We start from the raw sequence: 72,089 nt of genomic DNA on the forward strand, positions 1-72,089 counted from the left end.
TCTAAAGAAGGTCGAATAACGTCACAACCACGTCGAATGATTTGACGATTATTTTTTTTTTCAAACGTTTTGACCTGTACGAAAGGTATAAAAAAAATATGCACACAATCAGAGGAAAGAAGTACATCTGACCAATAAAAAAAGATTTCCCGTCAGTGCATTAAAAAAATAAAAAGTAAACAATTTTTAGAGCGTATGCTTTGTTTATAATTTTCTATAGATCACATTACATATACAATGTAGTTCAAAGACAGGTTTGCGGTCGTTGACTTTGTCAAATGTTTTGATCACCGAATCTGCATACAAGATAATTGTCTGCATTTTTAAAAAATATTATCTTCCAATCTTGATGGAAGTTAGCAGTCTTCAAAAGATAATAATTTTGGTAAATAAGAAGTAAATAGATGTGTTCTGAAGTACAACTGCATTAATGCGACTTTGCAAGTAACATGTATTTGAAAATTCTGTTTTGAAATTAAGTTCGATGTTGTTTGCAGATAGCCAAAAGACAAATGTTGATATGCAAACAGTTATTGGTTTATCTGGTCGACACTTCCGACTTAAAACATCTAAATGATATTTTTATATACATGAAAATCTAACAACCGGACCTGCACGGGGCTCTAGAGGTTTAGTAAGAGTTGTGTAGTTTTTGCAGTTCTACCCAAGATTTTTATAATATTAAGACATTATCATTTGTTCTAGACAAACTTCATATGGACATGTGCAAATGAAATAATTTGTGTCGTATTTTTCTGATATACCTCTTATTTCAATCTCATATCCAACATATATATTCCCGTGCAGGTCCGGTTGACAAAAGAATAGACCTGCAGAAGCGCTAAGCTTGTCGTTAAAGGCGACTAAATAGTGCTCAGAACCCTAGCCGGGGGCTAGGGCGCTCTGCCCACAGAGCAACTAGGTTGTGTGCCCCAGGTGGTGGAATGGGGTACCCCTGGTGTGTTACATGGGGTTGTCAGGCTATAATACGGAAAACCAGATCGCCAGCCATAGTGGTGCACCGTGTTGGGAAAGATATCACGTTCCTCGCACGTTAAAAACCCCTACAGTGGTATTCTCCCGGAGTAGGAACCCGACCCTACCCACCTCCCCCTATTTCTGGTGGCAATCAAAATTTGTCGACTCCATTATCCTTGTGTCCCATCCCATATTTCATTTCATCATCATTTCATGTTCATTTTATCATCACTTCATGTTCATCGCCTGAATATAGCTGAAATATTGCTGCTCGGGCATTAAACCCCAACAAACAAACAAACAAAACCAATACAGATAATACGAAAGATTTAATGATGAGTACTTTGCCAGAAAAAGTTAAATCTTGATTTTCAAACCATAAACCGCTCTTTATATTATTTATTTTCTCTAGCCAAACTCTGGCTAAATGTACACCATACCAATGATGAAATCCGAGTGCTTTTATTGGTTGTTTAGTCCATTTTATCTTTGTATATGTTGCTTTTTATTCCTCCATGTGCGTAAGTACATACTGTTTTTTTTTTTCAAATTCATGCACTGGCTTTTTCATAAATTCCCAAAACTTTGAAAGTCTTGCTTATTGATTTTTTTCCGTTTTATTAGATAAAGGTATTTGTCTAAATTTGATCACTTCTATACACCCAAAAACAATATCTTACCTTTCCGCAGCTTTGAACATAAGTGTAATTACTCCTTTGTATTGGGAGTCACACAATGCATTTTTATCTAGTATCTCGTTAACCACACTATAAAAATAATCTCTTATAAAGTACCAATAAAATTGATAAAACTCGCTTACTATCCCATCCTCTTCTGGGAATTTCTCTGGTTTAAGTTAATTAAGCGCTTTTAGGATTTCATCCGAGGTTATTTCTTGTTCGCAAAAATATTTGTCTTCCTCTCCTAGATTCTTATCTACGTTTTGCAACAATGTGTCTGCTGCATCATTATCCCATTACTCTGATGAAAAGAGATTATTACAAAAAGCTAATAGTGCTTCTTAAGTGGCGTCTACACCCTTTCCGTAATCCCGATTACCTGTTCTTCCCTTTGTCCAAAGTGTTCACTTCCCCTTCTTTTTTCTAGTGGATTTCTCCCCCTTTCCATACCAATTTACTTTGTATCTTCTCCTAGCTGCATCATATTTGTTACTATAATATTCTTTTATTTTATTTTTGTAAGTAACTATCTTATCATTTTTGTCAGGTTCATTTTTGTCAATATTTTCTACTTCTCATTTACATTGTTTAACTACCTTTTCAGAAATATTCAATCTTTTGGAGACTTTAATAGAAAGACTCTTGATTTTAACTTTGGTGGCTTCCCATCATTCGAAAAAAGTTTTTAAATCACCCTTTTTGAGCATCCATGAACTCTAAAACGTTTCAAATGCGCTTTTGAATTCACTTGAATGTACCACAGAGTAGTTCATTTTCAAAATACCCGGTCCGCGCTGCGGTTCCGTAATTTACATTTTGACAAGGATCCCGTCGGTGTTTAGCACATATTTTCGATCTAGTTATTTTTTAAACATACAGTTGAAATCGTCGAGTAAATTACACCTCCCCCCGCATTTACAAATATAAAAAAAACGTCTGCGGTCTCCAGGTATGTTAGGAGCTTATTTGTAAAAAATATTTAAAAATATAGTTCATTAGCAGTTTTAACTCAACATGAAATAGCCCTTCCATGACAACAAGTTTGTTCCATGCTATGGTTAAATTTATCATAAAATAAAATAACCTCCCCTCTTGATTTACTGTTTTCTGTGACACCATAAACCCTTGCCAACCCATTCGTGGGCGCATTTACTTTCTACCGCATTTGAACTATGCGTTTCTTGAAGGCATTATATCGGTTTTGTTTTATTTACACCAATTGAAAATTGCAGTTTGCTTTTTATCATCTACCACACAATTAACATTTTAAGTTATTAGGGAGATCATAATATAAGTACAACCAATAAAACCAATACAATCAATAAGCACGTGTTAACCATATTCACCTTGACATTTGAACCAAAACAAAATATGTAAACAATTTTGACCTTTAAAGACCTGTACATGTATGACATAGCTGTAGGGGAACATTTTATCTTGATTTTTTAGCTTGTTTACTGACAGAACCTGGTGTAGATGGTTCAGAGCTAGGAATCCTTTTTTACTTGGAGTGTTTTTATATTCACATTCAGCACTTGCATGCATCAAATCACAGAAAATATCTATGATGACCTCAGCACCAGTAATGTGGATCCCTGTGGGATGATTTCATCATATAATACCTTGTTTGGTACAATGTTTGGTGTAAACTCTGACTACAAAACGATGAATTGTAACATTTGACTATTTTACATAGTTTTCTAGTAAAATTTTTAACAAACTGGGCATTCTGATTTAGGTATTGGATGTAAGCACTCTTGCTTCTTCTAGGCATCTACTACAAATACCTATTGTGGCCGACTGATATTTTCCTTTACCTTATCTGCACAATTAGTGAGATTTACAATGACTTGTTCTCACTCATTTTTGACGGTGTTAATGTCATTTGTACCCAAGTTCGCTATATCATTTTTCACTGATTCTGGTTCCACATTTGAATCTGACTTGTCCAATAACATTTAAATGTTTTCTAATGTAGTTCATGAAACTGCCAAGTTTCATCATCACCCTCTTGTTCAAAGTCAATTCTTTTGCACTCTGCACCAAGAATGACAGACTGTTCGGGAATTGGGATTGACTCATTTTTAATTTTTCTGCACTGATGTAGTAGTTTTATTGTGTACTTATTTGTTGTGCTCTGTATGTACGTCCGCTGAAGTTTTATCATCTATACGACTAGCGTTCCGTCCTACCCCAATATCATGTATATAATCGCCGTATATATTTCGATCTTCCAACTCGCATTGACTCCCCGTGGCCCTCCACGCCGCACCAGTAACATACAATGTCAGTATAAGGATAGCCCTTAATAGTATGCGTCAAACAGTTCCATCTATAGCATTTACGTTCCGTTGGAGTTCTACACGCGGGCTTTTGGACGGATTTGTAGGAAGCTTTGTCGGTTTTTTGAGCAATAAAGGCATTATTGTCAGCGAATAGTCAAACGTCGAACCTTTCAAATTTAGTAGTGTTTGGAATAACAGGAACACAATTTATCAGTTGGACATCAGAATGCCGGTTTCAATGTTTGTTACTTTAACTGTACCCCTTTTCATGGATCCTTGGACTACTTTTCCATACTTCGATATGTAACCATATATTGTCATATCGTTCATTTCACAAGGAGCGTCTTTTGTTGTCATGTTTGTAACTTGCTTTTGCATATCGATCATGTTTATGGATCTGTTTTTTAAGTTAATTCCTCTCGTAAGAAGGATGTGTTTTCTTTCAGGGGCATTAACTGTGACTATACATTCTCTCTTAGTGATTTGTATCGATTTGATATCGAAGTTTTTAGTTTATACAGAATGAGTTGTAACTTTGATGAAGAATGAAATTTGCTGACAGGTGTCTCTGATTTTGGTCGTGTTCTCATTTTAGATCGCCAATGTGAATGTTAATAATACTCAACGACTCATTCACAGGGTCACAAATTCTTAGTTTAAGGTACAATTTTGCCCAAAACGTAACGATTACAGTAAGGAGACAGCAAGAAACATTTTATATTGCTAATCGAGCCACAATTACCTTTTATGGGACGAGTAAAACAAAAAAAAACCATACATTTTTACTTGGATCCTCACAAATCTGACTTGACTAAAAAATTTACAGGATACATTTACTTTGAATTCACTTCCCGGGCCAATATAAGCGGATCTGTCTGACACCTATTCCGGTTTGACTGAAGGTATACCGTTACATGTAGCTTTGCATGCGACGATAGTTATAAAATCTTTTATCATTAGAAACAATTCAAGACAATATGATTTCCCCTTAAAAAGTAAGTATTCGGACATTTAGACACAAGGTCTCCAATCTCACTGCTGAATCAGATTTCTAAACACGTCTGTTGCAAGTTGTTAACCACTGAAATTCGTCTTTCAAAAAGCTTTTGTTAATCTGATTTTATTTCTTTAACCTTATAGTAAAAACAATAAATAAATAACATGCCTTGACGAGAAATTCCTTCCTTCAACTCCCAAGGTACATCTTGGTACTCACTAAGATCAGCACTTAAACATAAGCACGGAGCACAATAATAAAGTATCTTCTATATAATAAATTACAACTACTTTTTAGTCTGTCGTTTTTTACTTATATATATATCTATATATATATATATTTCAATGTTAATAAAAGAACAATAATAAGTTTCAACAGTTATTTTAATCAATGGTGACAACTATATTTCTTTTTTTCTGCAACCGAATCATTGTTGGAATTACTAGATAATGTGGACGCAATTCACATTGTTTTACCAAAGTACACATCCTTATTGCACTTGCCTTAGAACCTAATGTTAGAGCGAACGGCTAATAAAAGCCACCACCTTACCACATTGTACCCACTTAGGTATAAGTAAGTTTAAGAATCAGGTTTAGTTTGATATTTTTTTTGTAGTTTTGATAGTCTGATTATTATTTTTTTTGTAGTTTTGTTTGATATTGTGTTTTGATTGGCTGATCCAAAGTGAACAATAATGCAATGCATTGAATTTCAACATTGTTTTTAATATTTTGAGTGTCAAAAAGGCCATAGGATTCAAACAAAAAGCTTGCGCTGTGTTTAACAACACAAACTATTTTAACTTTCACCTAACATAACCTTCTTTAGACGACCGAATATAAACATTCCCATCTATCAATTGAAAAAGGTAAAATAACTCCACACTTTACCGTTTTTGATTTTGAATTAAATTAAGTAGCTGTCTTTGTAAGAATCATACAATATCTGAAAAATGGGATACACCCCAAAAAAGGCTACATATTTTTTATTTTTGTAATTAAGTTGTTTTATGGGTCTATATTATGAAATGTGTAATTATCCCCTGTCATTACTTAGGAGATAATCAACATTGAAAATCCAATAGATTCTATTGTATTTCAGCGTCATTTACAGAGTTATCTCCCTTACTTTTGAATTCTACAGAGCATTCTATACATTTTTTTTTATCTCCTATGAGCACGGGGTTATATGAGAAACCAAATGTTAATTTCTGTTTACTGAAGCATTTTAAACAAGATATCAAAAATAAAAATATGTAGGCTTTCCAACAATGTATCACATTTTACATGATTCTTAGCTGGAGTGCTACTTAAATACCAAACTTGCATTGTTTTAAGAAGACGAATACTTAAACCATATAAATGTAAACAACGTTTTAGTATTTCTTTTTGAAAAACATCTGTCTTTTTCTAAGCAAGACAAAAACAAATTATTTCATGCTGTGGGAGTTCGATATATACATATGTCTACAATTGCGCTTGTGTAAGAACAATTAGTGAAACCAAATGGCAAGCTTAAGTTTCCGTTTATACTCTTTATACGATTTGTTTAAGTTTATAGTCAGATCGACTGAATCTTACCGATGACTATTGATAGCAAATGCTATAGACAAAAAAACAAATCTTGTTTCAGATTAATGTTGGGCGTTTTTAATTTTATTCCTTATTTAAAGGCTATAAACAATTAAGTTAAGAAACTTTGCCAGTAAAGCAAACATCACATGTTCAAGGTAAATATTTTATTAAATATTCTTTTCAGATGTTTTCATTTGATGATTAATCTGGTTGCTTGAATATAGATTCATGTAGGCTCGTGAGAATTCCATAGCTTTACTGGAAATCAAATAGATATGTATTAGACAAAATCAAGAACCTTAAAAAATGCTAAATGCTTATTGACCACTTATACGTGGCATAATATTGACTTGACTGCGCTAAATTATTCATATATATTAGTTGATAATCAATCGCTTCGTTGAATATATTTTACACTTTCAATGCGTTGAAAATGTGTTTCTCTAGCTCTGGACTTCAGTGCACTGAAACATATATTATTGCGTTTCCTTATTTCCTTTCATATATTTTAAATTATTCAATTTTAGATTCTATACTCTTCGATTTGCAAATAAATCCATTTTCTTCCATTCATAGGCTTCATTCACACCGCACGAGCGAGTAATTCAACATTTGTAATTCCCGCCACATGCCGGGAAATTAAAATGTCGCATGAAGACTCCCACGGTTACCACGCTTACCACTCTGGAGGGGAGTTCCTTGATGACGTAGTTGATGTTGGGAGAATTTAGGGTGTTGTTTAATTTATTTTTTATGGTTTTATTCATGGGAGAAACAGATTCTTCCACATTTCTCTCGGGGTATAATGAATTTGTCCCCTCAAAAGCTCATAGATTAAAATTTAAAATTTAACTATCTCGAGTAGAGAAATCCTCTAATCCCCAAGAGAATGAAGGAGAATCTATATGTAACGTTTTCCAAGTTGTTAAACAATAAAAAGGATGTTAATTTTTTAATTAAAGTTACATAGAATTGATTCTACTGGCAACACATTCCCATCAGAAACATATACTATAAATGACTTCCCGAGGATCATGTGAATGCCGCGGAACAACACGTTATTTATGTCTTCTCTTCAGAGACGTATGTTCTCACGATTTGAGTTCATGTAAAAACGTGATAAGATGTTCTGTTAGGTCATTACTTTTAACAAAACGTACGCTATTACAATTATAATTATAATTAAAAACGAAACATAATAGTCACGCATTGATGATGCGAAATATAATTGCATAATAACAAGTAATTATTAGTACAAATAAGCTAGACTTTTTGGGTAATTGAAAACAAGATGTGGCACACGCAAAACATCAACGTATCCTGAGCCAAATTACCGGAAGGTCAAAGAATCATTATCTTTAAACATTTATTTTGTTCTATGAACCATTTTATCAAAAAATAAAATAAAATAAATAAATAAATAAATAAATAAATAGAAAAATTAATAAATATAAAAAATAAGTCTCTAAGAATAAAATATTTAATTTAGGATTTAATAACATTTTTCAAATAACGTTATTTTCTATGAACCTTTAGGTGAAGTATAGACTATATGGGCAGACTGATTAATTAATCACGGTTATTTAATGCATTTAAAGAAGATAACGAATGACCCATTGAACATTCGATGCTTCTTATTGATCCAACACACTAAGCTCACAGATGTTACAGCCTGCATGCATGCATGAACCTAATTCGGACACATCATTCTGATTCAGGGCATACCAGCCGCCAATCCATCCCCATAACACAGCATGCATAGTAAAAACAAAATAATAAAATAACAAAGTCGGCTTTGCAGTATACCAATCGTCGATCAATATATAACGGGGTATTCCCATTTAAACTCAAATAGGAGAAAGTTCATTGCAAAAACATTATAAACGGAAATTTTATTAAATACAAGAAAAACTAATATTTCAACAGAAGCTATTTAAACTTTAAAATGGATGAATTTAATACAAAAAAATAATGTCAAGTTGGATTCTCTGTTATATGTTTAATACTCCAAAAAATATAGCTTATAATCTGTCGATGAAACAACAATTCTACAATTCATAATGTTTATATTTATTGTATTTTTTATACCGTTAAGGCAGGAGACCTGGGGTACCCACAACATTTTCTTTTTACATGATATTACACTAACTGGGGCACATCATTTGTCATTTATTGAGAAAATTCACCGTGCAGATTTTGAACAATGAAGACAGAAATATTGCTATTTTTTTTAAATCTGAATCATTGGCCAAACTGTACCATATCTGGTATTTTAATGGCATTGTGACAATATCTAAATAAGTAACTGAATATCAAGTCAAATACACAAAAAAAGGAATAATACATCAGATTTTAAATCGAATTTTATTCTTTCCATTTTGTAGAAGAGATACTAGGCTTTCAATTTACCAATATAACTAAAAAGAGGGGGATGAATTTTCACCCATTGGCTTATACAAAAACCTCCATTTTGCAAAAAAATCATAATTACATTTTCGTACAAAACTGATATTGTATGAACTATTTATATAATATCAGTTTTGTACGAAAATTATGATGACTTATATGGACGAAAGAGCATTTATATGTATACTTCTGCACAAAGGGACAAACTTATATGCTAAACTTAGTTCAATGCTGGATAGAGTCATATGCTGAACAAAGCAAATAAAAAGAAAATAGAAAGCTTAAAGTCTTATAACGAATTATAGAAAATGTATATGTTTAAACTCTAAAAGGTAAATGAGTTATAAAACTGGGAATGTTATTGGTTAGCAGTACTCTCTCTTGACAGAGATCATTTCATATTTAAATTCTAATATTATATGTTAAGGAATCTTGGTTTGCGTAAAAAGGTATCATTTCAAACGTTTTCCCATCTTATAAATATATTCCTCAATGCACTCATTTGGAACATTTAATCAATACTTCAAAAGAGCAGATTCATTGAGGCTGGCATCTTTGTTCTAGAAGTTGAACCCTTTCTTGGAGTTATTTCCCTCTAACATCAGTATTACTGTGAAGCCTGCATATTAGGAGTCATTCAAACCCTCTAGTGACTAAAATCCTTTCAATTTGGATAAACTCCTTTACCCCAGGTCTACTACCTTAAATCAACATTGGTAAAATATAAATGATAGGATCAATATCTGTTAAAGGTTTTATTTTTTTTATTTTTTTTTGTTATAAACTAGGTCCAAAAGCCTGCATCTCTGGTAATGGCAATGCATGAAAAGTCAGAATAGTCGCATCTGGCTCTGAAGTTACATAAATCCTGAGACAAATAAAACAATGTAGGGGAAGCTAGAGTATAGCTGCACAAGAAAAAAAACTTCAAAATTTTAAAGTCAAAATCGTGCTGTTTGTCAAAAATATTTTGTTACTAAAATGATACTTTTTATCGTATTTGGGGCAAAATAACGCAGAGAAAGATGTGTCAGTAATCTCTTAAATATCTAGTTCCGGTGGACAAATAAACAAATTCCATTTCCAAGTGTAGTATAATATATTGAAAAAAAAACATCGCCAATGTTTCGATATGTGAAATTAAGGGATCAAGCTTTTTCACCAACTCATCTTTCACAAAATCAATAGGAACTCCACCGACTCAAATGAATGGAGCAATATATCGACTAGGACCAGAAGGGGCACAATAAGTGTCCATTGGGAGACCGATAATTTGTGTTTAAGTGACCTCCAAAAGTGACAAGTATGTCGTCAAGGAGAAATTATAGAATATTGTCACCTGTCGCTCGATGTAGGAACTTTTTTTTCCTTTTTGTTTTTAATGGTAAACTATGTCAATGAGGAATATTGGCCTGAAACATCAAGTTTGAAGATTTGCATTATTGGAGTAAAATGCTTTGTGATTGATTAATTTCAGACGGGGTTTCAATTTATTATGGGTTAAGGTAGTATATCATGTTGAAAAAGTCAAAAGGTTTTATAGAGTTGACTTCAGCAAAAGAGACAAATTAGACTAGTTAGTAGTAGACAAAGGTCTAGAATAACCTAGGGGCGTGTTTTTTTTTTTTGTGGTAGGGGGGGGGGGGGTTTAACCTTAATGTGTATATACATATTTCTTATCAATGGAGAATACATTATGTACTAACTGAACATTTTGTTTATCTGGAAAGAAATATGGTTGGCTTGTTTAACTTTACAAGTACAAATACTCTTTTTAAACTATGTAATTCAATAACATGTATAATTATTATTCTACTATTGTACTATAAGGCAGCAGTCACATTCTGAATATTAAAACACGTTTCACTTTATACGTGAAAATTACACACTTTAACAGAATATAATAAAGTGATTACATATACAAAAATTAGAAAACACTTTCAATATTAATTTAATCAATACAAGTGTTCCACCGATAGTTCGCAAATCTTGTTTTGTCAGGAGCACACGTTTCATTAAGTATGCTTAAATCTGCTGATTCCAGAGTATATAGAAAAAGACAGACGGATGGACGGTTTCATAATACTTTTGCTTTAACATCCCAGTAAATTCAGATCTATTACTTTGTTTGTTCTTTTTCTCATTTCATATTTGTACAAATACTATTTGAAAGCGCTAAATGGCACATTCGTTTTATATCTCCTTTACATAACTACAATGTATTAACCTCAAATTGCACTTTTTAAAATCCTTATATTATTTTTAAGGAAATGGAAGTATACAAATTTAGGAGGGAATTGGAAAAACACGACATGGAAATTGATGAGGCTGTTTAACCACGGTATTTCCTCATTTACGCTAACTGTGAGATCAGTGACATTCTTTAAAGAGAATATTTATCAATATTATGTGTGAGTCAGTGACATCAATAAACGTTCAAAAGTTCATTTGTTATGCAGTAAATTCAGATTCAAATTTCATTCTGGTGTCTTGAACAATATGTTTTGGAACCGAAAAAATGTGATGTTTTTTAAATTTATATTGTGCATTGAAAATACGTGTAAAAATAGATTTTAGGAAAGGGTCGTTTTTCATAATCATTTGGAATTCGAAAACATAGAAATAAACAAATATTTAAAAACAAAAATATATTAGTTTCTGGAAAATATGACATTTGTTATACGAGCAGTAATAAGTGTGAACACTAAGCCATGAATATCTAAGCGTTGTCAGTCAGGTTACATTATCAGAATGTGCCATTAAAATGATAAAATTGCGTAGGGTAATTACATATCATACTGACAGTGCTGGTACGGTGGTAAGTTTTGTGAACCTTGAGAAAATTTATCAAAATAAAAAAGTTTCGGTTCTGTACTTAAACTAATTCTCCATAGCTATTGATGGTTTGGCGCAGGACGAAGCCGGGATAATTATCTCTTTAGTATTCGTTTACTTCTGAATGGCTCATGAATGGTAGCAATGACCTAATTTTACCACTTATGTCGCATAACAATTACATGTTTTAATTACATGTTTTCTTAAATTGTTTGATTTTAATCGTTCTTAATGATCATATTTATATAAAAGAAATGTTTTCTTGAGCTTTTTAATGACAATAAAGACAATATCAGCAGTTTAAGGGGAAAATAACCTGCAATGCATACTAGTTATCGGGGTAAACAATAAAGCGAGTTTAATGAAAGTTCAAGTAATTTAACGCTGAATCCGGAATCGAGTACCGTTCTTTCCAAGCAAGAATAAGAGAATGTGCGGACATTGTTCGGGAATTAACACCACCATATTCCCGACAGTTTATCAACACTTTAATCAACAGGATTATTCAGTCCCGTTCTAAGTAAAAAGTATCTTAGGGAAAGAGAGGTTACGCAGACTAGGTACTGCAATACCTTACGGATACAATGACAACATCAAAAGTATAGGAAACCTTTCAAGCCAATATAACAATAGCATAAATGGGATGAATTTATTTGACAAAAATCCAAGACGGGACAGGAGTCTGGGTCATCGTCACTATATGTCACCTAAGTTGCATGATGTCTCCATAGATGATCTCCTTCCTTTCATACAAAAACCTCTTGGACTTCATCACATTAGAACCAAACTTTATTCTATACCTCTCACTCTACTACACTCCCTTTACAAAACAAGTCTTGACACTCCTGTTTCTGACCCTACCTCATCAGTATACAGACTTGCTGCCATCATTTTGGATATTGGTTTCCACAGACTCTTTTAACCAGTTTGTGTGAAAAGTCAAGATGAAGAAAAACGATCATTTCTTCCACTACCGTTTGTCAACAAAGGTATAGATGCAATTAATTTGGTTAACATCCTCCATCACAAAAACGTTACCAACAAAATTCCCCCATATTTTAAAGATAAATCCTTACCAATTATTTCATATTCCTATACTTCACCCATTGCATCCAAAATTTTCAATTATAAAAGGCTATTGCAGAACCTCACGGACTTCAAGGCTAAACCACCTGACTGTTCTTGCAAAACCTCTCCATTCAAATATGGTCCTTCTGGTCAGGTCGTTACGGGAGATTTAACCGTTATCGAAAACGAATCGCTGCGTAATATCCTTTCTAAATGTCCCAAGTACCGTGAACTACGCTCCATAAATTGGAATTATAACTTTAAAGTTCCTATGGATGTCATCGAGGACTGCAAGAAAATGGATAAAACGAGAACAAGAAGACATTGATTCTCTGTCAGAGTGGTTAAAGGCCGTGAGGAATTAATGTTGAAACGAATGAAAGTTTTAAGTAGGTCAATGAGTGCCAAGGCTACTTCATTTTTCAAAAACCCCGATGTAGCAAAAACATTGTCTATTATACATGACATATATTTTGTCGTACCAGCAGACAAAGCCCAAAACAACATTGTTTTGTCTGCAAAACGTTCTACATCAAATGTTTATCATCAGAGGTAGACGTAGAACATAATAGCAGTGATCAGACCTATACTGGTACCACTCTCTTCAAAGAAGAGATTGTGGAAAACCATAAATCTGTGCTATCCTCTTTTGGTCTCTCTACCAAGGACGATGATTGTGATTTACCGTCTATATACTGGATTCCTATACTCCACAAGAATCCATACAAACAACGTTTTATAGCTGGATCTGCAAAATGTACCACCAAACTTCTTTCAAAACCTTTAACTTCTAAACTCACAACTGTCAAAGAGGGTCTGCAGTCTTACCACAACACTTGTTACTCCCGTAATGGTATTAATTCAATGTGGATCCTGAAAAAATTCGAAAGATCTTTTGGAGACAATCAGTTCAAGACTATGATCTCAAAACAACAGATTTTTTAACACTGTATACTTCTATTCCCCATACTCAGTTAAAATCCCAACTTAAAAACATTATACATCGTTGTTTTTAAAAAAAAAGAAGATGGTACACCTAGATACAAATATATAGTTCTTGGTAGAGATTCCTCATACTTTGTAAGAAATAATTCCAAATCATCTTCCAAAAATACAGAGGAAGATGTTTACAAAATGCTGGAATTTTTAATTGGCAACATATTTGTCCAGTGTGGTGGACGTATTTTTCAACAAACGGTCGGCATTCCAATGGAAACAAAATGTGCTCCTTTACTTGCTGCCCTATTCCTTCACTCTTATGAGGCTGACTATATAGCTGATCTGATCAGAAAGAAAGAATATCGTTTGGCTAGATCCTTCAATCTCAGTTTCCGCTATATAGATGACGTATTATCTTTAAACAATCCTAATTGCGGGAATTTGATACATCGCATCTACCCTAAAGAACTTGAGATAAAGGATACTACAGACGCTATGAAGTCAGCATCATATCTTGACCTATACTTAGAAATCGATTGACGTCATAACTACAGAAGTTTGACTTGACTTTTTTATGAGCAACTTGGCGGGTGTTTCTAGAAAAGCAGAGGACGCTTACCCTACCGGTGCACTTGGCCAATACTCCCAGTTTTTAGTGGAGTCCGAGTTGCTCATTTGCTTTTGTTACTTTGTATGTATGATTTTAGTTACTTTATGTTCTTTGTTGTGTATGTCTGTTTTCCTTGTCAGGTCTTTGTTCCTGGATAACATTCTTTTGATTACCGCTATAACCTTGGTTCCCTTGATTACTCGTTTTAATATTTACGTCATTCACTTGTTACGTCATTGTCAGCATTTATGAATGGCGAATTGTTCTTAAAACTGAAATGCATGCACTTCAACAGTTTCAACCTTAATAACACGAAATGCCCAAAAAGTGAGAAGTGAGAAAAATTAAGGTGCAAGATCGATTGATCCCTCAAACTGAACCAGTCTATCTCGTTTCAAGCTCGAGCTGGAAAAAAAGGGCCATTTGGTGTTTGTGAAGTTTGCTGCTTTACTCGTTATATTGTCATATTGAGAGTTTTATAGTGTTTTGTTTTCTTCTTTGTAGGTTGTACTTTTTTGAAATTTAGGAAAAAAAATCATTTTGACATGTAGCGGCTTTGTATGAAATTATATTTACATTACCTTTAAGATTTGCAATAATACTATTGCGTATGTAAACAAAAAAACGCAAGTTAAGTCTCCGTCAAGGGGAGTCCACAGGTTTTTTTTCTATAATAAATTGATAAGTACAATACGCAAACGAATTATCTACATACATGACAAGGTAACGTTGCTCTTAAAAGCAAAGATTGGGATTTCTATGTACTATCGTACATACATGTGGCATTTACGGCTATATTGCACTGCTAAAATGTGACTTATGGACTCGCATCAGTCTCCCAGGTGGCACTATGTAATAGGTCACTTTTTGTCGAAATAAAGCTGTCAAGTAATAAATTAGGTTTTTTCTCTAGAGGCTTAATGAAGAAATATCAAAATGTATATATCGCAAATCCGTGGAAGTACACATATGTTTTTTTTAAATGTCGGGTACTTGAGAGGCGGGAGTATAAAGTGAAACAAGAAAACATTGTTTAGATCAATGAGCTAGGTATTGACAGACCAAGATATAGGAACGTTGTGACTGCAAAATAAGAAATTGAACTAATCCTGAAACATAAGGGAAATACCCGATTCCCCATTACGAGGGTTTCCAATGCATTATTTCGGAGAGAGAACATTACGGAAAAGGACAGAAATATTCCGAATACCTTGAATTACAGTTATTTACAATTAGATGCATCAAATCAGCCTAAGTATTAAACCAACTATTTGAAGCGTTACGCCAACAAATGTAGAGAGGGGTAAGTTGTGCGTACGGAACAGTAAAAGCCACGCTGACTTAGGCTAGGAATTAAGGTCATAAGCGTGAGTATGTATAACAAAATTATCACTTGAAACCTGAATTTATGTGGTATTTCATTTGCATGTGTTTAGAGTTACTGAGTTACTCCATTTATCCCGTCGTTCTTCGCTCTCTTTCTCCGCTCTTTTGGGGTTTTAAAAAGGCTTTATCTGTTACCAGAGCGGCCGTTTCACGACTGGTACCTATCGGAATTTCTCTCCCTCTGTTACCAAGGTGATTTACTTACATGTGGCCTAAAGTATTTGAGAATCAGGCTTCCAATTCATTCAGTAATGCACGGAGGAACTTCCGTTATTCCTGTTAAATTCGATTAGCCTACCATAGCCAATTTACTTCTCGGCGGTTTGTACCGTCTTGCCAAATTCCGTCTTTCGGCTCTCTGCAGACCTTTAGCTTACAGAACATTTCACATTTTATTGATTCTTTTCTTTATATATTGTTTATGCAAATTTTAGCTTTATTTTCCGATCAATGTTTAAATTTGTACAGAAAGATGATCTATCTTAAATTGTCCTGTCAAGGCTCTGTCGTACCAAACAGTGGTAGAACAAATATGCATATGGATAACATCAGGTACTCCATATGTGTAAGCATGACCTGTTCTGCTACTCTGTCAGAGACAGAGGAAGCACCAGATATAATATAACAACTCAACGTGCGATTCACACTTGGGTGATAACATTTACTTAAATGTTGTATGATAAAATATAATTTGTAAAAATAGTAAATACTAATCGAGAATATACAAATACGATGTAAAACGCACCTTACCTCGATAAAACGCTGAAAAATTCACCCTCTACTGCTATTTTGTTTTTCTTGGAATTGAAAATCATATTTTAGTAATTCATACAATAATAAACTTAGACAATATTTTTAGATTACACAATCAGTCGTTCCTCAAATCAGTCGTACCTCAATAACAATTCAATTCCAATTTAATGCAGGTAACTTTTATGTTTGAAATCAGAAAATGACGTTACGCCATTTCTGATTTTTGTTTCTAAAGAGTTTATTTGTTCGATACATCATTCAGGATACTGGCTTTAATTTTGAAAACATATGATATCAAAAGGTGTGTGATTGTTTATATCAAAAACAATGTGGCTTTTTCCATTTTTGCATAGTATAGTGCGGACGATATATTGATGACATGGAACGACATCAAAGGGTAATCAAATTTAAGAATATTTTATTTTCCATGTATTTGAATTCCAGTTTTCTATGTCGGTCAATCCAAATATAAGTTTGCTTTTTATTAAATACTATTCAATATATGCAAGAAAGCTGTTCCAAGATATCCCCATTTAAACATTGCATTGTGTTTGCTACAAAGCCGAAGAACCATGTATCATTTAGTCACACATTCATTGATTTTAATTAACGCAATGGAGCTTTAGAAACAGTGTAATTTTTATAGACCTCAAATTTAGTTTTGATTAATTCGACTTGTGTTACTCATATTCAATGTTCTTTGATTGAACAATAAAATATTTTTGTTGCATCGTCTTTCCTTAAAACCCCGAAACCCAATAATTATTGATTAGTCTTACAGACATAATGGATACATTTGCAGATCATTTATGTAGAAATTGTGTTGTCGTTTTTGTATTATATACTTAAAATTCAAATAACACCTTTAGCAGTGGAGAAAATAATAGCAAATGTTTGTTTGTTTGTTTTTTTGTTTTTGTTTTTTTTTTTTTCATTGAAAACAACGAAGACCGGTCACATTTCTAACTGATTATATCCACATACGTCTTATGGTACATCGTCATTTTATCAACATAAAATGAAATATTGATATCAAACCAATGCAAATAAATCATTAGCTACAGTTTTACCACGGTAAGCTAATTTCTAACTGGAGCTTGAACCAACGTAGTTTTTTTTAATTTAATACTGAATGCCAATACATGCAAATCTGAAAATATTCACGGAAGCTAAATAGTGTTGCGGTTTCTGACGCACTAAATAGATACAAATAAATGCCGTTTGTATTTTATTGCATGGAGTGTATCTGCATTACAAAATTACTATTCGACGAAATCATTCTTAACCTATATAAATATGGTAATAGTATATCCTAGAATTGAATTACAGACCACAATATTTGTCTTGTTTCCAATTTGTTCAGTTTTTATATGTAATGTTTTTTAGCAAATCAGCGGGTGTTTCTAGAAAGCAGTGGGCGCTAAACCTACCAGTGCACCTGGGCCATGCTCCCAATATGTCTTTGTCCCTGAATTACATTCTTTTGGTTACCGCTATAACCTTGGTTCCCTTGGTTGCTCTTTTATTATGCACGCCATATTGTGAATTTGGATTGACATTTCAGCCAGATGATTGTACTTGTAATTTGTATGTACCTGAGTTGTCATATCATTAACGTTTCGAATTTAGTTTGCCGGTAAATAAAGTAAAATTTTTCAGTAGTAATATGTGATTACTACGGATACAAATTTTCTTTTCCCATGTCCCATACTTCCCCACCATTTTATATCGTTGTTCACTGTTCTAAGCCATATCCTTTGCCCAATTTTTTGATTCAAGTACTCTCTAAATATATTACATGTAACTATAATTGAAATATATATATATGGAATCACAAATTTGTATACATTGAAAATGCATAACAGAATGTGGTAGTTTTTATACACATGTTGCTCTTTAAATTGGCAAGTTTTCTTCCTTATTAGTTAGTGAAAACGTTTCATGAAGAATATAATTGAGTATGTATTTCATATTTTGAAACCAACAAACCAGTATTTTAGATATATCTTGTTTTTATAATAAAAAAAAACCATATACGTTCCTGTATCTGTTACAAAAACCATTAAAATCATATAATAATGCATTACTATGAGTCTATTATGTGCAGTGTTAGCCAAAATAATTAATTATTCTTTCCTCGTCATTTGACAGATAAATCTTTATACTTAATAAATGAACGGTCAAGCTAATGTCCCATAGTGTTCCAACATGTAGCTAATCTCGTCTGGCCTTGCAGTAATACTTCCATCGTATATAATTCAATTCATTATTGATAAAGAGTACAATAAAACAAAAGTGACATCCATATACCGACCACATGGTGTTTATATGTCAATTGTGGCAATGTGATCTTTGTTTATTGCTATTAATCTATCAGTGCTTACTCATGTAATATAGCATCAGTTTATATAAGGCAGCTTTAGCGTATGAGAGGTTGATGTCTAATTTAAATAAACAACCTACTAGATTTGTTTTTCATCATAACTGTAAAACCACAATTTAAGGATGTAGGCTAGACGCAAATAAATATTTTGTTTTTGTTAAAAATTCGAAAAATACGTGCATTAAAGGTCCTCAGTATTACGGGTTAACGTACTATCAGACTAAAAAAATATTTTAGGTAACATGTTAAATGTAAACCAATCGTCGTTATAAAGACTTCGTCCTCGTTTATTGGTGTTTTTTCATGTTTTCGCTAGCAACTCATCTTACTAATTGTCAGTTTCATATAATTTATCTGTAAATAAAAGGATTTATTTTTGTGTTTTAATAAATAAATAAACTTTACAATGTATAACAATTTTGGTGGCACCGGTAGATATTAGTTTACAATTTATCTATGCCTATTGTGTGTGGAAAACATTAATCTACACAAATGTACACGTCACATTGTTGACAAAACTGTCGGACACAACAGTGCACGAACCTTGTCATGAGGGCTTGAAATTGAAATAGTTTCTCTTTAATTTTTTATATTTTTTAAGAAAAGCATATTTTCTCATGTAAGTCTTCGTGAAATGATTACATTAATAAAAACTAGCATAACATATCCATTTTTTTATTTCGAACCTGTACTAATACTGATGATTATCCTTTTGTGAAAACCATGACCAACACATGTATATAGACGTTTCCTGCTATTGTCTTTTAATTTTTAGTAACATAAATGTTTCTCTTTTTGTCATGCGTAATTAAGTCTTATCAAACATCAGTTTGTCCTTTTGTGCAAAGTCGATGGCAAAGGTACCTAAGTTTTGATCTGATGTAGTTACAAGTAGATTTTCGGAAGCTTGGGAAAAGCAGCAAACACATAAGTCCTTTAATACTAAAATTCAAGCTGTAAATTTCGTCTAAGTATAGTAGCACAATGCGATCGATTTCTGTAGCGTTTACATCATTGAAAAGCGTTAATTTCGCCTTCAAGAAGTCGTGTGGAATACATAAAACAACTTTCAATACGACAATCAGTAAAAGTTTCATAGTTATCCGGCGCTTTGATATCAATATTCGCAATGAAAGTCCGTCTGGTATACGTCTTGGTCTTTCTTTATATTCGACGCAAAGAGATACTGGTCTTTTTGCAACTGTAGTCGACGTTGACACAAATTGTCTGATATCATTCTTACATCGTCGCGTCCGTTTAGAAAGTTGTACAAATATAATAGTCAACATCATAGAAATTAAGGAAAAAGGAACTATAAAAGCAAAAACAACGTCAAGTTTACGTAAGATAGATAGATATTGATAAAATTCTGGAACGATAATACATTTTTCCACCACACCATCATCATGCACAATACTAGTCCATGTATGGTACAAATGAGCAACTATGGCACATAACGACACAATAATAAGTGCACATTTTATACGAAATGCACTGAAATACTTGCAGGCGATTCTTGAACTGTATAATGCTATACAGCGTTCTAGTAACAGCATGGCAACAATCCACCATTCTAGGAAAATGCTGAGAAATGAGAGGTAATATACTATTTGACACACTCCGGGAATAACGTAAATACTATAAAACTTGTCAGGAATAACTTTGGCAATAAGGTATACCGTATCGATAATGCATAAGGCAAGTAAATAAACGAATGGAGCAGCCTTCTTGAAATCTGTTTTTCGGAGGATAATAGCGGCAAATACGTTGAAAAATATTCCAATAGAGAAAATACAAGGTGTGACATATTCACCAATGTATACAAGGGGCTTCAGGGCAGGAGGGAGATTAGGATACCATGTGTAGTTTGCTTCTCCGCTTTCATTTCCAACATTGATATTGATACCGTATGGAACATTGGAAGAAGACATTCGTTCTGTGCTGTTGCTATGTATAAAAAGTCTCCTAAAATATTGTAATTGTTATTATGTTTCTATGTGTACGAACTGAATAATTGAAATAATGCCAAATGCAAGTTTGGTGCTAAACCTTAATACTTTGAAACATGTAACCATTTATACGAGAGTATATGTGGTGTCAGTTTACCTTGGTTTATGCTTGTTGCTTGATTGTTTTAGTTTTTGAAATCTATTTTTTTTTTATCATTTCCGTTCTTTAATGCATGTGAAAAGAAAAATATTCTAATATGTTAACACTGCAAATGTGGATTTTACCGAGTGATAATATATAATTTTTCCCAACATGTATGTGTAACAAATCCTGAAAATATTTCATGTTAAAAAATTAAATATGCTTAATCCTGAAAAATTGAATAAATTCTTAACGACATTTCTTAATGATCTTAATAAAGGAACAGTTTAGGTGTTTCATGTGGAACAGATCTTGTTTCACATTTTTTTAAGATATCTGTTAAGTTTTAGCAGCAAAATTAACGTGAACGTTGTATTGCAATATTACTGGTAGTTTGTAGAATATCAAATTAATTGTTTCGTCGAATTCTTATAGTCTCAGACGTAAAACAAATTTGGAATGTGTACGCATTACTTAAAGATGTGTCATTTGCAAAGTTACCAATAACAAATATGCACATTAATATCAATAAATTCTGATTAAATCACGCACTTAGAAATTCAGAAAGTTAACATTTACGATAAATTGCTCATTTGATTTCACAGGCCAACATGTTTACAAAAATACAATAAAAATATGGAAGATGAGATATTTATCTTTGGGATAATAGGGTGTAGTAGTGAGTTATGAATGTCGTTGCCCTCGAGGTCCTATAATCAACCAGCTGTCGATTTGATTTAGTGGCAGTTCATCAAATGAAGATATATAATTTAGTATTGAAATAACCTTAGATGATAGATGGTTTTCTTTCATGTGATGCAATTTATTTAAGGTTTGCCATCTTAGTTATTTGGACATACGAGATTTTGTAAACACGTTTTGGAAAAAAAGCTAAATATCAAAAATATGCATTAATAAGCAGAAAGTATATATGAAGAACTACCAGTTATACTGTTCACAAATTTATTCATATAAAAAATTGTGTTTTACTGACTTTCTGTAAAGAATAGTAGCCAACAGAAAAAAAATCAACCAATCTATGACGGGTTTCTTCTTATTCTTTGAAATTACATGTAGCTTTTGTAAATTTGTTTATGGAAATCCTTAGTTCATGTACAGAAAATGACGTTTAGTTATTTTTTAAAGAACCAAATCCTGAACCCCCTTTTTTCCAAGTTCAAACTGCAATGCTTTGAATCCGGTCACGGTTTGTTGACGATTATTTCTATTTTAATTATCAGTAGAACAGGGGCAATTAATGATTTTTTTATTCATCATGGAAACAAACAATGGTAGGTTGTATCTGTACATAATGGTGTAATAAAACGCTTTCAATTAAAGATTATGCCCAAAGTCAAAAACATTAAAATAAAAACTAAATCTAAATAAAAATAAAACGCAATTAAATATATAATTGTTATAGTTAGGTTGGTTTTCCTGCTACTGTATCAATCATCAGTCCTCTTTGTAAAAGTTCTACGATCGAAAATACATTAAGATCCAAAATCCTTTATTTTCAAGTTTGATCTGTGTCATATTTATAATGATACTTTGATTTTGATTTTATTTTCAAAATGGAGCCACCTTTTACAGTTCTTGAACCGATCTCCGCAACGATTTCACAGATCGATGACCGTTGACTGATTGATCGCTGAAGGATCGATGACCGATGACCGGTGACCAATCTGATCGCAGTTTTATAATGTAAAACGAAGTAAGATCTGTTTGAAAGCGAAAAAAATGTAAAATAAAAGTATAAATTGATGTTTAAATCTATTACTTTGGGTAAATATGTGTAAAATTGACAAAGAAAACAACAAAAACTGTAAAATACAGCGACCGCTCTGTGGTCACCTGATACGATCACCGGTATAATGGATCGGTGTGACGGATCGATGACTGACCGGAAACTGATCGGTGATCGATGACCGATCGCAATTTTTGTTGCACGGATCGGTTCAGGTACTGTACACATATCGTAGTCATTTTGTAAAATGAGATAAGTCATTGCAAAACTAACATTAATCATGTCGGAAATACTAAGTTACTTAAATTATTTTGGAGCACGATATACTTCCACCAACTTTGAGAGCAAAAACAAAAGAAACCTTATTCTATAATCATGAAATACTCAACGATCCAATATATTGCTTTCTTACCCATGCTTAAAAATGTAATTAGGATGATTGTTTTCTTTAAAGTAGTACACGCACTAAGTTTTGTTTATAAAAAGAGAATAATAGACAGATTGAATCAAGTTGAATGATAATGGAACAATTAATACTTACATCATGAACTATTCACTAGTTTCCAATCATTGTAAATCCTTATACAGATATAACAATAATAACAACTGTTTAAGATCTACAGGAAAAACCTTTAAGTCCACACTGATAAAATACAATAATCAGTGTCACTGTATTGGTCTTGATTATAAGGTGATATATTTCCCATGACGCAATGTTTGTGTACGGTTGCAGTTCTTCTTATATGGGTCACATTAATTACTACAAAACGTGTAATTACAATCACAGACAAGACCGTAAACGTGGGTGACTACAGTGTTTGAAATGAGAACAGGACACGGAACCTTTTTATTACCTATCAAATATATTACATATCATAATAGAATCTGCTAATTGTACGGATATATTTTATAAGGGTTGCTAAATGGGATTGAAATCACAAATGCATTCTAGGGACTTATGGGGATTCAGTCTGTTATTGTGATATACAATGTTTCGACGTTGAAGACATTGACAGCCACTATTGTAAGTGCAACGTATTATGACTTTGTTAGGAATTTCATATTTTGAACATAATATATTGTATCTGATCGAGGGCTTCAAAACCGGAAAACACTTATATTAATCTTACAAACTACACACACAACATGACATACTTCAAAAAGTGAAAAGGGGTATTCCAAATACCAACATATTGAGAATATTTATCTAAAACTAGTGCAAACTTTAGCAAAGCTATGTTTTTGTATGTTTTATTTTGTAGATTATATGATAATAAATTTTAAAAAAAAAGGAACAAACGGAAAGCCAAACGAAAAAGCAAAAAAAAACAGAAACAAAAAAAAAAAAAAAAAAAACAAAACCAAAACATAAAACAAAAAACATAAAACAAAAAAAAAACTTACTCGAACTTTTTTACAGCGAATAAGATGTGACGACAAATAAAAAATGTTGTTGTTTTCTTTGTCAATTTTACACATATTTACCCAAAGTAATAGATTTAAACATTAATTTATACTTTTATTTTACATTTTTTTCTCTTTCAAACAGATCTTACTTCGTTTTACATTATAAAACTGCGATCAGATTGGTCACCGGTCATCAGTCATCGATCCTTCAGCGATCAATCAGTAAACGGTCATCGATCTGTGAAATCGTTGCTGAGATCGGTTCAAGAACTGTAAAAGGTAGCTCCATTTTGAAAATGAAATCAAAATCAAAGTATCATTATAAATATGACACAGATCAAACTTGAAAATAAAGGATTTTGGATCTTAATGTATTTTCGATCGTAGAACATTTACAAAGAGGACTGACGATTGATACAGTAGCAGGAAAACCAACCTAAAACAAAAAACATTAAACAAAAACAAAAAAAACAAACAAACAAACAAACAAAAAAAAAACAAAAAACAAAAAAACAAAACAAAAATTAAAGTAAAAGTGCAAAGTTCTTTCAGCAGTTTACAAAATTGAACTCACAGAAAGAACTTTCTTCGGTTAATTTTAAACTTTCATTTATTCAGTAAAGTAACGTAGGTCTTTATCACTTGCCTATTTTCGTTGTTTTTATTTACATCTGTGTATACGAATTAATAGTAATTGCAGCTGATGAAAATTCCAGTATGCAATTTTTGTCTATTTCTTCCAATTTAAATAAAACTTACTGAGTATGCTTCTTGAAAGAGGCACAAATTCTCAAGACAAATTATTAAGTTTAGAAAGCATACGTGAAACCACAACATCTGAAATCCCATACTATTTCACAGTAGTGAATGGACAGTTCGTATGATTTCATTGCTCAAAATTTATCGGAAACATATAGTTCGTGCAAATAAATTAACTTTTCGACATGACTAATATATTCAAATGTTTATTTTGTAATATAAGCTCAACATAAATTGTTTTACTCAGATATCAGTTGCACAGACGATGTCATATATTGTTAGTGTCTCCTGCCATTCTCACAAACCTAACGAGTATGTAAATTATCATTTTGTCAATTAACACAAATTTTAAATGAATTTTAATGTATTGTGGTTGTATTTTAAAACTTACTCGAACTTTTTTACAGCGAATAAGATGTGACGACAAATAAAAAATGTTAATGGATTAACTCAGAAGACTGAGTATTAACGTTTTATAGTGGGAAAACATAAAAGCAATACCTGAAATCTAATACAGTGTGTAAAAGTTTGAGACAAACCTGAAGTACTTGTTTACATATCTCAAATAAAATCATTGAGAAACTATTTCTAGAAGTTACAACATGCATGATGAAAGCCTTAACTCATGCATCGATGACAGCAAAGTATACTCATTAGCAAGCAAGAAAATGTTGCTGAAACATTTTTTTCCATAAGATGTTATACAGGTGTCTAAAATACTTTAAAATATATTACATTTAACATATTTCATGGGTGAAATTAATTACTGCGACAACATTTTCGAAAAGCAAGCAACATTGCAAAATATGTAAATTGAAAAAAATGGATGATCCTGAAGTAATTTCTTTTTAAGTCTGGAAGCCTTAATTAAACTATGTAGTAGCTATGACACATGATTATTTAAGAGTAATTTACGCTATTACCTTGAAAAATAGTCATCATTTTGATTGCTGCTGATAAGGAAGTACTTTAAATTATGTCTGATTACCATGGTGGCTATTAATTTAGTAACTTTAATAAACATACACGGATAATTATACTATATTAAATTTGTTGCGTTAAGGTTGATGTATAATATGATTGTGGAGAGAAGGAATAAAGGAAGTATTTTTTTTGTGGGGGGAAGAATGACCTAAAATAGAATAGAATAGAACCAATAGGGGATTGGGTGTGGGAAAGTGGGAAGTGGCAAGATGTAATGAGGCATTTGACAATAAAGGATGGGATGTAGAAAATAGGAAATCGGGACAAGGACAAGTAATCAGATATTGCCACTTAATGTGTTATTTATGTAATATGTTTCATTTTTCTTTTTTTTTCAAGGAACAAATGACGTTTGCGTTGTGTCTTATAGAAATTTGTTAAAATGAAAAGAAAAGAATAACTTCAGATTAAATATACAATTCATCGCAATAGTAGTAAAGCAAATAATAGTAGGATGATTGAACTTGTATCACGACGAAGTTCAAATAATAATAATTTGGTTTTTTTTTACAGTTTAACATCAACTAGGATTTAGTTTAATTATAAGTATAAAACAAAACGGTAAGATGTGAGAAGAAACAGATTAATATGTTGTTTCTCTCAAAAAAACGCGTATCTTTAAAATGTCTTTAGTCGGTATTACAGGTAAGCTTCCTTACATTGGTTTATTAATTAACTAACAAGAAGTCCTTTTCATACATGTACGATCGCTGTGAAGAAGCTTATGTAATAGATGTATTCTTTAGACAGAGGTAGCATTAACAATGTCGTTCAATCCCTTTTATTTTTGGTCATCATGTGGATTGATCTGGTTTACCCCTGTGCATCATTGGAACTGGTTCATTAAAAGGTTAATAATATACCTAAGACTTGATATTTAATGAGCATTTAATCGTGTTCTCCTATAAACAGAGTCAATACTCCGAGGTTTAAGAGTCGCCTGGTTGATCAACTGCTTCAATATTGTTTCTTTGTTCGTGCATTTTTAGCACTTTCGTGATAGTTTCTGTGTGAATCTTAATCCGTTGATTATATCTTTATATTCTTATTCAAATACTGATTCCCCTGATCTTCCTCAACATTTGATTATCATCGATGTAATCTTATGGATTGACATACATGTGCTTAGTCGTCTTTCGATAGTTTATGCTATTAAGTTGGATCTACATTCGTAAAATTGCATTTGAATATTACCCGAGGGTGTGAATCATTTAATCTTTGTTTTAGTCGGTTTTCAACATTCTTAAACTAATTGAGAAAACATCATTTTCCCATGCTATCTATTGTAGCAGACTTTTTCAATAACACGTCAAATTCTATTATGTATTCCAGTGATTTGTGTATAAAGAAGAAAGGTGTCAATGAGTAATACCGAGTAAGAGTACAAGTACCTAAATTACTGTTGATTTGTAATATTTACGTTCAGGTTCCTTTACCTTTATCTAAAAGTTAGTTGAGCCTTTGTTAACTGAAAACTTGTCTTAAGCGAACAAATTTAAAAGTCCCAGATGTTTTATTTCGTAGGTTTTACTGTAATGTATCATCTGAATAAATAAATAAATAAAAGCAAACAAAAACAATTCTACCTGATTTCATGTTTGTGTTACTAAACGTAGTCCGTAATTTAAAAGACAGTTTGCTCGTACATTGCATCCTACATGTATACATTATATGTACATCATTGTTAATTGTAATATCATGTACGTCTACCTACTTTTGTGTTTGACTATGTTTGCATAAGAGTATTATCAGTAATGGGTTTGTGCGGATCTTTTCCCGAGAGTATGGTTAAAGTGAACAAAGAATTTTCATTCCAATAAGATAAAGTCTGATTGACGCAAACTATGATTCAATGATGTAACTTTATTTTTGTAGAACGGATATTAAGAAGTAATTTGTAACCAACTTTCTTTTCCTCAAAAAATCAAATTCCTTAGATATTTGCTGATCAAGTTGATACCACGAGAAGTGAAATAACACTTTTACAAACGTAATTCTTTATAAGCTATGGGATTTGATTATTTCGTTTTTATTTAGAAGCTTCTAATATCTTCAGTGGAATTGTCTGGAATAAAAGGGAAGTATCAAATAATTAACTTCTAGCTTTTGAACTATATATATGAAGTGCTGAAAGTAGTTACAAAGCAAGTTCCCAAGCTATTGACCGATACGATCACATTTTAAAACGTGGCAATTCTCAATTACGATTCGGGTTGTGCAAATATAAATTCCCATTTCAACTTGTTTTGAGGCAAGTATTGAACTTTCTTACAAAGCTTAATTTTTGTCCACAGAAGTTTGACATTGCTTCTTAAATTTCGATTATATACACACAAAATAGGCAAACAGGTAATCAATAATAGTAATTAGAAATCAGTTTTCATTGATTAACTGAATGTGATTTAGATTCATTTGACAGAAATTGCAAGCATTTCACGACGAAATTGTTTGAAAAGGAACAATTTTTGGGTATCGGCCTAATATTTCTAGTAAAAAAAATAATTTTTTCCTTAGAAAGTACTTGTCTTAGAACATGGTGATGGGAAATATTTTTATCTCCATATCGTTCTGCTTATGGCGAAAAAAATAATAAAAACCCTAAGAATTTATATGACGCATGTCGGAAGCTTGATGTTCCCGTCAGCCAAATAATTTCCTGTTCGCATACTGAATGTCAGTTGAATAGCCCGCAGTATCTTCAAATTTATCATAAACTGCTTGAATGATACGGTTATCATGGCAATTAATTGGTCGGAATCATTGCTTTCTGTTTTGTTACTGAATTATTACCGTTTTAATTGGTATTAACAATATCAATCAATTCTTGCAACGACAGGTCTCTTGAAAGGTTTCGGAAAAAGTACTCTTAAGAAGATGAAGCAGGAAAACAATTTGTTCAGGTATTACTTAGAAAAATATTTAAACGTAAAATGGTTAAGGTCAAGTGAACGAATTAAACGACTCACGCACAAAATATTTTACTCGACCAAAAAAAAAAAAAAAAAAAAAAAATTAACAGACTACACAAATTGATTAAAAACTAGACCAGTAGATTTTTATTTGTTTTTAGTGTTTTTTAAATAATTTTAAAATCATCCAGATGAAGAAAATGAGTTTGATTTCTTTACACATATTCGGATTACATGTGTTTCATAACGTATAATCAAAGTTATATTCCTATATGAAATACATGAACATTGAAATGACGTTCAAAAACAAAAACAAAAACAAAAAAACATGAGCCCGAGGAGCGAGTATTTCCTTTTAATAAATTCCTATTATCTTGACGTCTTGAAATTGTATATTCCTAAACATTCAAGCCTATTACGTAACCCACAGTCAATCAATTAAATTTCATTCTGGTAAAAATTAAATATCCTTCACATTATGACAAAAATGACCTTTCGACCAAGAGAAGTTTCGACCCAAATCAAATAATATGTATAAATATTGATACGGATTGGTCTCGAATTTTAAATCGGCTCAAGGATTACACGTGCTTATCAACATATGACAGGTCGTCACAAGGAAATAGAAATTTATTATAACTCAGAGTACAGTCATGTAGTATCTGCTGTGTTATATTTATTTAAAAATGATACACTAATTCAGTTTTTTTTAAAGAAGCCGGAAGATGACCTAGACGAACGTGTCATTCACATGCCAACCCTTCACATAATTATAATAGTATATTATATAATACAGTATTTGGATGGTAAACACAGAAAACTGCAGACGGGCAGTTTAGCTTTTTTATTTGTTTTATACATTTTATTGAAATTCGTTTTGTTAAAATAATTTCCAACAAAATGAATACTTCCTAAGTCAGTTCAAATTAAGGGATGTTAAAGTGCACACAAACTATTGATTATTAATGATAATATGAAAATCAATTAAAACGCCTGTTCTAAACATCTTTGAACACAATGCTGGGTTTAAGTCGTTAACACTTATTGGGGAAAGCTAAGCGACTTTGATCTATGTACAGGTCTTTATAAGGGGACATGATTGTGAAGCAGCTGCGAGCATAGAAAGTAACTTTATTTGATGGACGTTAATCCAATATTGATTTTTCAAATTATTAGTCAAGACACATGAAAATGTTCATATTACTATAACTGCACCGGTTTCATGTAAAATTGATCGCAATATCAAAATTTATTTGAACTGAACTTAACCTCGTCTTATGCATGTAGCTGTTTTAAAGGATGAGTTCTTTTGGGGAAGAAACTTTACAGTCCTTGAACCGATCCACACAACGATTTGACGGATCGATGACCGTTGACTGATTGATCGCAGACAGATCGATGACCAATGACCTGTGACTGATCTGATGGCAGTTTTGTTGTGTAAAATGACGTAAGATCTGTTTGAAATAAAAGAAATGTAAAATAAAAGTATAAATTGATGTTTGAATCTATTACATTATGTAAATATGTGTAGAATTGACAGACAATAAAAACCGTAAAATACAGTAACCACTTTGTGGTCACGTGATGCGATCACCGGTTTAATTGATCGGTTTGACGGATCGATGACTGACCAGAAACTGATCGGTGACCGATGCCCGATCGCATTTTTTGTTGCATGTATCGGTTCGCGCACTGTATGTGTTCTATTCGAGAGAATAAGTAGGGTCGAATCAGTTGTTTATAAGTGCAGTAGCTAATAACTTTAAAATCATTTAAGAATCCTAATGGCATCTGACTTGTGACTAAAAATATGGAAAAAAAGAAAGAAAAACCAAAACAAAACATAGAAAATTTTACATTTAAAACATGATTAATGGTTTGCATTTCTTTGAAATATGTCACTCATACAGATTTAAAATATTTTTTTTCTATGTAATTCTATATAAAGTAATATATGATGCTTTCGAATTCCTAACATTGATATGATAACAATTGAACAACATTTTGATTTATATCTGTACTAGAAAAATTCTCTGTTCTTTATTTAGATGTCGATGGTTTGTGTTTACTTGTGTCGATTTGTAAAATCAAGTCGTCCAATTTCCTAAACACAGTGTTGGAACGTGTGTTAATATCATTTAAACAAAAGTATTCAATAAAGAGGTTAGATGCTATTAATTTTATAATGAACGTTTAAAAATCTTACTAAAATGAAAACGACATGAACATGTAGTCCAGTAATACATTTTAGACTACAGGTATTAAATATGAAAAGGCATGTTTTCAGTTGTTTAATAAGAAATATTATACTGGATCGTGTTCTTCGTTTTCTATGTATATGTTTAATTGCATTTGTACTGTACACACTGTAGTAGACACCGTTTGTTCTTTGAATGCTCTTCATTTTGTGCTGGTGATTGGTTTTAAGTGTATCGTATTATCGGTACTGATTTTCCGTTGTTAATAAAAGTTCATTCAGATAAACATGTTTATCTGAAAATAACGCCTACGTTCGATTTGTATATTATACCTGATTTTCACAAATAGTTTACCCGTTTAAACCCCATGAAATATGAAACAAAAGAGTATTTTGTCTTAAATAGAAAATATTTATGTTAATGTAATAATCTGACAATATTCTGTTTATGTTGTTGTAAATATTATTTGAATAATCAATGTTTTCTTTTTCGCATGACTCTTACACAGACATATACGTCATTCAATCGCAAACCATTAAATGGGCGATAATGAATTCAGGTTAAAAAGGTTTTTTTTTTAATGATAGACCAATTATACAAAACATTGTTGTGTAATTAGATATTACAAGTCCTGATGAAACATGTTAAACTGAAACGTAATATATCGTTTTGTTTGTTAATGACGTGATTATGACAAATGTTTGATATTGTGGGGAAAGTACATTGTCTTTTGTTTGTTTTGTCGTGTTTTTTTAAATTATTTCAGTATATTCTTTATTTTCCAGTCAAATGAATATTTTATATGGTCGAAAATCAATCCTTTTTGCGTCTATAGTTATAAATTATAGAAATTAGTTGAAATTAAAAATAATAATGATGATAAGCTAATCATTGTTACACAACGTTTTGAAGATGCGTATTTGCATTAACTTATTTGTAAATATAATGATTATCAATAAAGTAGAAGACTTTAAATATACGAAATTGATCGGAGAGAAGATAATTCGAGCATATACACATGGAAATATTCACAAAGTTTGATTTTAATTTATTTCATAATCTGAAAGTAATAGACCTCAAAACCAAATATGGTTTAACATTGGGTGGTTGTACATTTTAGAACAAAAAGGAATAGATGTACATGGAATTTGCACATTGCAAGAATGATCTTTCTTTGCTTAGGTTTATTCATGTGGAGAGGAAGGTAGCGTATACTGGAAAATACAGATATATGTATGAAATGGACAACAGTTTTGTAAAACATAACCGATGTACACTATAAAAATCATTGTTTGTGTAGTTAGACATTTTCTGCATCACCAGTTATCTATACTTTAGTTAAGTATTTTAGGTTTATAGAGAATTGGTACTTATGTCAATTAATAATTCATCGATATGTCACAAATGTTGATTTATTCTTCAAACAATTAATTTTTATAACCCTACCACTTTTATTCATTTGATCTATTGCCAAAATACGACGTGAACCCATTGTTATCACCATAATAAAACCCATTGTTATCACCATAATAAATGAGTATGCTCCCTAAAACATTTATGGGGAATGCAATACTTAATTGATTTGTCAAAATACCATAATGTGGAATAGACAACCGTAAGTCCATAAAAGACACAAGTTTATCACCGTAAATACAATGAAAGCAAAGACACTTATTTCTTCGACAAATGTCGAAATCCCTTTGGTCCAAAAGAAATATAAATAATCACCTATTTACAAGAAGCTTAAGCCCTTTTTTAAATGATACACTTGTATTTAATATGGAAACATAATAATCAGAGTAAATTTATATAATATATCTTTTAAATCAATTTCTGAAAACAACCTTAAGTAAGATCCTAAATTCCCATAACATACAAGTATTATTTTTTTTCAAATAATTTACAGACTATGTAACGTACATGAAATCTTATCTCATAGACAGAAAGTATAATACAGTCCAGCTTTTTTTTGTTTTGGACTGTTGGCATGGTGCGGGAAATAATATAAAGAGTTATCAAGAGATTTGGTGGTACATTTTGCAGATCCAGCAATGTGACTTTGTTTGTATAGATTTTTTTGAAGATTAGGAATCCTGTACATCGACGGTAAATCAAATCTTTGGTAGACAGAACAAAAGAAGATAGCACTGATTTATGGTTTTCCATGTAAAGAAAAATAAATGTATTTTACCAAATCTTATACATTTATCATCAATTCTGTGTCATTTTATTTCAAATTTGGTTTCAATTGTTCTCGTTTCTGGACAAGGAGAAGGACTATGGGGACTATAAAACAAAGATATAACTCATTTTATTAAATCAACCACATTTGTCAACTTCCTGATATTCAGGATAATCCCAGAGAAGACCGGAAACAATTACTGCACTTTATTGTCTGGACAATCAAGTGTCTTATAAAAAGTTGTACTGATTGGGTACACGAAACATCAACAATAAAAACAAATTAATTGCATTTTTCACTGTGTTAAGCGATAGTAAAAGGAATTCAGGGACAATACAAATCTGTAACAATATTGGCAGTAAAGGCTCTTTTCCAGGAAAAAAATCTTCTAAAGCATTAAGAAAGGGAGAGCAGAACATGTTTATAATTGCGTGTTTCCTTTTAATTACTTCAGGTGTTATCTGCCGCTCTCGTTTGGTTTCCGTAAGTCGTCAATGTAGTGCACCTGTCTGAAAATTATGATACTGACTGATAAAATCAACGACAGGTATTTTACGATGAAGTCAACAATCAAACATTCGATGCTCATCATTAAATAAATTTTCTTATATTGATATTTTGGTAGAACCACTATTAGCCCACTATAGAATTCAATAAAGGAAATTCTACAATACAGTGTTCATATCTTAAGATCCTTTTTTGGATCTCTCTACCAAGGACGATAACTGTGATTTACCGTCTATGTATTGGATTCCTTTACTCCAAAAAAAATCTGTACAAACAACGTTACATAGCTGGATCTGCGAAATGTACCACCAAACCTCTTTCAAAACTTTCAAAGCTACAAATAAAAACATAAATGAGTATATGTACCTAATAGGGTACGCTGAAAATTTTAGCCTTTTACATCGATTATAATTTGTAATAATAAACAGACAAATTAATAAGTTTCAAAATTGTTTGATATGATTGTTTTTGTTTAGTTTTGTAAGATCCTAGTAAAAAAAAAAACAACCGGGAACGCCTGTTAACTTTAAAAATTATTCAAGCCCTGGGAAAAAATAGCTTGAAAAAAGACATGTTATTGTTGAAAATCTCCCATCTTGGCTTTACTGTAAGAAGAATATATTACATAACAAAATTAAACCACTGATAATCATGATATTTCCGGTCGGCAAACATAATACGTCGTTAACAGCAGTTCCGACTATCATGCCCTCTTTAGTTTGACGTTTATGCCTTGGAGGAGACCAAGCAAAATACAAATTTGTATCACAATGGACTACGTCAACAGGTAAGGGAGTAACCAAGGGAACCAAGGTTATATGGGTAATCAAAAGAATGTAATCCAGGGACAAAGACCAGACATGGAAAACAGACATACACAACAAAGAACATAAGGTAACTAAAACCATACATACAAAGTTACAAAAGCAAATGAGTAAGTCAGACACTAAAAACTGGGAGCATGGAACAGATACACCGGTATGGTAAGCGTCCTCTCTTTTTCTAGAAACACCCACCGAGTTGCTTATAAAAGTCAAGTCCGGGATAGAAAAACGATGAACGGAAAACTATGACCCATTGAATAAATCAGTTTTCATGGTTGAGATGGATACACCATAACGATCCACGAGTTCATGATGACGACCATAAAACTTCTGTAATGATGACTTCAATTTTGAAGCAACATAACCCTGTTCCAGAAGCCGATTTGTTCTAGCTCGATAGTCTGCGTAGTTTCGGCAAGCTCTGGCTATTAAGTTGTGATATGAACACTACATACGCAGGTGCTGAACGGATATTGCCACAGATAAAAGGAAAGTTGACAATTTTGAATGAAAAGTCATCATTTGGGGATTTGGGAAGCATTTCCTCAGCTATGATTACATTATCTTCTATGAATCAATTTAATCGGATACACCAGAAAAAATCCCACTGATGTAATTAAATCAAACGCTTTACTGAAATCAGGAAATGTCATGAAACAAAGTATTCTAGTCCCAATATACACACTCAACACATATCATGCTGTACCGTAATAAGATAATGCAATTACAACCCAATTATACACTATACTCTCTATCATGTAAAATCGTAATTACAAGTGAATTGGCGAAAATAGCATGTCATTTTATGAAGAAATAATAAAAAGAAAAGTGATTGTCATGACAAAAAGAGGAAGAAACAACGAAGATTGTAGGGTGTATAGAATGCTTTCTTTTGATTGAAAAAAATTGTCATTGCAAACAAAAGTGCTAAATATGATACCCCAGAATACACTGTACACCATGACAATGTAATGCATTAACAGTTCCGACCCCAGTAATAGTCTCTCAATTTTTACATTTCTTGCATTGTTTTAAATAAGATTACAATGCCATCGCCAAAAACATCTGGTGGCAAGTTTCATTGCAAGTAATGGGAAGGCATCGTAATAGGAACCAGAATTACGTCATCGGAACAACATCCTTACTTCAATTCCCGTTTTACATATCGTCTTGTGAATTATGCAAAGTAAGAACGTGAAAAAGTAAGAAAACCATAAACTTTTCAGTTTTTACTAAAATAAAAATACGACTTTTGTGCATTATGACGCTGTTTAAATATCGATTGTTAGTTAATCTTATATTTTCCTATGTATTTCGAAAATCATCCTCTTCTGCTGTTGCGCAGGGGAGATTCCGGCAATTTAGAATCTGCTTCATAATCAGATTCAATATATTAAAACGTTTTCTTTTCTCATTTTTACTAACATAATACACACATTTAGCTTGTTTCAATTATATGTTACAAGAAGGAGATATTTGAAATGTATTGGTACATGTAGGTATGGATAAAGCTAAAAATATATGTGACAGATATTTCCGCGGGTCTATCCCTAGTGATGATAAGATATCATTCTTAGTTTAGGCGTAAGTCAATGTAAGAATCAGGCAGTGGTTGAAACATGGGGTGAAAAAAACATTATTTTGATAGTGTAATTTGACTATTTGAACCATCAGAAACAAGAGAAACAGACAAGATTTTCCATAGCTGGACCAGTCAGTCTCAATTTCATTTTAATGCACTGAAAATGAACATTCCAAGGACAGATAACTCTGTCGAAAACCTCATTTATCTCAGTTTCTATTGAAAACAATATCCGTAAATCCAGTGATTTAAAGATCAAGTAATGGTCTTTTTAAAAAGAGAAAGTATCCTTGGGTGATATTACAATGTCAGATAGGTGGGGTTTGACATGCATGTTTCTGATTTTTCCCATTTTGCCTGATTCTTACAAATAGTTTCACTTTAACAGCTTTTTAATGTCATAATCCAGTATGTATAAAACGAAAACATAGAAATAATTATCAGATAGATATGAAAGTAAGGTAGTTAACACATATTTCATCGGACCAATGAAACAATCATTTTCTTCAGCTTCTTATATTTTGTAGCCATGGAAAAACAACACACCTTTTTTGCTGATAATGGTTAATAAATTAATTTGAGATAAATACTGTAAACTGATTGGTTAAATAATTTTGTTATATTTCAATGGATAACACAATATTGACACGCCCTTATTCAGTTAAATTCAGAGCTACTTTTTTCATGTCTAAAGATAAAAATACGGTTTAAAATTAATTTATAAGAATTGGCTATGATAAAAATTGTGTCTATTGCGCAATTTACAATATGCACGTGGAAAATTTATGTTATTTTCTAAGCATAGTTCACGTTATAAACGATCCTTGTTAGTTTCAATCGTGTATTAATATTATGATTCAGTAAGTGTAAAACGAAAGCATATTTATCATGACAACATTAGTTTGTAAACTGTGTTGTGCCTATTACAAACATTTAAGCTGAAAAAAAATATTTAAAATGTGTGTGAAAAATACCCAAAGATGAAGTTTCAAATGATTTCAAAAGAAAATAGAAATCAAACTAAATACTAACAGGTAAAATTAGTACTTACTACATTCGTCAATATATTTTCATTCGCCTACGCAACCAAGGACAGTGTTGTCGTGTTATCAGAAAGAAACGAAACAAACATTTAAAAAAAAATACTTGTTAAATTGAATAACCATTCAGGTCACGTATACGTGATTTTGTTTATTACATCTCGTGTCATAAATACGTAACAAAGCCATACAAAGGCTATTTCAATATAAAATGAAGCACGTGATATCATTGGTTATATTAAGAATAAGTGCCTCTAAAAGTAATCGATTCATTTATATCGTAATTTCATCTGTATCCTATTGTGTTGTAAGAAATCTATTTATCTGATCACAAGAATATTAAACCAGCTATTCCTGCTTTCAAATTAAATTATCGACATCATTTTTCATCTAACCTTTAACAACGGACATTTGACAAACGAAATCTAGGATATTTCACCTAACTCTTAATCTTTATCATTTTCAGATAATAAATTATAGTAGAACGATATAAAATTCGAAACTTCCCAGATGTAAAGTAAATACAAACAACAAATAAATGATTGTTCTTATAAATATATACTATATACTACAAATGAATGTAAAACCGTCAAATAGTATTTGCATGAGTTGGCCTCTTTTATCTGATGAATATTGTAATAAACCGGTGAACTGTCAACGGAAGAAAAAACGACGACTGATTTTATTATATCATTTATTATAGAGCAACAAAAAGAAATTGGTATTATGATCAAAATTTATCTAATGATTTGTTAGGGATGAGTACTCACACGTACGATATTCGGCATGTTATAAACTGAAATAACAATTCATAGTTCGTCAAACTAAGATCACGTAGTTTGTGTGTCATACACTTTTACTGTTGCGAAATGTGTACTTTTCGATCGTAATTTTCTGACTTTTTCTTCGCTGTCAGCCATGCTGTTTGTGTCATGTGACCGCATATATAAAGAATTTGTCGCGACAAATGAATAGTTTGCAGTTGTTAGCCTCTTTTGGGGAAAACAATAAAAGATGAAGAGAAAGGTATTTTTGATAAAACGATCCTTGTTATAATGCTTAAATATGTCTATTTGTGATTAACACTTCTGGTTAAAATAGCTGTCCTTAAAACTCAAATAAATGATTTTTTTCTTACCAAACAGACGTGTATGACTTTTATCTGAATAAATATTTCAAATAGTGAAATGTTTCAATTGCTGGACCTTTGGTACATTCTCATTCCGGGTAGGTTAAGAAATTAGTTCATTGTGTGCGAGTCAGGTCCTTTTAGGGTCTTGGTGGTTTCTGAACGAATATTTTGGTGCGTACCAAGGTCTGACGTTTGATTTTGTTAACATTTGACTGCAAAGTACAGCCCCTGAATCGATCCGCGAAACTATTTGACGTGTCGATAACCGTTGATTGCTTGATTGCTGACTGATTGATAACCGAAGACAAGTGATCGATCTGATCGCAGTTTTGTTTAGTAAAATAACGGCTGATTTGTTTATTTTTATTTAAAGGGAATGTTCAAGGCTATGCAAAATTCGAAATCGTAGAAATATATTTGAACAGCCATTTTTCAGACCTCTTCTATCTGAAGGAAGATGATAAGCAGACTATATTGATTTTTGCCGATAGTTTCCGATTAACTCTTGACCTTACTTAGTCGGTTTGGTGCTGATACAAGTACTGCATATAATAGGTAAACAAAGAATATTCCGTAAATATTTCTACTTTCTATATATCTAATCACCAAAACATGCTGTCTTGTTAAGCTTACGATTGCACAAATGACAAAGAAGAAATAGGCCTATGTTTTGATCGGCAACACGAACATTTTTTGAAGTAGTCATTAGATTTTTCTCAGACATACTAATCTCCTGGCTGCAAATCCCGTTTTTTGTCGGTGCAAAGTTGTCTGACATTTGCTTACACGTTGTGCTTCAATCTCTTCTTCTGTATATTTTGGAATGAAATTGTATGGAACAAGTCCCAAAATTGCACTCTCTTCGGACATCGTAATTAATTACCTATTACTTTCACTTTATAAACCGACTTTTTGACATCACAGCTAAACTTATCATGATGGCGCCCATAGGCATGGAGAATTCAAATTCCCTAATTAGAAATCACGATTAATTAGTTCAGATAAGGAAATTATTTTGTTTCAATCTAATTTCCATGAACATTTAACAGATTAATATCGACATTTATGACTTGCACAATAATATAGTATTTACCAATTCCATTGGAACAAATCCAATATACTTCAATATGAAATTTACCCTTAATTTAAGATATTAAATCCACGTATTGTATTACATGAAAAAGGAAACATATGTAAAATCAAAATAATTATAATTCATGAATGTTTGAATATGTAGTGCATTATATAAATATGCAATAATTGACAAGCCAAACATCAGAATCCGTAAAATATATTGAGCGCTCTGTGGTCACGTGATGCGATCGCTGGTTTAATGGATCGCTTTGACGGATGGATGATTGATCGGTAATCGATGGCCGGACCCAATTTCAGTTGCACGGATCGGTTATGGTGTTTGGGTACAAACTCTATATTATTATGATAAATTCCTGTAGTCATGGAGTAAGTTCTCATCAGCAGCATTAGTACCAAATACTTCCGAAGTTCAAGATTCGAAGGTAAATTGAATATAAGAAGTACTCAAAACCAACGATATCGATATAAGATGCCATATTTCGTACCGTTACATTCTATGTAACGTATATCAAATGGGTAATATCATTATATCTCATGTTCAGTAAGAGGACTTAAGCCTCATTGTGGTTTTAAATGATGTGCTTTTGCAAACAACCATAATTTATATATGAAATCTCCGAAACAGAGGTCCTTGTATCTCCTACGTCAATCAAATTAGTACATGGACGAAGGAGCAACAAAACTATGTTTATGAGATTGGAGCGTTTGAGTCAAATATGTAGAATGTTCAAGTGTTATTTGTAATTTAACCTATTTAGGAATAAAAAGCTAATAAGTTATTGATAAAAAATTAGAACAAAAAATATAGTAAATATTATATATATGCCGCTATGTTTTACCTAACGAAAGATTAGTTTAAATAGGCAGCTTCGTTTCTTATCATCAGTTTTATATGTATTTATATCAGATTGCTTGGACGAATTGAAACAAATCTTGTTAATATTCCACTACAAACGGTGCTACATAAATATCAAATTTCTGTTATTACTGTGGGCAGACATAATATTCATGTTGGTGGATCAAAGTAGTTTCTCTGGCGTCTCTACTTTATCAGTAAAACATCATTAACCAATCTGACAAAGGTTTGAAATGTAATTTGAAAAAGTAGCCCTAATTGGCTATGTGCACAAATATTGGATGAATTTAGAAGTAACAAATTAAGAAAAGAGAAAACTGCTGATATAGCAGGAACAATAATTCAAATTCAGTAAACATAAAATATGATTTACATCGATATCGTTGCTTCATATTTAAATAAACTATTTCCTTACAGCTCTGACTCAAGTACATTTGTAAGAAAAGAAAATTATATTAACGTATTGTCCTGTCATCGATTTATAAAAAATATTGCTAAATTTTACCTGACAAAGTAGTGAAAGCTTCATATACCATATTCCAAACCAGACAGGAAGAAGCAATCGACTATTTGGTACAGCACTTGTAAATTCGGAATTGACAGATCTGTCTTAAAGCTTTTAAATGGTATAAACTTCTCATTTACACCATATAACATTCTCATTCCTCATTCCCATTAACCATTGTCTCCAACCCCCGGTTGCATATTTTGTAATCAAATATTATATTTCATATTGGATTTTAGTTTAAATTTTCAACATTTAAAGTTTTTTCTTCATATTATGTTTTTAACATAAAAAAACTTTATTTCAACTTAAATTTAATACATTTATCATACCTCACCATCCAACTCCCCGACCCCATACACCATTTCCATCTCCCGATTACCCATATACAATATAATGGAAAGTCTTCCTAATACAAGTACTGTATTCAACATTTGTACATATTATACTGTGAAGATGAGAAATGAATGATGACATAAACTCTACTGTTTTACATGTATTGACGTGACATTAATTTAACTACTACTTCTTTAAAACAACTTTAACAACTACTTCATAAAAACCTTGATGGACCCATAGTTTCTTTCTAAAATGCCTGTACTAAGTTAGGCCAATTGCGGTTGTCCAAGTTTCCAGTATTTATTCTTGATATTGCATATTGTATATGTATTTGATTTATTTATTTGCCAAGAACTTATCATTTCGGTACTTTTGTAATAACCCCTTTTCCTTTGACTGGAATACCTACTATGTAAAATGTATTATCATTTTTATATTTGTAGGGTCACAAAAGACTCAAGAATTCGAACAATGTCTTTTAATTTGTTTTTTAAATGTAACGAAATGTGAAAAAACCACACACACACACACACACACACACACACACACACACACACACACACACACACACACACACACACACACACACACACATATATATATATATATAGTGTATTTACTGCCGTCATCAATTCTAAATGTGAAAAAAGTTCTTATTTTTTTATATTGTTTTAAACGAAAAAAACACGTTTTACTGTCTTGAGCGGCTACTTACTGTTTATCCATGACCTTTTAAATGTTTGTCTTTATCATAAGTTTGCCCTTTTATATACGTTTTATACTTACGACATGAGCATTTTCCTAATATTCGAAACTTCTCAATTTCCCGTGAATAATTATCTTTTACACCAGAATCCATAAAACTAGAATATTACAATCTTAAATTGTTGCATTTGAGGCAATTTCAATTAATTTGCATCATATGTAATCGATCATAGCTGATAAAAACGGATTCTGCACTCAATTAGTTTGTGTTTATTTGTACGTACTAAAGTTAACCTTAAATGCTATAGGCTTTTATTTATACTGTAATATTCATTTAAATATACGCACAAAATTAGCCGTTGATGTTTTTTTATCTACCAGAAATGTAATGACAAGAATAAAAAAGATGATATCATACTTACATATGACTGTATGGAAATGCACTCGATTCGATTTTAAAAATCGCATATGGTATTACAATAGGAGTGTAGATATGTTTTTAATCAATAATCAAACAATAGCTGAATTGAAGTTCGCAAACATGAGTTACGTTTCTTTGTATAAAAGTGACATTAATGTATTAAAATAAAAAAAAAAGAGAAATATTTCGGCACCTAAATTCCATGTCTGCTGCATGCAAAATATTGTTTTTCTTTTCATTTTTTTTTGTTTTTGTAAGGTTTCTTAATTTCATTTAACATTATTATTCTTTGTTTTATCACATACTTGGATGACTCTAATAAACAACTTACGAAAGGGGAAGAAACACTAAATATTACGTTGTCATAGATGGAAACTCATTGTATGTGTAACAACGTTGCGTTTGATTTAGACTCTTTTTTATGATACAATTTGAAGTTAAAACAAATTCATCAGAATTATGATTGTGTTGACTTGAGCCATTCACATGTCATCAGTAACACATGTACAATGGTAAACGAAACATGACAACACATTTGTTTACGTTCTAATTTCCTACTTGCAGCTCACCCGGAAACTTACGATCACTGGAAAGTGATGAAGAAATAAGCAATCACGTAATCATACAAGGAAACGATCAATTTATAACAAACACGTGAACATGAAATGAAAACAGAAAAGAAAACAAACCAAATATAACACAAATATAACAATAGAACCAATAACAGAAAAAATCGAAAAGAAAAAAAAAAAGACAAGACAATAAGTCCTCTTTTTATCCATTTGGAGACAAGAACAATCAGATAATAATTTTCATTTAAGAATTCTGTACTGTTAAGATATACCTACTCTTCTCTCATAAATAATAGATAAACTAATCGTTGTAAAGTAAATATCATCATGCAAGTACTCCGCACTGTTTGTTTAAATGTTTACTTTTGGGAATCTTTTTTTTTCACCCTTCATTTTTGCCTGTATATATAATTCTTTCTCTTCTAGGCGATTCAAACCCTACTGACACTAACGACTTTTGTCTATTAATTTGTTTACGAAAAATGTATATGGGGTATTTATAGCTAATTAACTTTTCATATTGTCATATATCTTATATACCTCTTTACTTTTTCACTTTTTAACCCTTAATATTAAGATATAAGATTAGTTATATTTCATTTTCAAAATGTGACTTGCTCTGCCATAAAAATATTAGATCTATGAAATTCTTTAACCTTTAACCCAAATCAAGTAAGTTTCATTAATCAACTTTACGCTGAGTTTATATATATTGAAATTTCTAGATTAATGTGCACGGAGGTTACCTTTAATATAGACAAATGGAACACTTACAAATGGTCTAGGTAAAAATCAGGCAGAATTTATTATTATTGTGGCACACAATGTTTTCCCCTTTGTTATGTTTTAATTAATGTATTATAAAAATAGATAGCAGTTATCATTCTTTGTTATACCTTCCCTCCAAAGAAGGAGGGGTACTCTTTTACCCGTGTCCGTGCGTCCGTGTTTCTGTCCGTAACATGTGTTTCTCTCACATTTTGTTACCGCGGCTTAAAATTTGAACACACTTTCTTATAGGTACACCATATGTTAAGATTCATTATCAAATAAATCGACGACAACTCCCTGTTTACCGATAATATTGTTTATTTTCCTTATATTGTGATTGAATGCGGGGTTGCACGAGTGAGCCATCGCCAACAGATTTATTGTATGAAAAAAAAAAATAAGTTAGTGCTTTCGAAGTAACTTACTACATTCTTACCACTTCAGTAAATAACAAGCCGGCATGTTTAGAAAAAAACCTATTGCACTGGTTTCTCGTGAATAACATCTTAGAAATATCATGGGGTATATATACCATGAACGAAAAATCGGACACATACATTTTATCAAAGCAGTAAAAATGTTAAAAATTAAAAAAAAATATATTTAGATAAGAAACAAAAAAAATCAACAAATATGGTAGCAATAATGAACCTACAATACAATTAAATGTGAAAAGTGAGAGCGATTCGAGGATATTGTTTGAGAAATAAGTGTTATTGTTTGCATACACTCATGCTAAACTTTTTCACTCTGCTTCTTGCGTTTAATCTAAAAACTGGTGAATCTCATCTATTTCATGTTTATTTCCAAGCATGTTGTACGGTACTTATACAATGACTGAAACAAGGATTTTCTCTTTTGTAATTGTTTTTTTTGTTTTTGTTTTTTTTTTTGTGTTGTTTTTTTTTTTGCATGATTTATGTTGCTTTTGTTTTGTTATTTGTTTTTTGTGTGTGTGTGTTTTTTTTTAATTTAATTTAATTTTATTTATCTATTTTTGTTATTTATTTATTTTTTTTTTATTTTTTGTTTTTTATTTTTTTTTTTTTTGGGGGGGGTCAATTTGTGTTATTATTAATATTAATATTTTTTTTAAAGAAGAACTTAATTTCACTTAACTGATCCGAAACCTGAACTAAAGAATTTATGTCGACATGGGCTGAAGCATTGATCTCGATACCATTATATTATTAACGCTTTCTTCCTGTTATTGCTACAATGTTTTAGGTCCTCTATGAAACTATACTTTGTAAAACCTATCGATGCTGGATTTGGCTTTCAATTTCGACTTACTTGCTTGCATAACATATTCTTTTATGATTAAATATTTTGTTTTAATGCTGGTCCTGATATGGTATTCATTATAACACATGTATAGTATAGAAATATTTGCAGTATTAATATAACAAGTATTTTTGTTTAGTTTTTATGGATGCCATTAAATTCCTATTGAAAAGTATTATTAGAATTGTCAATGCTTCGCCACCTCTGCTATCTTCAAAACAGTATGTTCATTATGTTCTAACTTAAGTTTTATTTACTGGAAACACCTTCTTTCGATTTGCAATTAGTCGTGTTCATGTTCACAACGCTGATAGAAGACATGAACAGTCAGCGAGGTCATTCATATATGTCGAAAAATTGAGGTCAGATATTAGTTTTGAAAAAGGAAATTTGGATAAACTGGACATGACAGGAATAAATAGGCAAAAGTTTATGTAAAATATGACACTTGCCTTATCATTGTGTCTGGTCCACGTTTTGTTTTAGATTTTTTTTTTTAGGAAATTTCCTTCTAAAATGTGTTATTTTCATTTAAACATTTGTATGTGTTCCGTAGAGTGTGTTCGGTTTGTTACAGAACTATCATTGAAAGTGTTCGTATTTTCAAGTTATGTAGATTTCATTTTACGATAGAAAGACAAGCTATCGTGAATAGCAAATCAAATTTAGGAAAAATAAGATATTTTGTTCTTAGCTAATCTTATCAGATAAAACGGGATTTCAATCGAAGCTCTGGTTTTCAAATACAATTTAAACACATCAGTATCAACTCGTGTTATTGCCAACATGCATCGAAGTACAACATGCATTTTTGTTGGGAAACACCAGATCCACAGTAAGGCAGGTGGTTATATATCATCTTACATCATATAAACAACACTTCCTCGTACGTTCTATGATAAAATAAATAGAATGCACTTACAACCCTTTCTTTGTTTATTGACTTTTGTATTTCTGTATCAACATCAAAAATAGTATCTGGTAGAATTCGTTTAATCGATTTGCGCAGTACTGAAATATCAATTCATGGGAAATAAAGTGCTCGTGTACAGCATATAAGAGACTGTCCATTTAGAAACCTGACAGTGCCTATGAAATGGGTTGCACATAGTGAATTTTATCCCTAGGAATTATTTGTTCCAATACAATGTTTATATCATATGTGTGTTCTAAGCCTTTTTTATTCTTATACGAAATGAAATTCATTAAAAGCAAGCGAAAAACAAACAAGGACGATAGATATACGCTATTATTCTGAACATTTGCCCATCATTTGCGATTCGACTTGAATATGGGCCACTGTTGGTTACATTTATATTATGAATTGAGAAAATGATTTAATGAACAAAGGAAAATGTTTAAAATGTTAAAAGCTAAGAGCAAGACAGAAAAAAATACAAAATGAATAATATCGTTGTACTATTACAATGTGCAGGGAACATTCAAATCGGTGGATATATAGACTATATTCAAAATCATGTCTTCTTAAACGTAAACAAACGACACATGTTCAACGCATACAAGTATTAAAAGCTGTTATCAAATGAATTTAAGAATTTAATACCGTTGAAGTAACAATATTTTTCATTGGAAAACATTACATACAGGTGTATTGTTGCTACGTGTGACAATGGCGCCTGTAGTTTAATATTTAGCGCAATGATCGTGTATTGCATGAAGCATAGACGTGTATGAAAAGTGCAATTTGCAATTTGTTAAAAAAGACATAGTTTAAATTCCATCATTAACCAACTTACTACCCTATGCTTAGAAATGTCCATCCTTTATGAACCAAAAAAAAACTCGACAACTGGTCATAACGAACCGGCAATTCCTACAACCGGCCATGACGAAATCATAGCCATGCATTACGAATTTTAAAATGGAGCATCAATACGGGGCCGTTATAAACGAAATCATCATGGCGAGCATTTCTTACAATAAATGACAACTTCAATTAAGAGTAACCTTATAGTTCATTAAATTAGATTAGAAGATTTGAAGTTGCTGAAAAATGGTGCTGAGACATATTTGAATTATTATGCATGCTTAATTTTGTACTATACATTTACGTTTTTGGGGGGATTATTGGAAAAGACAACAAAACCGTAATGATTTATTTTCATAAATATTTGATTCATCGATATTATGGTATTTTGGTAAAATCATATTAATATACTTTGGATATTTCCTGAAATAAACTGATTAATAAAAGTATCAATGCTTGGCCTTTTCCACATCGGCCCTGTAACATGCCCGAGGTATTAATAATTGCCAAAGATGTCTGTAATGGTCAATATGGAAAAGGCCATACATTAGTTTTATATTCTAGCTTATGCACACCAGTACGACGGTGCAGTGTAAAAAACAAAAGATGGATTCTATGGTGTTAAAACATCAAAATATTAAGAGGATACATGATAAGAAAATCTGCATAACCAAACTATGATCAGTAGTGCCAAACAACGTCTAGATTCAACGAGTGTAAGTAAAGTGTTCCGCGGATAAATTAAATGTGTAAGCTGTATATCCCAGGTTTTGATATTTTCGTTATTTATGTTAACCCGTTCATTATTCTCTTCCTTATATAGATTTTTACCATGAATATTCGTGACGCTTTGGCGAGAGAACGTGCGAGTTGAAATAACCAAATTCATTTCAAAGTCTTAATTATCGATATCATTCGATTAATCACTGCCATCTATATCATATTATAAAAAACAAGTTACGTACAAAACATATACACAGGAACAGCATTGACCTTCCAATTAATGAGTGAGTGACACCATAAGAAATACAATTCAGCTTTTAAAAATGTCAGAAAGTGACAAAGTCAGAAAGTGAAAGCAAATAAGTACAATATCCGAAACAAAACATTACAACAAAAAGATGAAACATGTTGTCAATCACGGTAATTGGCGTTATTGTAGCTTTGCAGAGATGCGTTTTTTTCAAGATAAATGACAATTTGAGTTTAATGTTGCCGTTGAATATGACAGAATACTTTCCATAAATATGCTGTATGTCAGACGAACTTCTTATTAAGTTCTTGAGTATGTTGACATTATAATAGACCAATGCCATCTTAACCCCTCTTCATTTAGATGGATTTTTGTAAACTAATATAAGGGTAATTATTGAAACACATTGGTGTCTCCCCCCACCCCCCCACCCCCCCCCCAAAAAAAAATACAAAAAAAAAACATAAAAAACAAAACAAAACAAAAAACAAAACAAAATGCGCCACTATCTCAGGGTCAAAAAAGTAGGGACGGCCGTGACGTGAAAATGATTATATTTGATAAAACTAAAAAAGAAATGTTAATTACAAAACAAACGTTTAGTTTACAAGCTTTTGGACGATTGAATAGTTCAAACGTTTGTATATGAATTTAAGTTAAAAAAAAAAAAACAATCTCCTCCTCCGACATCTGACATTGAAAATTCTTCAAATTTGGAGATCATTAAGGGACAATACAGGCCAGTAACCCCTGAAATAAATTTTAACATACACGTGTAGTTTTAAATCCTGGTGTAATGCTTGTTTAATGCTACGTGTTTGCTAAAGTATAACTGCAGCGCTATTTTTTTATTTAAGGTTGAATGAATGACTACTTCTTCCCTCAGGAAATTTAATTGTGTCGCATATATGAAAGTAATTAATTATTTTTTTATGTTTTCTATGAAACACAGTTCAGATGTATGTATGAATGATAATTGCTAAAGTAAACTAATGGTTGTTGTAAGAAAACAAATGCTTTGCTAGAAATTGATAGGATTGAGCACTTGAGTCTTCTATTTTCGCCTAAAAATGGTTAAGACGTTACACATTTTCATAACAATATTCTAATTGCAATAGAAAAAAAAAACAAAAGCAATAAAAATAAGGATGAAATTGTTATGAAATTTTATATACAAAGTAGAGTAAAGCTAATATTCATTTGAAATTGGATCCAGATGATTAAATTTGGGGAATTTTAGATTTGTACTGTTCAACCTTTTTTTTCAGTTTGCAGTGCACAAAGTGAATCAGTCATGACGATTGTTTCCCTTAGATTAACATAATATTACTTTTAATGAGACATTTTTAATCGATTTCTGATCATGAAACAGAGGAAAACGAGACAAGTGAAAGTATGTTCTTTACGAATTGATTTTTGTTGGATATTCCAGTAAACTTTAATGGGGAAAGATCCACTAAATTACGTTATTTTGTTACATCACCTCTAATCTTAAGCATTTAAAACTGAAATTATATAAAAAGGCTATCAAATATTTACAACTATAATAAATCATAAATGTATATCCGCAGAAACAATTCTATTACATTTTTCAGTTTAATAAATAAGTTATATCTATTGGTTCATTGTGTTATGCATATTTTTGAATGCAATTCTATACATACATATTATGAGTTTATAGTGAATTGAAGCTGTCATAAACAGTTATACCAAGTAGTTTAACAAATTACTATTTATTTATTTTACTTATTTTTCATATATAAAATTTTCCTTTAAATAGCATTTGGAACAGTCAGATTGTGCGATATATTTGACTAGAATGATGACGAACCACATTGTAGCATATCAAAATGTGGTCTAAAAAATTACAAAACATGCAACATTCTTATAACCGACCCTTACTTCTCCAGTTCCCTTACAAACAAAACCTTCCTTACAAGAAGTCACGATGACCTAAGTTGCAAATCAACAAACTTAATATATGGATTAGAATGCAACTTATGTGGTTTAATATATGTCGGAGAAACGCGAGAACGATTAAATAAAAGAATGTGCGGTCATCGTTCGGGAATTAACACCACCAAATACCCGGCAATTTATAAACACTTTAATCAACAAGATCATTCAATCCTCTCTATAAAAGTTCGTATTTTAGAAAAAAAATTACCATCCTACGAACAGTCCCGTTCTAAGTAAAAACTATCGTTGGGAAAGAGAGGAGTACTGGATACGCAGACTAGGTACTGCAATACCTTACGGATGCAATGACAACATCAAAAGTATAGGAAACCTTTCAAGCCAAAATAACAATAACATAAATGGGATGAATTTATTTGACAAAAATCCAAGACGGGAAAGGAGTCATGGCCATCGCCACTATACGTCACCTAAGTTACCTGATGTCTCCATAGATGGTCTCCTTCCTTTCATACAAAAACCTCTTGGACTTCATCACATTAGAACCAAACTTTATTCTATACCTCTCACTCTACTACACTCCCTTTACAAAACAAGTCTTGACACTCCTATTTCTGACCCCACCTCATCATTATACAGACTTGTTGCCATCATTTTGAATATTGGTTTCCACAGACTCTTTAAACCAGTTTGTTTGAAAAGTCAAGATGAAGAAAAACGATCATTTCTTCCACTACCGTATGTCAACAAAGGTATAGATGCAATTAATTTGGCTAACAGCCTCCATCACAAAAACGTTACCAACAAAATTCCCCCATATTTCAAAGAAAATCCATACCAATTATTTTATATTCCTACACTTCATCCATCGCATCCAAAATTTTCAATTATAAAAGGCTATTGCAGAACCTCGAGATTGAGGACTTCAAGGCTAAACCACCTGACTGTTCTTGCAAAACCTCTCCATTCAAATATGGTGCTTCTGGTCACTTCATTACGGGAGATTTGACCATTATCAAAAACGAATCTCTGTGTAATATCCTTTCTAAAGGTCCCAAGTACCGTGAACCACGCTCCATAAATTGGAATTATAACTTTAAAGTTCTTATAGATGCCGTCGAGAACTATGCAAGAAAATGGATAAAACGAGAACAAGAAGACATTGATTCTCTGTCAGAGTGGTTGAAGGCCGAGAGGTCTTTAATTTTGAAACAAATGACAGTTTTAAGTAGGTCAATGAGTGTCAAGGCTACATCAGTTTTCAAAGACCTCGATGTAGCAAAAACACTGTCTACTATACATGACAAGTATGTTGTCGCACTAGCAGACAAAGCACACAACAACATTGTTTTTGTCTGCAAAACGTTTTATATCCAATGTTTATTATCAGAGGTAGACGTAGAAAATAATAGCAGTGATAAGACCTACACTGCTACCACTCTTTCCTAAGAAGAGATTGTGGAAAACCATAAATCTGTACTATCCTCTTTTGGTCTCTCTACCAAGGACGATGATTGTGATTTACCGTCTATGTACTGGATTCCTAAACTTCACAAGAATCCATACAAACAACGTTTCATAGCTGGATCTGCAAAATGTACCACCAAACCTCTTTCAAAACTTTTAACTTCTATACTCACAACTGTCAAAGAGGGTCTACAGTCCTACCACAACACTTGTTACTCTCGTAGTGGTATTAATTCAATGTGGATCCTGAAAAATTCGAAAGATCTTTTGGAAACAATCAGTTCAAGACTATCATCTGAATATAATAGCATCAAAACCTATGATTTTTCAACACTGTATACTTCTATTCCCCATACTCAGTTAAAATCCCGACTTAAAAACATTATACATCGTTGTTTTTTCCAAAAAAGATGGTACACCTAGATACAAATATATAGTTCTTGGTAGAGATTCCACATACTTGGTAAGAAATAATTCCAAATCATCTTCCAAATATACAGAGGGAGATGTTTACAAAATGCTGGAATTTTTAATCGACAACATATTTGTCCAGTGTGGTGAACGTGTTTTTCAACAAACGGTCGGCATTCCAATGAGAACAAATTGTGCCCCTTTACTAGCTGACCTATTCCTTCACTCTTATGAGGCTGACTTTATAGCTGATCTGATCAGAAAGAAAGAATATTGTTTAGCTAGATCCTTCAATCTCAGTTTCCGCTATATAGATGGCGTGTTATTTTTAAACAATCCTAATTTCGGGGATTTGATACACCGCATCTACCCAAAAAGAACTTGAGATAAAGGATACTACAGACACTGTGAAGTCAGCCTCATATCCTGACCTACACTTAGAAATCGATGGTAAAGGAAAACTATTGACCAAACTTTACGACAAACGTGATGACTTTTCATTCAGAATTGTCAACTTTCCTTTCATCTGTGGCAATATCCCTTCGGCTCCTGCGTATGGAGTGTTCATATCACAACTCATACGTTATGCCAGAGCTTGCCGAAACTACGCAGACTTTTTGTATTGCGCTAGAACTCTAACAAATAGGCGTCTGGAACAGGATTATGTTGCTACATGATTGATGTCATCACTACAGAAGTTCTATGGTCGTCATTATGAACTCATGGATCGTTATGGTGTATCCATCAGCACCATGAAAACTGATTTATTCAACGGGTCATAGTTTTCCTTTCCTCGTTTGTCTACCCCGGACTTGACGTTTTATGAGTAACTCGGCGGGTGTTTTTAGAAAAGCAGAGAACGCTTACCCTACCGGTGCACCTGGTCCGTGCTGCCAGTTTTTAGTGGAGTCCGAGTTGTTCATTTACTTTTGTTAATTTGTATGTATGATATTAGTTACTTTATGTTCTTTGTTGTGTATGTCTGTTTTTCATGTCTGGTCTTTGTCCCTGGATTACATTCTTTTGATTACCGCTATAACCTTGGTTCTCTTGATTACTCTTCTACGAGCGAAGTTGACTGTTACGAAGTGTGTTCAAATAGATATATTAATATAAATGTATTGATATTTTCGGTAATGTTCATGCATTTTTTTAAATTCTGCAACCACATTTTCTAACTAAAACATGCAAAATTTGTCCAAAATGTTTTTTGTTTTCAAGAATCGTTTGGGTGCAGCGACCGGCGAAGCCACCTTTAAACTTGTTACCCGTTTCCTGGTTTTGACGTTACTCATTACTAAAAAGTTAACCAGGAGACGATATTATGCAGTGGAGGGATAAGGCGTTGCGTTATTCGACACCCTTTATTTGTATAGTAGAAAGCTTAGTTGCAGGATAAATTAGACAATTTATATGTGTGTAATATATGCCAAATATGGTTATGCATTTCATTTCGTTTATAATTTAGATAACTTAAACAGTTACTCAAATAAGTTTCAGAAAAAAAAAAAACAAATTCATTCCGTGGATATCATATATTTCTTTGAGATATGTCACATTGAAAATAAATGGATATATCGGGAAGGTTTTGGGCTGTATGTGGTTACAATTTTCATTTTATAAAGAAACTTGTTGATTTTGAGACGCTCTATTATCAATTAGTTGGAAATATAATTTTATCCTAATATAATTGTCAAAAATGATGAACTTTGTAATGTTATATCATAATATTTATGTTCGTTGTGCGTTTTGAGCTTCATGATCATTGATAGCATTAAAAAATGCATTTGGTGCCATTACAAAGAAATTGTTAAAACATATGTTTTAGTTGTCTGAAATATTATGTAATGGAAAAAAATATTTTCATTTGTATATGTAAATTGAAGCTTGGTTTTATATACAGGTAAAAAAAAAAAATAATGATTTGTATAAAACAAAAATAATATCGCCCCCAGTTATGTTATTTTCCCCTTAGTGAGACCCATTGCTAGAAAGAGAATATTCGATACTAAGAGCAGCTCTTTTGTATTGTTGTTGATATTTAAAAAAAAATAAAATAAATGATGAAATTTGTAATGTTATATCATAATATTTATGTTCGTAGTGTGTTTTGAGCTTCATGATCATTGATAGCATTAAAAAATGCATTTGGTGTCATTACAAATAATCTGTTAAAACATATGTTTTAGTTGTCTAAAATATTTTGTAATGGAAAAAGATATTTTTATTTGTATATGTAAATTGAAGCTTGGTTTTATATACAGGTAAAAAAAAATAATGATTTGTATAAAACAAAAATAATATCGCCCCCAGTTATGTTATTTTCCCCTTAGTGAGACCCATTGCTGGAAAGAGAATATTCGATACTAAGAGCAGCTCTTTTTTTATTGTTGTTGATATTTAAAAAAAAAATAAAACAATAATGAGGGATAAAGACAATAATTAGACATAATTGATTTTTTTTTACAGAGTCCAGTATGTGTGTTTGAATGAATGTGTAATTTGTTTATGTAAAACAAAGTTATATTAGGTTTATCAATTAATTAAAAATGAAGCAGTCATTTTATGTCCATCAAACATTGTCTGCAAAACCTAAATACATTATAGTCATTCATGTTTTTGTTCACTTTTAGCATAAATTATACCCAAATTAAACAAACTGTAGGGTTGTTACTAGTCGATTTTCAAGTGGGTCGGGTAAGTTTACTATTAGTATTTTTTTTTCAAAATGTAAACAATTTATTTTTTATATCTTAATAATAAAGAAGAATATCTTAGCTTTTTCTTTCCATTTGTATTTCCATTTTTTACATTGATAGAAGTAAGATATTTAAAGATGAATACCTAAAAAAGATATTGTGGCCCACGCTTAGAAACTTGTTTCCATGAAAAAATGCACTTATTTTTCAACTTTACGTTTTTTTTATGCACATGTTATCTAGCAAAAATTCCTCAAAGACGGGGTGTACTATGATAAACAACATATTAATGTTTCTTTTTTATTTCAATTTTAGCATCATTCAGATGACGAGGGGCAGAAGCCAAATCCATTGTTCGACATCCTGTCACCCTTGCATGTAGTTGTTAAATTCAAAGGACTATCATTCGTTAATTAGTCACATAAAGCCTTGGCATACATGCGTTTGATGTATCGGTGTTAACCACAACTACCTTGTAAGAGTGAAGTGAATTATTCTTGACCTTTCTCGTCTTCCCACTAGAATATAAAAATATGCTAAATATACCTGAAATATTACTCATAACCCAGGAAATCAAAACGGCGGAAGTCTTGATTCAGTGATGAATGAATCATACATATTTCATTCGAAATAAACATTACTTAACGGATATTGTAGTCACTTACGTCGTTCAATTGAAGATATAGCCATACGAATTTTAATTACACATGTGGTCACGTGAGCGTGCTATGGCATTGGTTCTCAATTCATAGATGGGATGGTTGAAATGCATGGCGATTCTGCACTTTTTACATGATTTCTACAACTGAGAGTGAAAATATTAAAAGTTTTGGGTTGCCAGCAAATGCATACTTACTGTTGTATAAAGTTAAACCACTTCGAGATGAAAATGATAAACAATGACAGAAATATTTAACTATTACATGGATAGAAGACTACAATCCACAAAGGGACGACACCACTTCTGTTCGAAGATTATATAGAAATATTTCATTATGTTCTGTCATGTTCGATTGAACGTTTTACATTAAGTAAATTAAATTCACATTCTAAGATTTAAAATGTTCCTACCTCGATCTTCAATGAAAATATTGATTTCACTCTTTTTACGGAACGTAACTCCTAACAAGTGTACCAGTACCCCGCTAGTACAGCTTTAGGAAAATATGAACATGTTTGTTTTTCATTGGTTTTTGATAATTTTAATTGAGAACCCACAAGGTGATGTTAAAGCTTCCTCGTGTTCTAAACCTGTTTTGCTAAAATTAAACATTTTAACAGACCTATAAAAATATTGTTCGTACCACAAAAGCTCCCTTAACCTCACCTAACGTCATCCATTATAAATTGTGTATTATGTCAAATTCTCCATGTAAATTGTTTTATTTCAAAATTCGTAAGACAAAAGACATGCAATTATATTTTAACTATCGAAGCTATACACCTGCATCGACACATGTGTCACGAGGCGCCGAACCATGTAAAGATAAAAGAAGCCGCCCACGTTTTCTCTTGGCCATAATTAAGTCCGAGCTTGTCAATTGATATAACCCAGCGGCAAAGAAAGGACGATACACATAGTGTCACTATTTTAGTTATACCCTCCTCCAAATCCTACAAAATAGTGTGCAAAGTAGTTGTGGTGTTTTCAGCTGGCAGAAAACAATAACAAATTTAGTCATCTTACTTTCTAAACACGATTATGGAACTCATAGACATATCATTGGACCAGTCTGCATCATATATACAAGCTTTTTTTTGAAGATTTGTTAACTTTTTCAGGTACGCGTATATATTTTCAATGCATCCACATGGAAATTGAGAAACAATGACGTAGCAATTCCATACATGGTAAGCGGGTGTTACTTCCCGTTTTCATTTATGCATATTAATTAGATCGTCCTGATAACTCAAATAAATCATCCTAACTTAATTTAGCGCTAACCCGATGAGAAAACTTTTGTTATACTCGTATCTAAACATACAATTATTTTTTTTACAATATAACCGTTTAAAAATGATATTTTTGTGTCATGTCTCCTTTAAATAATCCAGGCACGTCTCTTATAAGTAAGAGTTGTGAAACACGTGTCCACAACAGACCACATTTCATAAATTATAGCTTTCAATCTAAATAAGATATGCATACATGATAAATTAACGGCATATTTGTATATTTCTAAAAAAAAAATTGCAGTGGGAACTACAAATTCAATTAGCCGATCGACGAAATGTCTTATTTTCACGGAAGAAGTTCTTTACAGTAAAAAACTGAAACCATTGTAATTGTGACTTATATATTTCCTCCAGAAATGGTCGACGTTTTTGTACTTCTATGGGCTAGAAGCATAAACATCAGAACATTCACATAAATCTATCAGTAGTGTACGAAATTTTCCCAGTTTGATGCAAGTACAAGGAAGGACAAACCATTTTTTTCACAATATTTCTCAGACAGAATTTCTATAAGAGCAGGTATTTAATCTGGCTTCCAAAACGGATAGTTTATTTATTGAAGTATGCCTGCAAGGATGTTTTGATTGTTATGAGTTTTTTGCATAAGTGATCCTTTTCAAAATGAAATAAACTGATAAAGTAATTTAACATTAATAGGCGCATGTTTGGCTCCCAGCTTGTTATCGTCGAAATATAATTGTGTAGAACACATTGATCAGCGTCATATAAAAATGAACCGTCAAAGAACATCCAATGAAAAATGTATCAAATGTATATATTTACATGTACATGTTTGCATATAATATAGAACACATTAAATAAATAGTACTGGGGTTACCTGTTACCACTTCTAAGACAAATACTTGATGCAGACCATGCAAAAACTTTATCGGAAATTAGAGTTAGATTTGAAAATCAGATTCTTGCACGCCTATAAAGATGTAATAAAAGGCATACAATAAAGCTAAGGGGAAACATTTATATAGGACGAAGCTCCACATGAACAGTGTCAGAAACAAAATCAAACATCAAAGGCAGATCTTTAATGGCATTAACTTCTTACTTACACAATACACCATCTCCTTTTCCCTAATTCACCATTGTCCACATCCCTATTCACCAAGAAAAATCTCCATCCCTCATAGTATCCCCGTTGATCTTTTCTCCATCAAATATTTACATTATCAAATGGAATGTTACATATTTTAATTCTTCAACATTTTTTCATATCAATAAAGACTATAAACAAGATTTCCCCATCCTCGCTTTTCAAACTCCCCATCCACAATACAATATCCCCAATCCCAATTTCACAACCCGTATAAACCAAAGTATAGGAAAGTTTCCCCATAACATGTACTGTGATAAGAAATCAAAACTGCTTATACGAACACAATTTAATTCCAAAATCTCACTTATTAAGTTCTTTAAAGGCACACTTTTAACTTTATACCATTGTGAAATATTTTAAACAAATCTAGTCAGAGAAAAAATACTCCCTAGAGGTTTGAGTACTTAATAAATGAACATTTTAATACGTTTCAACAAAGTTACAATTCATTCCGGTGCATAATAAACCCATTAATGTGGATCTAACAAAATTAAGTGGAGAATTAGATTACTTTAAATATGCTGTCGCTAACGGCAGATATGTTTGAAGAAATAAAACTGACTGCTATACGTGAACGTCCGCTTTCGTTTGGTTGTTCGATGGAACACTCTGATGATTGTTTTCTTCAACATCGAGAAGATTCGAATTTTAGGGTTTTAATGGCAGTATAAACAAACACAAGTTTCATTTTCGGATGGTTGCAAGTGATACGTGTATTATGCTTTTTTCTACAGTTTGGTTGTAAGCTTCTTTTAAAACAGTCAGATAACTATGATACCAGACCATAGACATTGTGATAAAAAAAAGGACTTCAAATAATCCCCATTTCGGTTTATTGATGCGTGATTGTATCACGTTGTCTGTCTATAAAACCAGTTTGTTTGAATAATCGTTATTACAGTTTCTAACTCTATTCCCTGTACCATCTGGTAACGTCATAGACGACGCGCACGCTCTCTGAATTGTATTCTATATAAATATATGCGTCACGAGTTTCGAAATTGGTATGTAGGTTCTGTGATCTCAACATCATAGCGAACTCAAAGAGGCTGTTGTTGAAACCGAGTTACGTGAGTTGGTATTTCACGATATACTACTTTTACTCATTATTAAACTTATAAATGAAATCAGTAAATATTTTGTAGCAATGACGTTTTCTACCAGATTGAACATAAATCATTTCAAATACTATACATGCATTTTTCATCTTCCGGTATAAAGGTGTAAAGGTGTATAAAGGTATTATCACATAGGTTTTTATTTGGTCGATGATCTTTTGAGAACAAAACTATATAGATTGTTATGAAATTAGAACTTTGCAATATTCATCTTTCAAACTTTGGTGGGGGTTGAAGTAAGGTATTCTCAAAAGTACAGATCTAAATACAGAAATGACTGTTGTAACATACAAATAAAGCACATGTAGACGTAAGAGCACCGTTTGTTCCGTAGGTGTTTCCACAACATGTATCAGGCAGTCTGAGTTTTATATGAACTGGTACTCAATTTGCAGTCTATGAACAGATTTACGACAGTTCCAAATTCTGGACGGAAAACTTCACAGTGAGCCCAATAGGGAGAGATGCAATACTCTCTTCAAATGTTTCTCTGTTTTTCGGAGACGAGACAGTTGCTTTAAGGAGGTAGACCTAGGGTAAGAGACATAACTCTTGAAACCGTGATATGTTTGTATCATATTCAATTTCTCCAAATCCTTTCAAGCTATCCTTTCAAACAGAATGAAATCAGTCCCAGTTACTCTAATGCTTACATAAGATTGATGTAAAATGGTGAATAAAAACGTTCAAATGATTTGAAAGAGTTGTGTTCCTTACCCTAGGTCTACCTCCCTAAATAATAACTGAAAATAACCAACAGTAGTCTCAGATGGAAAATATCAGGCAGAAAGAACAAATGAACAATGATATCATCTTGCAAATAAATAATATACATCTGCAATAAAAAAACAAGAGGACGTTATCATAAAGCTTTGGCGACAAAATGGTATGAAATCAAAATACCAATCTAATATTATTAAAATACGGTGTTTTGAAGAATTAAGAAATCAAACAACATTAAAAGCGGTTGGGAACAAAAAAAGAGTAATCAAGGGAATCAAGGTTATAGCGGTAATCAAAAGAATGTTATCCAGGGATAAAGACCAGACATGGAAAACAGACATACACAACAAAGAATATAAAGTAACTAAAATCATACATACAAAGTAACAAAAGCAAATGAGCAACTCGGACTCCCCTAAAAACTGGGAGCATGGACCAGGTGCACCGGTCGGGTAAGCGTCCTCTGCTTTTCTAAAAACACCCGCCGAGTTGCTCATAAAAAGTAAAGTCCGGGGTAGACAAACGAAGAAAGGAAAACTATGACCCGTTGAATAAATCAGTTTTCATGGTGCAGATGGATACACCATAACGATCCACGAGTTCATGATGACGACCATAGAACTTCTGTAGTGAAGACTTCAATCTTGTAGCAACATAACCCTGTTCCAGAAGCCTATTTTTTAGAGTTCTAGCGCGATACAAAAAGTCTGCGTAGTTTCGGCAAGCTCTGGCAAAACGTATGAGTTGTGATATGAACACTCCATACGCAGGTGCTGAATGGAAAGTTTACAATTCTGAATGAAAAGTCATCACGTTTGTCGTAAAGTTTGGTCAATAGTTTTCCAATAACTTAATGTAACATTGACCAAACTATCAAGGATCATAACCATGTCATTTTAACAAGGGTGCTATTAGCAACACATTGATCTACGCTAGCACAAATTATACTCCTATTGAACGAAACAACATTGTTAGGGTCTGCTTACCAAAATATTAAAAAATATGAAGTTGAATTTGTGGACTCAGATAATAACTAGAGTCCCTGAACCGATCCGCGCAAGGGTTTGACGGATCGATGACCGGTGACTACTGATCTGATCGCAGTTTTCTTATGTAAAGTGACGAATTTGTTAAAAATAAAACAAATGTAAAATAAAATCATAAATTGATGTTCAAATTTATTGCATTATGTAAATACACTATATATGTAAAATTGACAAGAAAACTCTGGAAACCGTGAAATGTATTGACTGCCCTGTTGTCACGTGATAATATCACTGGTTTGATAAATTGGCTTGACAGATCTATGACTGATCGGAACTGATCGACGATCGATGACCGATTTGTTGCACGGGTCGTTTCAGTTACCGTAAAACAGCCTATAATGTATTCTTCATCTCTTAAAGTTCCGATTACAGAATTTGAAATCATGCACGCCTTCTGTCGATAACGAGATTTTTATGGTTCAATATGATTTAAACCAATTCTTACCGACGGTAAAAAATGCTTGTCGAACGGAATGATTGACGAATGAATATACAAATTGATTTAGATATACTAGCCACTCGTTTATTGGAGCACACACAATAGGACGCTTTGTCCACTTATTTACTGGTCCACGCTTCCAATGTTTAGTAGAATCCGAGTGGTTCATTTACATTTGTTACATTGTATGCATTAATTTACTTATTTTATGTTCTTGTTTGTTTTTGTCTGTTTCTTATGTACGGTATCTGTCCCTGGATTACATTCTGTCGATTTTGTGTTGTAATCTTGGTTCCCTTGATTACTCTTTCAAGTGAAAACCTATTGTTTACAAACATAATTTCTTGCATAAATTCATGGTTTGATAGTGGATGTCTTTGGCATTTGACGACTCTTTCCCCTTGCATGAATAATGCTGTCGCGACATAACTAACATCACTGAATTAATCTACTTCCACGATTGAATCTGTTAAAATGTCAGTCATAAGCTATGCAAAAAGTCTATTTACATATTGATATTGCTGTCCTTTCGTGATTGTATACATGGATTGAACGACAAAAATGTTTTGGATTAATTCACAAAAAATAGTATACGGTCAGTTATTGAAAAGGAACCTAAAATGCCAAGAAAATTAGGCACTTATCATTTCTTTATGAATGTCCTAATCTGTAGAAATAACGTGTCAGTGTTACCCCTGAAAAATCACAAGTTACTCCTATTAATTATACAAAGTCTTTGTATAGATTTGATAAATCCACTACATATGAAATTGGTAAATAGATTTGGGTTGCCTTTGGTTAGTTTGTAAAATGTGTTTCGTCTGTCCAACTTATTAATTTGGAGAATATTGGGTCCACTTACCTTCCTAAGACATCTGCATTATTGATGAGATTAAACAGTCATTGTTTGAAGCTTGTATTCGTGGTATGACAAAACCTCCAACACATGTACTACGGTAGTTAATAAACACTGCTTCTTTCGCAGAATATAAATTCGATGTCACTTATCTGGTATCGTGTGTTCTTCGAAATTTTTGTTGATTAAAAAATGACACATAGGTTTTGCTATGTTTCGCAATGTTCCGAGACCAATTAGTTAGAATCAATTTCTATATTTGTTTACTATTACTATTGACCTTTTGCGCTCTATGTTGTGGTGAATACTTTTATTCACTATTTTACTTCAATTAGGTTATAGCCATTAATGATGTATATTCATTGATAATGCTGCTGAAAAATGAGTTAAAAAATCCCCCCTTTTATGTTTTTTTTTATTCAGTGTATGCTATTCTGTTATTCAAAATTTCAATGTTTAATTATTTGTTTTATTTATTTAAATGTGCTTCCTAAACCATGGTGTAAGATACTTGATTTATAAGCATGTTTTCATCCAATTAGATTTCACTTCGTAGGCATTTAGCTCTTACAAAATATATTTGGAATGGTTTTTCCTTGTATTTAATCTTTACTATCAGTAGGAAACATTTCCAAGCGTAATTTAATTGCACAGCCTATTAAAACCATAGTTCTTAGTGCAAGAAATAATTCATGTCTACGGGATTTGAATTATATACACTGTATAATTCTGTGAAATACCAGACTGGGGAAAAAATAACAAGAGTGGCTGTCAACATATCACGCTCACAGCCCATGTATTAACCAAAATAAGCATATGTTTACTTGTCAGACGTAAATAGGTAACAGGATTACAAATTTACCGCTGCTTCGTGAGGGGGAACTTCAATTATTCTTGGTAAATTGTCTGGTAACGTTCTTTAATGATGAAAGAGGAACATCTTTTAATTTTATCCAGATTTAATACGAGACAAATTTAATGTCAATTTTAATCTAGATAGAAATTGATCAATCTTCATTCTTTACTGACTAGAACATTAAGGATCTGGCTCGATCCAAATTAAAGACAAATTAGATAATTTGAAATTTCCACAGAGAACTAATATGTCTTAAGCACATATTTAAAATTTCGATATTTATTCAGAAGGTTAACTATTTCCATATCTAAAAATGAACATGTTTTTTTTTTTTCAATAATCTGTAATTAACCTAGTACCAAGACAAAATTTTATCATTTCAAAAATATTCTAAATCTCTCAAATCGGTCACTAAATAAAAGAGAATACCTGTTTTATCGGAGATCTCATCGTCGTCATCTTTGATAAAGAACTTAAATAGACTTTGAGCTGAAGTGATCCATATAATATATAGCCTTTGAACATATGAACAAATATTAACAGAAGCATATTAGAAGACTTAATCAAGAGTTCTGGTTTGGGGTACTGCGTGTGTCTAAGGAACGGATGTTTACTTACCTTTCGATGAGCAATCAAAAGGCGCATACATATAAAAAAGAACAATTTCGGTTGCTTTTGCCTGTGAAGATTTTAAGTTAGAAAATATATTCTTACTTAAAGAATCACCGGTCGAGAAGCAGAAAACACACAAGTTACAGAAAAAAATGTTGGTAGATATGTCTAAAGAGGTAAACGTTTTACAAATCACTGGAACGTGTTTGACATCAATTTAATGTAAGCATGAATGTAACTTGGTCCGATTTCATTCTATTTCCAATGAAAGTTTGATAGGCTTTGGTAAAATTCAATATGATACAAACATATCACTGATTTCATTCTGTTTAAAATGAAAGCTTGATAGGCTGTGGTGAAATTGTATATGTTACAAACATATCACTGATTTCACTAGTTTTGTCCATTACCCTATATCTAGTTCCTTGAATTAGTCCAGAAAATGATATATATATATATTCATGTTTACCTTATACATTTGTTCACATTTTCATAAAACATTCATCGAATTTTGATTGCCTTGATATGGTAAACTACATCGATCCTCTTAAACAATCTAAAACCGCATTACAGTTCTGAAATGGATCAAGGACGTTATAGCTTTGGTGTAATTTGTTTTCAGTATTGTGGGTAAAACTTAATTCAATTTGTTAAGTAAAGTAATCAATTTACATTAGATACGTTTTATCCACCAGTAAAAGTAAACGATACGGCTGTTAATATTTACCCTGTGCTGTGTTTTATTGTAGGATTGAGTGATATTTGCCATCTATAAAATTATTACCTACCGTGTTGATAGACAAATTCTACCATGAACGCACTAGAATATTCTATGATGTTCAAATATGTCAAGTTAATTAAATTCTGGATGATTAACTAAATGTAAATTGAATCATCTGATCATGTCGATTTCGTAATATATATTGGGGTGCAGTAATGTCAAGTGAAAGTTCCTTGTAGTCCACTACTGAAGCAGTCAGAATGCATCTCAAATAAACAAACATGGACTGAATACATTGACAATAATAGTGCACTGACTATGTTGAGTGTTTTTACCGGTTCAGGACAAATTCGTAAATAAAAGTCATAGAGCTATTATTTTTTATATAGCAAATATAAGATAAAACAATGCATTTAAGCGAGAAAATATCATTTTTAATTCGAAGTGGTCGACATTCTAGCGACCACACAAAGGAAAGTTATATTCAACGATTGTTTCATATTGAATGTACGGTCAATGCATTTTGAAATGCTCAAATTGAACAGTTTCAGTATAAATGTGATAACATACAATATAGTAAAATTATATACTGTATGGTATATAAGGGCTTGCAAATAGGAAAGTGGGATATGATATTGGGAATATTGTCTAAGAATGGTAATTTCAAATGCAAATAATGGTATAAACAGAAGTGGAAGTACTTAATTGAATTAAAGTGCTCTAAATGTCGAAGCATTTTATAAAAAATGGATTTAATATTTTTAATAATAATTCGATAAAGAAAATATAAAATTTGGATCTTATGAAAATCGAGTTTTAAAAAAAAAACAAGTAAGAAATACGACTTTGGCTAATCGCGGATGGAGACTTGAGGATGTTATATGCTGTATAGAGAGCTGATAACTTAAATAAGACTTAAAATTGGAAAAAAAAATATTATATGTGTACGAAAAAAGATACCACGCCAAACCTCTTTTGCCTTAAACAAAAAAGTGTATCCTGAAATTACTATGTGAGTTATAGAAGGAAACATTTAGCAATATGTCAATATTGGACACCCTACAAATTAATAGCCTTATTTAAAAATTAATATTTTGCAAATAAATATCCATAGACAACAATGTAGACTTAATTGGAAAATTGAAAATGTTGACAATTTGTTTTCGATTCATTTTACCTGATGTGTAGGGCTTATTTCCTATTCTGTGGTATTTTTGGGTGTGGAATGGGGATGTGGATGAGAATTTTAAATGAACAGGATTAGGTAGTTAGTATCGTTTTATTTGAACAATTTATTAAATTAAATTGAAAAGAGCATTTCAAATGTTGAAGTATTTACAAATATAAAATTGAATTCGATGATCTAAACATTTGATAAAAAAAATATGCAATGGGGATTCAAAGGGGAATTAAGATTTTTCTATGGGAAGTGGAGAATTCTCAATGGGGAATGGGTATGGAAACAATGAAGAATGAACAATGGGGAGGGGATGGTGTTAATGGAATATTTATACAATTTAAGAGATGTAAAAGTACCATACTGTGTACCTTTGTGTAGAAGTTAATGGTGTCTATTTCAAACTTTTTCTGTGTATGTGATTATATATATATATTTGATACGGTAGTAACCATAAAGTTGACCGATCAATAATTTATTGTACTCCGTTGTTTGTTTAAACAGGTACATATTTACATCAACACGAAAGATCTTTTCTCATTAACCTAATCAAACTAGTCTTTTATCTCACGTGACATTTTATACTGAAGCGGTAAGTTCAGACCAATGCTGATGTTTAAATCTTAATAGACAGATGCCGATATGTATTTTGCCATTAATGTCCGTATTTCAACGTTTGTTAAGCATGTTACAGTATTCTGAATGATGATCGCCTTTTCAGTAAGATATTAACTAAATTGACTGTACAACAACAGACAAACATTCCATTCAACGGAATATGCATAACCATATTTGTTTATTTTTATTTTTTGTTTTGTCTTGTTTTTGTTTGTTTGTTTGTGTTTGTGTTTTTCTTTTCTTTTAGTTTTTTTGGCTTTTGTTTTCGTTTTGTTTTAATTTATTAGTTTTTTTTTGCTAAGGCGGAGCTATTAGTTTTCTGCTTGTTTGTCTTTGTCTGTTTTTATTTACATTAAAATGTGTTTTATTTGTCGAAATTTGTTTGTTGGTATGTGTGTGTTTTTGTGTTTTGGGTTGTTGTGATTGTTTCACTTAGACAGATTCGACCAAAACACATTATTTTGCTTAATGGTTTAATCGTTAAATATGAAACAGAACATTGATATATGAAAAGCCGAAACTCGGTCAAATCAAAACATAAATACAGGGATTTAAGTCATTAATTTGATTATCGGTTAATTCAGGAAATATTTGTAAATTACAATAAATTATTAAATGAATCTATGTGAATGTAACATTAACAATTGATCATCAAGATAAGCTGAATATACTATCGTGTACATGTAACTCGTGAACTGATAGTTGGCACACGTGATTGTTGTTTATGTATTCCTATACTTTCACTTTAATATTGATTTAAATTTGAAAATCTACGATGGAAATTCGAGATAATAATTTCATCAAAGTTGGTCTCATTCCATAAGAGAAAATTTTCAATCATGCCATATGTTTATTATAAATATAAGTGAAGTCTTTGACAGCACGGTATAGATTTAAATGAACTGTCCATTCTACTCAATCACTTTTGAATATTGTTTTTTATAATCAAATTATAATAAATTGAAATTAATATTTTATGTTATATATTTCAATTTAAGCTGATGAAATGAGATAATAAGATATTGATCGTGTTTGGTACTTGTCACAGTGAGTTGGGAAAGGCGGAATTATCAATTAGAATAAAGCAACTTATTTAAACGAGTACATAATATTTACAATTACTAAGCGAGTTGATACAAAGTGCGTTGATTTTTTCATTAATAACAATAAGAATCCGGTATTGGTTGGCTGTTGCTTAAGAAAGGCACAAGGTCATGCCCTTACTTGACAACATTCAATATCAAAAAACGAATTTAGAATTATCAAGCAGAGTATTTGAAGTCGGTCTTTCATGAATTTGGTAGACGGTTTGCAAGCAGTAATCTATTTTTAAAGTAGATACGATATAATAAAGTTTATAAATGTGGACTGCAGCACAATGATTCGTGCTGAAGATTACTACGCGACAATAAGTGATAAGAGTTTTCAGAGAAATGTTTAGATAAGTCATTTTCTTTAAATTTTAAAATGAAAACAATTTACTACGTAGGTTGTTTTAATCTATCTTGGCTATCAATTTCGAAAACAACACTTTTCAAACTAGGATGAATTCATTAATTCAACTAAGTATTATGATATAGATGTAGTACATACATGTAAATAGGAAAGTGTGGGAAATTATCCAAAATTGACAAACTAGGTAAAGGTTATAATAGTACACCATGAAACATACGCCATTAACATTTTCTTAACCGCCGAACTTTGATCTTGAATTTGATATCACAAAGTAACAAATCATGCGATAAAAATAGCCTCGTGCCAACAATTACTAGAAGATTTCAAAAGAAATGAAATGTGTCTCTCCGCAAACTTTTTAACACGAAATCACGACCTTTCCAAATAATGGATAAAATGAGTTCAATCAAAAATATTTATATCTATTTAAGCCGGTCCTGCATATGGATATTGAGGTACCTTGAACATGAGACATATTTTTTGAAACATTTTATTCAAATAAAATGCGTTTTGAAAATGTAAAGCTATTGTATTGATATATGAACATTTATTTTCATATATATGTGTTTTGATGAGAAAGGAAATCACGAAAACCAAGAAAATAGGTACCCCACGAACAGTAGTACTTTCATAGTAAGAATCATATATTCGGTAAAACGTCGATTCTAATTGAAAATATCTTGTCTCATCTGTAGGTATTAAACTTCATATCGGTCGATAAAATTGGAAGTCGATCTTTATACCTTACGATATTAAAACATACAAGCATGCTCAGCTTTGCAATATTACAGCCAAAACGTGTACTTTTCTGATTCTAGGCAAACTAGATTCTTAATTGTGGAAAAATGCAGAGAAGTGCTAATTGAGTAACCAGAATACACTAGAATGAACATCATAAGATGTTTAGGTTTTCTTGTCTGCTAGTTGATATGTGAGAGATTCTAAAAGACATATTTGCCATATACGCTATTTATACAATAATAATGTTAATGATAATAATAGTAGTAAATGGACTAGTCTTCCCTGAGGCCCTCAACAGTAAACAAATAAAAAAAATCAATAATACATATTTTTAAATAATACACGCTAACATAGTCACACAAAAACATCAACTCTGTTTCTGAGTAAACATCATCTTAATCTGTTTTTAAAAAAAAATGGCAGTTTTTGGAATTTCTTATAATTGTTGGTAGGTTGTTCCACAGAGTTGGACCAGAGTAATTAAACCATTTTTGATAGAGTTGAGTTTTCATTCTAGGAATAGATAAGCTACACTTGATTGTGTTTCCTAATGAGTAAGAGTTGTTATCAGATATATACTTTACTCTTCTTAGAGAGATAAGATGGAGCTTCATTTTTTATACTTTTAAAAATAAGAACACATTTGTGATATAGCATCCTGTTTTCAACCCTCAAATATTCTAATTTTTTGAACAAGGGCGCAAATGGTGCAAGAAAATCTGTATCAAGGATTAGTCTTCCAGCCCTTTTTGCAGCTTAAAAATGCGTCTCAGATTTTCCAGTCTACAGTTTCCCCAAATGACTATATGCAATGATCCATAAGTGGTAAAATATAATCTGAATAAAAAAGTTTCCATCAATCAAGATTTACACATTTCTTTATCTTAGATAGGAGATAAATGCGACTGAATATTTTAGACATACATCTTCTATCTGCTTTGACCAGCATAATTGAGGATCTATCATAACATTTAGTAACTTCTCACAATTGTAGTTTTAATGTGAATAATATTACAGTTTATTGTAAATGATGGAGCTTCACTTTGTGACAAAATTTTCTATCTAGTTCCAATTAACATACATTTTGTTTTAGCACAGTTTATAAACATCTTATTACTTTCGCACCATTTTCCTATTTTCATTAGGTCTTGATGTATTTTAGGTTTTATTTTGATTATATCTTTTCCAGATAAATGAATTGTTGAGTTTTCTGCATAAAGATCAGTTTTACATTTTTAAGTGGAAGGTCATTTATGTACAAAATAATCAAAAGAGGACCAATAATTGATTCTTGAGGTACACCATACTCCACTGGGAGGTTTTTTGTTACTTAACATTCCCTATTTGAAATTGCTGGGTTCTATTTTCCAAATAAGATTCAAAAAAAGTTTATACTGTTTTTGTCAAGGCCATATATGTCTGGCATGAATGACCAGGTCTAAAAACCTAATTGAGCAGGATGGAATAATTCAAATTTAGAGAGATAATCATAAGGATGGGAGTGAACATGGCGCTGAAAAGTTTTAAGATAGTTAAAATCGGTCTATAATTTGTTAAAAGAGCACGATCACAAGCTTTGAAAAGTGGTGTCACTTTGGTGTCAAAAGATTTATACTAGCTCATGTAAAAAAATAAGTAAATCGGGGAAAGCATATAAGTAGAAGTTTTCATAAAAAAAATCAGACAGGGGATAATTCACGCAAAACGCACCGAGCTCACTTTTATTTCTAGTACAAAAACAGTTACTGATCATATATAACCAGTCTTAGTTTGTTTATTTGGTTGATGCAATAATATATAAAGATTGGATGTGAACTTGGCACTTTTCCAGTGTTATTGTTCTTGATTTTGCGTAATGTGGTTGATTTTAATGGGCGATAAATGTATTTCTCAACGATACAGATATAAATATGGTCAATCGTTACGTAACAAATAGTATACGTAGTTTGAAAAGGCATCGTTTGTTGTGTTTTTTTTTTACCATGAACCAGTTTAATATTGGCAGTGTATAAATTTTATGAGGATTGGTAATTAATTGAGTGACCAGAGTTTACTAGAATAAATTAAAAGGATAAAATATATCTTATGTCTTGTATCCATGTTGTAATTTGTAAGAAACTACAACACAAAATGGCGACATAAGCTTCGCCGTAATACAATTTAAGATTGAATTTTTATGATTTTTGTACGACCTCTTCGGTCATATCTTTAACTGGTAACTTATCGATCAGCAGTGGTGTTGTTTCATAAATGTTTTTAACAATCTTAATGTAATTGCTTTATTTACCCTGAGCGAAAAAACGGAAGTAATAGTTCCTGTTATTAAGAACAATTCAAACACATTAATTTGTTTCCTCTAAAGATCGGATTTCCTTTTCTCGTAATAACATTTTATCAGTCGCTTAAGGAATGAAAATCTTATTAAACAACAAACATAGGAAATTACAGTACCGAGTTTCATTCCTCAGGCCAAGATGAAAATACGGCATGTACTAAACAATGCTGTGAGCTCGCAGTGAAAAATGTGAAGTATGTATTAAAAGACTTCAAACAAATACCTTGATATGATTTTAAATATGAAAGAAGATGAATTATTTTACTTTCTTAAATTGATTAAGAGGAAGGGTTAAATAAAGATGTTTTAATGGATATGTTCAAAGCCTTTGACGTTCACAAAAACAGTTTGAACTTGGATTAATTTAATACATTACATTTTCAACTATACTGTATCTATCTTAGTCATTTAACCTTTGTGTTGACCTGTATACACTTAATGAATGCTATTCAATCATAAGTGCGCGCGCTTAATCTAGGGCATATACTCATACAACATAGAAACTAAAATTAAATATATTTTCAGATGTGCTAGAAAGATGTCCTTGGGTTTTTCTTTTAATGGTACTTGTTTTCTTAATGATTTGTGATGCTTAAAGAAAAAAAAAATTTCCTAAATACATCCCTTTTTTTCAAATAAATTTGTCGATCTTGTCTATAAATTCTGTTGTGATAAAGAGACCATCGAAAAAAGTCCGAAAATGATATCTTTAACATTATCATGATTTAGCATTTTACAGAATGTGTGAACAGCATATCAATTTAACAGTATGGGTGTGCTGACAGGGTGGTAGTTTATTTCTTTGGTTTGTTTAGTTGCATGGTACACAAATTCATTCGAAAATAAATTAAAACCGCGATAATAATTCATTATATTTAAACCTCAGTACACATTTCTTTTTCCTCTTTCTTCATTTTTTCCAAAATATTGACCTGTACCAGTCTCCATGTCGCCATTCTAAATTCAGGAAACATACAAAAGTACAATAATCCTTTCAGTGCAAAATTCAAAGAATATATTTCATTCATTAATTGTAACCAGTCTCTCTCTTTATGTGTAGTATTTTGTCCTCCATTCAAAAGAGTAAGCCTCGTTTTCAAAGCATCATGTGGAAGACAAATCAAAAGAATTATCATACAAAAGACAATTATCTTAAAAGTCAAGCGTCTTCTTGTACTAAAGAATTTAGGGTTAAATCCAACAAGATATTGAGGCTTTTCTTTTATACTCTGGTAATCGTTTGACTGCCGTCTTATTACAACGGACGCTGAACTGAATCCACGTATATCCCTTCTTGCTTTAGTAGGACCTATTGCCCATTTGACTAATGCAGAAACAATTAAACATAATGTTGCGAGAATGGGTACAATGAAAGAAAACGCAGTATCGATTTTACGAAGAATATCGATGTCTTCAACGTTTTCTGGAATAACGTAGCACATTTTTATGCCATTGAGCTCAATTACCGCACTAGTCCAAGTCAGATACAAATGGCAAACGATAGCAAATAATGAAATGACAATCAAGGCACATTTAGTGCGGAATGGATTGCAGTACTTTTTTGATTTATCAGGTCGGTACAGCACATAGTTTCGTTCACATAACAACATTACCAAAATCCACCATTCTAAGAAATTTGCAAGAAAAGATAAATAGTAAAAGATCTGACATACTCCAGCTATCACATATACATTGTAAGCTTTAGCAGACGCCCACGGCACCATTTTAGCAACTAGGTAAGTTGTATCTACCACCGAAAATGCCATGAAATATACAAATGGCGTTACTTTAAGTAGTTCCGTTTTAGAAATGATTGTTGCAGATAGTATATTTAGAACCACACCGATGGTAAATACTGTAGGTAGACCGTACTGATTCAAATTATTCAGCATTCGACCAAATGCATCGTCAGATGCCCTAGGGAAATCATAATCATAATAGGTATCATTCCTGCTTTCATTCAGAAACAAATGCCCAACAAATGTAAACTGTGAGTTGTTAATCATTATCTATTGTGCGTCAATGTATCTAGAAGAGAAAAAAATATTAGTATTAATATGAATGAGAGTATCTAATACAAAACCTGCCGATAGAGCAGATATTTGAAAAAAAATAAACCTGGTTTAGAAATCGTCTTTCCAGCAAAGGAAAACGGTAATTAACCAACCATGTATACATCAGAGTATTTAATACATTGTAAAGCCATTGATAGTGTGATAAGCAGATTTAATAACGTAATTTACACTGATGCACATTTTTCTGATTATATTTTACCAATGT

The 72,089-nt window shown here is 31.8% G+C and overlaps 2 protein-coding genes across 3 annotated transcripts in view; both read right to left on the reverse strand.

Annotated features, from left to right (window-relative positions):
- Nucleotides 1-19,572: 19,572 nt before the first annotated feature.
- Nucleotides 19,573-37,208, reverse strand: LOC148613916 (uncharacterized). 2 transcript variants are annotated; one of them, XR_015923169.1, is made up of 2 exons: nucleotides 37,142-37,208; nucleotides 19,573-20,862 (listed from the first exon to the last, which is right to left on the reverse strand). XR_015923169.1 is itself a non-coding variant. In XM_088586134.1 (2 exons), the coding sequence occupies exons 1-2, from the start codon at nucleotides 23,279-23,281 to the stop codon at nucleotides 19,716-19,718; spliced, it is 1,152 nt and encodes a 383-aa protein (XP_088442260.1). In that variant the 5' UTR covers nucleotides 23,282-23,372; the 3' UTR covers nucleotides 19,573-19,715. The 2 variants fall into 2 exon arrangements, 1 of the variants encoding a protein (XP_088442260.1); XM_088586134.1 differs by lacking the exon at nucleotides 37,142-37,208 and adding an exon at nucleotides 23,277-23,372.
- Nucleotides 37,209-70,350: 33,142 nt separating this feature from the next.
- The window catches only part of LOC148613917 (uncharacterized), a 9,490-nt gene continuing 7,751 nt past the window's right edge, over nucleotides 70,351-72,089 (reverse strand). The window contains exon 2 of the mRNA XM_088586135.1: nucleotides 70,351-71,837. Within this exon, the coding sequence (XP_088442261.1) occupies nucleotides 70,685-71,815 (1,131 nt within the window). The 5' untranslated portion in view covers nucleotides 71,816-71,837 and the 3' untranslated portion in view covers nucleotides 70,351-70,684. The remainder of the gene's footprint in view (nucleotides 71,838-72,089) is intronic.

Source organism: Perna viridis, chromosome 6, assembly GCF_037379345.1.
Source record: "Perna viridis isolate PV_CMFRI_1.1 ecotype Kerala chromosome 6, ASM3737934v1, whole genome shotgun sequence".
NCBI classification, from domain to species: domain Eukaryota; kingdom Metazoa; phylum Mollusca; class Bivalvia; order Mytilida; family Mytilidae; genus Perna; species Perna viridis.